At 42.1% G+C, this 60,948-nt stretch overlaps 5 protein-coding genes across 13 annotated transcripts in view; 3 read left to right on the plus strand and 2 right to left on the minus strand.

The window, feature by feature from the left end:
* magixa (MAGI family member, X-linked a) overlaps positions 1-20,141 on the plus strand; it is a 37,584-nt gene extending 17,443 nt beyond the window's left edge. For 3 of the 6 annotated variants that reach the window (XM_037772760.1, XM_037772762.1, XM_037772761.1), the window contains exons 10-21: positions 1,561-1,730; positions 1,807-1,897; positions 2,089-2,263; positions 2,423-3,068; positions 4,006-4,069; positions 4,161-4,379; positions 4,477-4,758; positions 13,544-13,738; positions 13,861-13,919; positions 14,112-14,258; positions 15,807-15,945; positions 17,039-20,141. In XM_037772760.1, coding sequence (XP_037628688.1) covers positions 1,561-1,730; positions 1,807-1,897; positions 2,089-2,263; positions 2,423-3,068; positions 4,006-4,069; positions 4,161-4,379; positions 4,477-4,758; positions 13,544-13,738; positions 13,861-13,919; positions 14,112-14,258; positions 15,807-15,945; positions 17,039-17,901 — 3,050 coding nt within the window. In that variant the 3' untranslated portion in view covers positions 17,902-20,141. Of the gene's footprint in view, positions 1-1,560; positions 1,731-1,806; positions 1,898-2,088; positions 2,264-2,422; positions 3,069-4,005; positions 4,070-4,160; positions 4,380-4,476; positions 4,759-13,543; positions 13,739-13,860; positions 13,920-14,111; positions 14,259-14,875; positions 15,085-15,806; positions 15,946-16,727; positions 16,816-17,038 lie in introns of those variants that run through there. The other 3 variants (XM_037772764.1, XM_037772763.1, XM_037772765.1) reach the window with 3 other exon arrangements.
* Positions 20,142-27,195: 7,054 nt separating this feature from the next.
* On the minus strand, positions 27,196-29,228 carry gata1b (GATA binding protein 1b). Its single transcript, XM_037774139.1, has 4 exons — positions 28,394-29,228; positions 28,165-28,304; positions 27,950-28,075; positions 27,196-27,585 (listed from the first exon to the last, which is right to left on the minus strand). The coding sequence occupies exons 1-4, from the start codon at positions 28,650-28,652 to the stop codon at positions 27,421-27,423; spliced, it is 690 nt and encodes a 229-aa protein (XP_037630067.1). The 5' UTR covers positions 28,653-29,228; the 3' UTR covers positions 27,196-27,420.
* A 1,352-nt stretch (positions 29,229-30,580) lies between these two features.
* Positions 30,581-34,989, minus strand: cdk20 (cyclin-dependent kinase 20). Its single transcript, XM_037774138.1, has 9 exons — positions 34,850-34,989; positions 33,846-34,391; positions 32,762-32,875; positions 32,501-32,689; positions 32,269-32,390; positions 31,753-31,815; positions 31,472-31,595; positions 31,144-31,299; positions 30,581-30,943 (listed from the first exon to the last, which is right to left on the minus strand). Exons 2-9 carry the CDS (start codon positions 33,918-33,920, stop codon positions 30,752-30,754), a joined length of 1,035 nt encoding a protein of 344 aa, XP_037630066.1. The 5' UTR covers positions 33,921-34,391; positions 34,850-34,989; the 3' UTR covers positions 30,581-30,751.
* A 956-nt stretch (positions 34,990-35,945) lies between these two features.
* On the plus strand, positions 35,946-40,358 carry uxt (ubiquitously-expressed, prefoldin-like chaperone). The gene is made up of 6 exons (XM_037773844.1): positions 35,946-36,259; positions 37,086-37,167; positions 37,553-37,620; positions 37,754-37,861; positions 38,154-38,217; positions 39,227-40,358. The coding sequence occupies exons 1-6, from the start codon at positions 36,156-36,158 to the stop codon at positions 39,287-39,289; spliced, it is 489 nt and encodes a 162-aa protein (XP_037629772.1). The 5' UTR covers positions 35,946-36,155; the 3' UTR covers positions 39,290-40,358.
* A 1,589-nt stretch (positions 40,359-41,947) lies between these two features.
* On the plus strand, positions 41,948-57,949 carry elk1 (ETS transcription factor ELK1). Of its 4 annotated transcripts, none has more exons than XR_005207139.1 (12): positions 41,948-43,060; positions 48,880-49,088; positions 49,511-49,696; positions 49,804-49,977; positions 51,279-51,425; positions 51,516-51,923; positions 51,998-52,136; positions 52,878-53,020; positions 53,140-53,223; positions 53,308-53,409; positions 56,448-56,664; positions 57,766-57,949. XR_005207139.1 is itself a non-coding variant. In XM_037771499.1 (11 exons), the coding sequence occupies exons 1-11, from the start codon at positions 43,036-43,038 to the stop codon at positions 56,544-56,546; spliced, it is 1,716 nt and encodes a 571-aa protein (XP_037627427.1). In that variant the 5' UTR covers positions 41,948-43,035; the 3' UTR covers positions 56,547-57,949. The 4 variants fall into 4 exon arrangements, 2 of the variants coding, with proteins under 2 accessions (XP_037627427.1, XP_037627428.1); XR_005207140.1 differs by having other exon boundaries at positions 56,448-56,655; XM_037771499.1 differs by having other exon boundaries at positions 56,448-57,949.
* Positions 57,950-60,948: the final 2,999 nt, after the last annotated feature.

A 60,948-nucleotide genomic window follows, 5' to 3' on the forward strand; every position in this document is an offset into this window, starting at 1 on the left:
TACTGATACCACTGCTGATACTACGGATACTACTGATACCACTGATACCACTGCTAATACTACTGATACTACTGATACTACTGATACCACTGATATCACTGCTAATACTACTGATACTACTGATACCACTGATATCACTGTTGATACTACTGATACTACTGATACTACTGATACCACTGCTAATACTACTGATACTACTGATACTACTGATACCACTGCTAATACTACTGATACTACTGATACTACTGCTAATACTGCTGATACCACTGCTAATACGGCTGATACTAATGATAATACTACAGTATCACAGTTATTAACAGTACTGTTACTGGAGGTTCTGTTGTGATATATTTAGTGTATTTAGTGGTTATGAAACAGAGACTCTCTGGAGGATTATGTTGCTGTTTCAGAAAAATAAAGAGCTGAGACACAATCTCATGATCTACAACTAATCCACACACATACACACACACACACACACACACACACACACACACACTCTCTTTAATCTGTCCGACACACAGCCTCCTTTCTCTCCCACAGTCAGACCTGCTCACGTGCACTGAGGATAAATAGTCAGGAATGTAACACACACACACACACACACACACACACACACACACACACACACACACTGCTGGGAACGAGAGCAGAGTTTCAGCAGAAAACTCCTGAACACTGAACGCTGTTCAACATCAGAGAGAAAAAGTAGAACACAGTGGACATACACTAGAAAGCTGTTCAGTAGAGACACAGCAGCTGGAGTAATACAAACAGTAATATCACCAACGTCTCCTCACACAACGGTTCATATGTCTGATAAAAAGGTTTTTTCGTTCGTGTTCCTTCGAATCCAGCATCAACAACAAGAGTCCCCATTAAAAAAACGGAAATCTCACAAAATCTCTCGCCATCAAACGTGACTTTAGTGTAAACAAACATGGCGGACGACGGGCAGGAAGAATTAGTTATGTTAGTTTTTACTTTGTACTGAAAATTGACAAAGGATGGATGGATGAAGTCATGGTGACACGTTAAATAAACAATCGTGTTTTTGCCACAAATCAACAAGTTGGTCCTCCATTTCTGAGCTCCATCTTACTTCACATTTTGCGTTAGCTCATGCATTAGCCGTGGTCGCCATGACGGCGGTGGTTGTCTTTCCTTCTTCAGTCAGCTTGGTTCCCAATTGGCAATCGTTCTTTCCCACGTGACTGCGTCATCGGCTGTCCTCGGGGTTCCCCACACACAACAGGAGATCCCATCGTACATATTGAACAAGTTTAATATTTATGATTTGAAATTGGTGCCAGGATGGACTTCTGAGCCGATTGGTGGATGTAAAAAACACTCTCGACATACCTCACAACACAGGAATACCTGCAAAGATAATCTTTAGAACCATCAAACAATCAGGGCTTTGCTGACAATAGTCTGGAGGAATCAGGCCCCAGAATCAGCTTGATTCTCGTGTAGTGTGAACCCGGCATTACTGAACATGTCAGATTATGATGTAAGAAGCTGTAGACTGACTGAGTCTCCTGGTTTGTGGTCCTCCAGCGGACATCCTGGTCTACATCAACGACAGCTGTGTGTTGGGTCGCTCTCATAAAGAGGTGGTGGAGATGCTGAAGTCGGTGCCGATGGGTCAGAGCGTGGACGTGGTGCTGAGGAGAGGATACCCGATGCTGTATAACCCCGACGGATGTCCCAAACAGAGTCTGGACACGGTGCGTTTCATATTCTATTTACCGTTGCACAGTGACCCCGACTCTTTGTATCTGACCTTTTTAACCCTTTCAACAGCCACAGACTCGCAGCGAGCCCCCCAACATCAACCGTGGCCTGACACACCTCACCTATAGTCGGACGCTGGACGCCAACGGCAGCACGCCAGGTCAGAAAGATGACCCAGAAAGGGTGGTCGTCACGCTTCAAATAATTATCCATGAAACTTTCCTTCATGTGTTTAATAAGATGGACAACTAATGTGTTTAATGTATACAGATAGTTTAATATTCTATAATCTATTGATTCACCATCATCTTTCTGTTTAATAATCACTAAGTCCTTCACTCTCAAATCCAGGACAGGGCCAAACCCCGCCCTCCTACGCTGCTCAGCCAATGACGAACGGGCTGACGGGCCCGCCGACGCCCATTTCCCCTGACCCCCCACTGGGTCCACCACCCCCTCCAGAGAGGACAGGCGCCATCAATCACAGCGACTCTGATGGCGGCCTGTCCAACGCTGGAACACGAAGGTGAGAGGAGCTTCAGTGTTAGCCTTAGTTAGCATCAGTGTTAGGTCTGGAACCAGGGTATTAATAGTAGTAGTTGTAGAATCAGTAGCATTATAATTATTATCTTGAAATAATAAATTAGCATTTAAACCATCTGTTTCCTGCTCCTCCTCCTCGCAGGTCTTCTCTGATTCGCTACAACAGCAGCACTCTCCCCGCCCTCTCCTCCTCCTCCCTCCACCATCAGAGCTCCAAGTCCTCTGAGAGCGACCTGTCTACGTCGACGCTCCCCATATCCTTCTCCACGCTCCCCATCACCTCCTCGTCCTCCAACGCTCTGTCCAAACTGCCCCTCTCTCAGCCAGAGACGGGCCTCCTCCTCCAGACCTCCACAAGCCCCACCGCCACTAACAACCCCACCTCCTCCTCCACAACTCCTCCTGGCGCTCCTGTGCAGCGCCCGCCGATGCCCCAGACTTCCCTCGCCCCCCTGACTCCACCCAGAGACGTTCCGCCATGCGGCTTTAATGGCTGTCCAGCCAATCACCAGGCGCCCTCCCCGGCCTCCAGAGGAAACCCGGGGCTGGTTCTCCCCGTTGGGGCGGCGGCGGCGCCCGGGTCAGCTCCTGGTGGGGAGCTTGTACCGGTGGCCCTCGGGCGCAGTGAGAGTGGGGGGCTGGGGTTCAGCGTGACGGCGGGGGGGCAAGGTGGTCAGGTGGCGGTGGTGAGGAGGGTCTGGGATCGAAGGCACTGCCCCTCGCTGCAAGCGGGGGACGCTATAGTGAAGATCAACGGAGCAGACGTACAGAGCCTCAGCTTCTCCCAGGTAACAGATTATTCTTTATCCAACGTCCAACCAAGGTAGTCTCAGAATGGTCCACTCTCATTGGCTGTTTTTAACGACGGGTTTCAACATCAACCATTTCAAAGAGGTGCTCATTGTTTCTGGACTGACTCACAGACGGTGGGGAAATCTCTATGATGTCACTCTGAAGGCCTCAGTATAAACAGTCCGACCACATCTGCAATCTGCAGTGTTTCTATCAAGCCGTTCTCACTCCCAACTTGTCAAATACCGGCGTTTGGTAAGCGCCCCTCAACATCGGAATCCAACGCACGGAGGCGCCCTTAAGCAACAGTATGTGACAAACCGGACTTTCATCTAACTCCAATGTCAAACCCACCCGTGGCGTTATTCGACGGTCGGAGCAGTGACGTAGTATTAACAGTCCGTTTGGGGGGGGGCGGGGGAGGGTATACAAGCCGTTATGATACGTTACATGAAACGAAGCGGCGTCTGACGACCATTTTCACACCACTCACTACTTAGCTTCTTTCCAGATGGCCATGTCGTTGTGAAAATATGCGTGTATTGGAATGATCAGATGAGATGAAGATGGAAAATAAGAAGAGCCTTCTGTGTGTTTCCTCTTGACTTTACTCGTTGGCTTGCTTTCCTCACTTCCGTTTCCCTTCTCGTGTTCTGATTCGTTCAAGCTGAACAGCCAATCAGAGGGATTTCTCTCACCGACGAACTCCGCCGCCGATTCAACACGCTGAATCAGCCGAAAAAACTATAACAGACTAGAGCCGACGGTGCGGGACACACCAAAAAAAACTAGGCCGACGGACGCTTACCGACAGGCCCAAACTATCCGACGGTCGATTGTCAGCTTTGTGTGTCAGGACCTTTACACCAGGATTTAGCATACAGGGCACTACTATGTTTCCATACATAACCACTGGTACATTTCTGTCCTCAGGTCCAGAGAGTCCTGCAAGAACACACCAAACAGGGAGAGGTGGTCCTACTGGTCTACAGAGGAGGTACTACTGAACATTAAATCTGATTCATTCCACCAGTAAAAACATGTTACAGGTGAACCAACAACAATGAATGACGTGTTCCCTCCACCAGGTCCCATGTGTTCCCCAGTCGTCACCCCCAACTTCTACAAGGCCCTCCCCTCCCCACACGGCCTGGCCACCCCCTCTTCATCCCACCCGCCGACTTCAGCCAACTTGCCTTCCCCGTCCACGGGTGCCTTGGTGGGGGGCGTCCCCCCACTCAGCCAGGCTGGCTTGGTCCTGGAGAGTCCCCAGGAGGGGCAGCTACCAGTCCCAGGGACCCACCAAGGTAACTGCCCTGATCTAGTCTTGATCGAGTCCTTCTTGTCTGTCTGCTCCCATCAGTGTGTCTCCTCCTCCTCATCTGACTCCTCTTTGTTTTCCAGGGCCCCCTCCAGCCCAGACGCCAAACGGGCCCCCAGCCTCGGCCCTCATCCAGAGCACCAGCTTCCTGGACTCGGTTCCTGTGGCGTTGACCTTAGAGCCACGTGACCTGCTGGGAGTAGAGGAGAGCGCCGGCGGGCCTCCTCCCGTCAGAGGGGGAGGAGCCCTGGGAGCAGTAGCCAAGGATGGAAGAGGAGGAGTAAAGACGGTGGAGGTGGAGCTGAGGAGGCGGGTGGGAGAAGGCTTCGGATTCGTCATCGCCTCTCAGGAAGTGACCAATGGGGGTGAGTCCCAGTGAAGCCCTTCTGCTGTTTTGTTGGGTTTTCACTTTATTTACATGCTGAAGGTCACTACATGCTGTATATTGTTATTTTCATAAGTTGAGCCACTGTCCAGAACACTGTCCTTCTGCATGTGAATGGTACTGTACATCACGTCATGGTGTTGACTGGAGGCTAACACTAGCAGTGGGCTAAAGTTACACATCTATAATCTCATTTAGCGACGGGCTAGTTAGCTAGCTACCTTGCTAATTCCACCATGCTACAAAAAGAATTAGCCCAACAGCAGACAGCGCTGGGTCACGGCCCCTCAGCCTCACTCCTCGCCGCTAGGAGACTACTTCACCAGGAGGAGAAGGGCTCAATTTTAAAGCTAGAGTGAGGACACTGGTATCATATGAAACTAGAAAAACCTAAGGAATTCATTGGTACCAACTATGTCATACTAGCTTGTTATGAAGGAGACTAAATAACGCTCTAAACTTGCACTAAATTTTGATGAGGAAAAACTGTCATGACCATTTTCAAAGGTGTCCCTTGACCTCTGACCTCAAGATATGTGAATGTAAATGGGTTCTCTGGGTACCCACGAGTCTCCCCTTTATAGACATGCCCACTTTATGATAATCACATGCAGTTTGGGGTGAGTCATAGTCAAGTCAGCACACTGACACACTGACAGCTGTTGTTGCCTGTTGGGCTGCAGTTTGCCATGTTATGATTTGAGCATATTTCTTATGTAGTTCAGAAGACGGTACTTCCTGCTGGGAGCTTCTCAGGGCCTGATTAGATTTCAATCATCACACTGAGATCTGACGCAGTGAGAAGTGTGTATCCAGAGTGAGTTAACTGACTCTAAGAAGAAGAGATAAATCATCAGGATGGTGTTTGTTCATCGTGTGGGTGTGATGACCTGTGCAGCCTGCAGGAGGCGCTGACGGCTCTCCGACTGTTATATCGAGTCTCTGCAGCAGCTGAGCTTCATTCAGCTGGAAGCAACGACCAGGTTTACAGCAGAGCACAGAGACCTCAAACGCATCGCCTCCTCTGAAACATGAACAATAATCTCCTCTGTTAAGGCATGTGTGTGTGTGTGTGTGTGTGTTATCTGCTCTGTTGGCCACGCCCCCTCCCTCCCAGCTGTCTCTCTTTCCAGCTCAGTCTCACTCGCCCACGTTCAGAGGTACAACCTGCCTCACAGACAGACAGACAGACAGATAGTTTCTTGTGTTTGCTTGTCTCTGGTCTATATTCATCATGTTGGAACGACTGCAGTCGGCTCTGAAAACTGTGAAGGACTCTAAACGTAAGTCACTCAGTGTGCATGTGTGTGTGTGTGTGTGTGTGTGTATGTCATCTAGTGTACTGAGGTCTAATAGAAACCAGTATAGACTCTGTACTGGTTTAAAGCTGCACTATTTAAGGCTTGTTGGTTTGTATTTCTTCCCAGCTGAGGGAAGAGTTGTTGGTGTGTGTAGTAGGGCTGAAACGATATACCTATTTCCTGATTCGATACTATCACAATATTTGGGTGCCGATTTGATAAGTATTGCAATTCGATATAACAATATATTGCAATTTTTGTTAACTTCTTTAACACTAGACCATGGGTAAAAAGTTGAATCATACACTTCTAGGGACTTTTACTATGGAAAATATCTAAATTACAGTAAAAATGTTTGATTTTCAGCAAGTATGTAGTCAGAGATGTCCTGAAGTCAAATATATCGGGATCATTGTCAAGTATTATTTATTAAATTGTTTCCAGCAACCCAGAAATCAAAGAATAAAGACATTTCCTTCACAAATTAGTGGTATTTTCTTTTTAATTTATAACGGACGTGTAATGTTTTATACTTCTGGTGAATATAATCCAATCAATCTTATTTCCATATATGTATTTTGTTAATACAGTTCCCCTTGTTAACACCTTATTTTGACAACCGGACGTAGTCACACGTGTGTATACTTCCTCTAACTTCTCCAAGTCCGTCTCTAGCTCTCCCGTCAGCTCCGTTCTCTTTATACATCCCTGATCAGCTCCATCGGGGCCGTTTGAATGCGTTTAACATAAATGTCAGTATATGGGTGCTCTACAGTTGTAGCGTCGGCGCATTTGACCACGGAGATGAGAGTGATGGCCGGCCGCAATACGGTAACGTTTCCTGTCCATGACAGAGTTAGCATGCAGCTTTAGCCGTGATGTCTAGCTCTGTTTTTCCTGCAATGTGTGAAACCCAAAGTGTTTCCATACTTTACTGGATGTGTAGTGTTTACTTCTTTGGATTTAAAATGTGAGTGTGCAGGTCGTATTCACACGGACCCTCCGCCGTTTTCTACTTTCTCATTTTGGCTCGCTGCGGTTTGTTTTGGTTGATGGATACAGAACAGATATGACGTCACGTTACTCAGACTACAACAATAAAAGCAGTAACTTCCTTCTACCTCCACATAAACTCAAATGAAGCAAATATATCGATTCTGGCATTAAAACATCTATTTCAAAATCGTAAAAAAAAAATCACGATACATAGGTGAATGTTTTTCCCCACTGCTAGTGTGAAATGTTTCCTCGATGAAGTGATCTCTACTTAATATTTGACTATGATGTGATGTTCCCTTATCCAGCATATAGCCTCCCTAAAGCCATTTCTTCCTCCCTCTTTTATTATCTATCTCGTCGTCACCCTCCTCCTCCTCCATCAACTCTCAGGAATGTCTAAACTAGTTTCACCTCATTGAAACTCTCAGCAGTCAGACTTGTTGTGTGTCTATCAGTGGATTTAAGTGTTGACAGTGTTCAGGGTTAGAGGACCAGTCCTGATCCTTCTATAGTTCAGTCAGAGTCTGGAGGAGTGTTACTGATAAAAACTAATCACTGAGTAAATATGTGATGTCATGTTTTAACTTTCCATCCTAAGAAACAGTTTCTATAAAGAGGTTCAGCCTGTCCGGACTCAGATCAGATAGAGAAACATGCTTCTGTGTTTTTACTGAATTAATCCTTTAAGAGCAGCTCACACAAGAATTATAGAAAGATTTGTGTGTGTGTGTGTTGTAAGAAACCAACTCCCACAAATGTTGTTTTTCTCTCCGTTTAGACACAAAACAGGAACGAGCTGAATCTGACTGGTTCTAAAGTGGTTCTAACTAGGGCTGTCAATAGATTAAAATATTTAATCGTGATTAATCGCAAATAAATCTGTTCAAAATGTACCTTAAAGGGAGATTTTTCAAGTATTTAATACTCTTATCAACATGGGAGTGGACAAATATGCTTGCTTTATGCAAATGTATGTATATATTTATTATTTGAAATCAATTAACAACACAAAACAATGACGAATATTGTCCAGAAACCCTCACAGGTACTGCATTTAGCATAAAGAATATGCTCAAATCATAACATGGCAAACTGCAGCCCAACAGGCAACAACAGCTGTCAGTGTGTCAGTGTGCTGACTTGACTATGACTTGCCCCAAACTGCATGTGATTATCATAAAGTGTGCATGTCTGTAAAGGAGAGACTCGTGGGTACCCATAGAACCCATTTACATTCACATATCTTGAGGTCAGAGGTCAAGGGACACCTTTGAAAATGGTCATGACAGTTTTCCCTTGCTAAAATATAGCAAAAGTTTGCAGCGTTATTTAGCCTCCTTCTAGACAAGCTAGTATGACATAGTTGGTACCAATGTATTCCTTAGGTTTTTTAGATTCATATGATGCCCGCTACAACCTAAAAGTCACAAGTTGTGTTAATGCGTTAAAGAAATTAGTGGCGTTAAAACTAATTTGCGTTTACTCGCTATTATTTTGTTAACTTTGACAACCCTAATATATATATATATATATAACTCTAACTTATTGGAGGTGTCACTGGACCAACGGGTACGGGGGTTCAATGTGAACTCTCTGAGAGTGTAATCAGTAACAGACACTCTAATGATCACCTGATGACTGATCTATAACTAACACACACACACACACACTCACACACCTGGGGGAAAGTCTCCAGAGAAACTCGCTGCTGAACTAAGTAGAGTCTGAGTAGAATTCACTATAAAAAACATTTAGCTTTCAATTTCTGATGATATAAAAACAATGTGTGTGTGTGTCTGTGTGTGTGTGTGTGTGTGTGTTATGTAACAATAAGCCTCAGCTGACTGTGTGTTCGTGTCCAGATGTGACTTCATGTTCAGACGTTCAGTTTATAGACATTAAACATGATGAAAGGACTTTTACAGTGAAACAGGAAGTTAAAGAGTTAGAATGACGTTTTCTACAAACAAAACATGAGAAGAATTAAATATATATTATTAGAATAATAAATGCTGATTAATTATTATAGATTAAACTACCAGCAGTATATAATAATAATATATGTCAATCTATGTCTCTAAATACAGTTACTGTAAACGCACATGTACATATTCTGTTTCTGTGTATACAGTATTGACTTTTCCGGGTAAACTTGGGAGTCTGAAGAGCTCAGTGCGATACACGACAGCCTTCAGCTTGACAAAACTGACATGACATTCTAGTGTGGTACAGTCAGTGTCAACAAAACAGAGATTTGCAAATCAGAAACATTTCCAGGGTTGACTGGTGAAAAAACACCTAAACATTTTAACCAGTACGGCTAAACAACTTTTCATTTTGGTGGCCAGTCTACTGACACAATAACGAGGTTTTGAAGCATGAATGAAGTGCTTTGGGTGAGTTACTACCTTTTGCAGAAATGCAATAGAGTTGTGATGTCCCGTCAAACAGCTGTGACAATTGCACTTAAAGTTTAGAGAAAGTTTAGACTTTAATGAACAAAAAGGCTCACACACTGAGAGTCCAGGATGCAGGCAGGTAACAGGCAAACTAAACTCTACAGAACGAAAGACAAACCGGCAATGAACAAAGGAGCTGAGGTGATAAATAGTGACTGACTAACTGGAGAAGTGAGAACAGGTGAGCAGGAGGTGAGGTGAGGTGAGGTGAGTGCAGGACTAATGAGGGACAGGTGAAACTGATCAGGGCAGATAACCAAAAACACTATCCTTGTTTTTTAAGTATTCATTAATCCACTTAATGTTAAATGAATTATTAAGAGTGCTGTCGTCCCAGAGGATTGTGGGTCAGAATAGCCAGCAGGACATCCTGGTATTTACTGCATTTGACCCACTTTGTATCGTGACACAGTAAATACTATAGTAGTACGAGCACTGCACTATTTCTGTCCATTCATGTGAACAGATTCAGCATCCTGAAGACCAACTGGTCTAATAATAGTCACGTTATCCATAATTCAACCATGTGGAGCTGTGTGTGTGCGTGCATTCGTGAGTGTGTGTGTGTGTGTGTGTGTGTGTGTGTGTGTGTGTCCAATTTCACAGTACAATAAGCTCAGACTCACCTGCGCTCCAGTTTGTCACACAGAGGTCTCCTGCTGGATGTCAATGATGAAGAGAAAGTTGTATTTCTGTGCTCATGTAGCTGATGATGATGATGATGATGATGATGATGATGATGATGTTAGAGGGGGGGAAGAGAGGAGGAAATGTTAGTATTTTATTGGTTCTCCATACATCAGACCGGCAATACGTCATCCAGAGTAGGCTTTCTGGGGGAAACCAGTCCCGTGTCCCTCGTAGACGGTGACAGAATAAACAGAAGAAGTCCAAACTTCTACTTTAAACAAACCGCTAACAGTAATAACGCTATGCTGGAGAGTTGCTGTGTAGCTGGTTGCACCAAATATAAGTTAAAAAATGCTGATCTCTGATTTGTTCCCCTGCAGTGTCCTAAAAAAAATCTAATAGAGGGTCTTTATGGCTCCAAGCTATAGACCAGACCAGCATGGCTTTATGGCTCGCTAACGTTAGTTTGAGTGAGCGGCTGCTGCAGTAATACCAAGGCCTATTGAAAGAGGCTGGGACACGAGTCTTAGGGTATGGAGTATAACACATGCACAGTGTAACTGGACCTGCGGTCGTGCATCGCGATTGGCTCAATTTTGGCAGATTTTACTGCACATGTTGTACTCCAAAGATATGACATGTTGATGATGCGGGACTCTTTCATCTCCTTTAGTAATACAGTCATACATCAACGGAAGACTGAAGGCACATGGCGGCGATCAACCTTCATTTATTAAGGTATCGCCAACGCTCAGGTTCAGGCAAGGTCGCAAAATATTTATAAGACGTGTATAAAACAAACGTTTGTATAACAAGAGATGAATGTATACTTGTCAATACAAGTATAACTTGTCAAAATTACAATCCAAACATAGGTCAGATTGCATTGAAGTCTATGAGATCTTTGGTTTTCTATCTCCCAAAAGGGGACGCGGCCTTGACTTAATGCGAAGTACTCGTATGTGGCGGTCTGATGTGTACAGACATTTTTATGCAGGATGCTGAAGTTACTTATACTTATACATATACATATTATAGTTGTACCTCAGAGCTGTTAAAGGTTACAAACTGTGTGGTTTCACGTTGTCATGTCGGTGTTATTGGAGATATTTTAGAGGCCCAGCGATGGTTGTTTCCTTCCAGCTGTCTGTCTGATAACATCAGACTCTCTTCATGTGTTTCTCTCTCAGCTTGTTGAACTCAGCTCTTTGCTTATCAGCTCTCATGCTAACATTCACCCCTCCACCTCTGTGTTCAGTTTAAACACACACACACTTTGACTCTTTGATATATTAAAGGTTCCTTTAAAGTCACTTTGAAGGACCTGCTGGTGTTTGTTCCTGTTTCAGTCTATTCTCTATAAATCCTGTTTATTTCTAGTTTATTTGTTCAGGCCAAAGTCTCTCACTGTGTCTCCGAGACTAACGAACAATGCTCCACATACCAATGGTTTCATTTCATTTCTATGAACCTCCAGAAACCTATATTATCCGTAACTGTATTATAACTCAACATTATATCTATTTAATTATTTTCTACATTTATATAACCAGAAGAGGAGCCAGTATTGAGCCCTGTGATGAGGTGGTGACAGTTTAATTTAAAACACTGCTGTCCTCATTTATAGTACGACCTTATGGAAGAAAAATAAATGAATAAATAAATAAATTACCTGATAAATAAATAAGTCATTAAATGTAGCAAAAATAATATAGAAAATAAATGTAGCCATTAATTAATTGATTAAATGTGACATAAATTGATATTTCTGTTTTAATTTGCTTCTTTATTTATTTATCTTTGTATTAATTCCCTTTTTTGTTTATGCCTCTGTTAAATTTTCCCTTTTATTTATTTATGTATTTTTTTATTACATTTTAAAGTAATTTATTTATTTTTATTACATTTTAAGGTAATTTATTTATTTTTGCATTTATTTTCTATTTTTATGTATTTATTTATATATTTATGCATGATTCTCCCTTTGCATTTCACCCCTTATTTATTTCCCCATACTTACTTATTTCTGTGTTCTTTTTTTATACATTTCTTTACACATATCTTTTTATTATGCAAATGAGGGGGCTGTCACTCAATGTGTTTACATTTATTTTAAATATTATTTTTGCTACATTTAATGACATATTTATTTATTTATTTATCGAGTCATTTATTTATTTAATATTTGATTTTGGCAGGTTCCGTCCTTTATACAACCTAAATCAGCTCACGACAACGGTTATTTTAAAAGTTTCCAGGGAGTTGCCAGAGGCGGCGAGTCACGCCGGACGCCACTGATTTGCATAAAGTAGCCTAGACCTCAACTTTATCCAAATCAGGAGCGGTGTTGTGAAAGTGTTGTTGTGGACACTGAGAAGACCAGGATCCTGTAGTTTAGATTGACTTCTTTGGTTTGATAAATGTTCTTCACCCTTCACTTCCATCCAGCTGTTTATCAGGAGTCAGCGTGTTTCTGTCCTTCAGGTTTTATCTTCTGCTGTTTGACTTCACAACATGAAACTGTGCAAACAGTCAGTGGTCGGATTGGTTCATGGTACAGGGTCACTTTAATACTGTCTGTCTGCTGGCCATGTGATCTCTCTGCTGGAGCAGAAACAGTTTAGTCTTGTGATTAATGTTTCTGAGCCAGAAAATCTTTCTGAGAATTTCTCTCCTCTCTGAGGTTTCAACACCAGGATCAGGTGTGTGTGTATGTGTGTGTGTGTTGTGTGTGTGTGTGTGTTGTAAGAACCAACTCCCACAAATGTTGTTTTTCTCTCCGTTTAGACACAAAACAGGAATGAGCTGAATCTGACTGCTTCTAAGACAGATTTAAAATGGTTCTAAAGTCGTTATAACTAGGGCTGTCAATGGATTCAAATATTTAATCATGATTAATCGCAAATTATTCGTACATTTGTCTGTTCAAAATGTACCTTAAAGCAAAATTTGTCAAGTATTTAATTCTCTTATTAACGTGGGAGTGGACAAATATGCTGCTTTATGCAAATGTATGTATATATTTATTATTGGATGTCATTTAACAACACAAAACAATGGCAATTATTGTCCAGAAACCCTCACAGGTACTGCATTTAGCATAAAGAAATAAGGTCAAATCATAACATGGCAAAATGCAGCCCAACAGCCAACAACAAAAAATGGCCATGTCAGTTTTTCCTCACCAAAATTTAGCCTAAGTTAACAGTGTTATTTAAGCTCCTTGACGACAAGCTAGTATGACGTGGTTTCATGTCATGGATTCATCAGGTTTTCTAGTTTCATATGATACCAGTATCTTCACTCTAGCTTTAAAACTGAACCTGCTACAACCTAAAAATCACAAGTTGCGTTATTATCATGTTAACTTTGATAGCCCCGTCCCTGATGTCTCACCGCTTCGTGACGGTGCGTCGCGGCAGCCCGGCGGCTCGCAGTGGCCAGATTCAGCCTGGAGACCAGCTGGAGGCGGTGGAGGGGCGAGCTGTCGGAGGTCTGCAGCATCGAGACCTCGCCCAGATCCTGAGGAGAGCCGGGAACACGCTGAGACTGAGCATCACGCCACGCCACCGTAATACAATACACACTAATACACACTAATACCCTCCACTAAAGCCTCATGTCCACTGCCTGTTACCAACACCACTCTACTACAATAATACTGTATTATAACACTGATCATGTCTCTGTCAGAGGGAGCAGACCTGGAGATTGATGGACGGCTGATGAAAGGATCCAGAGGGAGGTCAAAGGTCAGTCTTTGGGAGCTGCTCTGAGATCTGAAGTCTTCAGTACAACTATAGTAGCAGTAACAGTATACCTGTAGTACCAGTAGTACTTAGTAGGCATGTTTGAGTATCAGACATTCTCTAGTAAAATTCAAGCTGTATCTTAATTTTTTACACAAACTCAATAAATGATTTGTGTTTATATTTGTGTGTCAGGATGAGTCCAGGTTCTACAGCGTGGATCTGGAGCGAGGTCCTACAGGGTTTGGTTTCTCTCTGAGGGGGGGCAGCGAGTACAACATGGGACTGTATGTACTGGGACTGATGGAGGGGGGGCCGGCCCAGCGCAGCAACAAAATACAGGTACACACACACACACACACACACACACACACAGATCTGCAACCCACCACTTTCCTGCAGCTGTTTCACAGTAAAAGACAGAATCAGGAAGGCTTTTACTGTGAAGGAGCTGCAGGAAGTAGTCTTGTTCGGTCTCCGGCGAACTCGTCCCTTCAGTCCAGCACTTTGGTTCAGAGTGAGACCTCCAGTCAACAACAGAGGATGACTGGTGGTGATGTTTCCTACAGTGAGCTGGTTCAGGACCTCACACCACAACCAGGTCCTGGACTAGAGTTCGGTTACATAATAATAACTTTATTTATATACAGTAGTACCTTTCAAAAACAAAGGTACTTGGCAAAAAAAACACTGTAAACTGACTTAATTTTCTTAATTAAATAATTTGGTGAAAAGTGTTACAATTTATCAAAGCACAAGTTGACTTGTTTCATCTGTCCAGCAGTATTAAACCCAAATATTCAGTTTAAAAACGTAGCTTTAACTAGTGAATCAGGTTCAAGGTTCACACTATTAGAAGCATCAGATGAGATCATCAGTATCACCTCTCTGGTTCCGATATCTCTTCACATCAGCAGATATAAAACATCCCTCATTAAATCATTAATTTCTGTCTGCAGCTGTGACACTCTGAGCATCAAACATTCAACATCCAGCTGCTTCCTTCAAATATTCAACAACACGTGCTGCGTTTAGCGCCCCCTAAAGGCTGCAGGATGACACCCGTCATCATCATTCAGTCCACAGTTTGAACCAGAGATAGAAAGTGTGTGACCTCCTCCTGCTCTACATTCCTTCACCATCAACTCACATCTAATAAAGACCTGATTCAGAAAGAAGCTCTTTTACGCAGAAATGCTTATTTTCTGTTGCTCTCTGCAGTCCGTCTGTCTGTCTTATATCATTCAAACTGAATTCATTTTGTTTTTGGACTGTTGGTCAAACAAAACAAACTATTTTCTGACATTTTAAAGAGAGAAACTGAGCTGCAGTCAGTTCCAGACAGGCAGAGACAGTCCAGGTGTTCCCTGTTGGTCCTAACGATCTGCTGCCACCAGGTGTCTGGAGTCATCATGACTGATTTCTCATCTTATAGTTAACTAGGGCTTGAAGTGGGGAAAAATAAGTCCCAGTACTCTCTTATTCACATGTTGGTGTGTGTATCAGCTGGTACCTTATTATATATTCATTATTTCTTAAGGCATGTTATAATGTGCTAGTCATAAGTGTTTTTATAGCTATATTATCATACCTGGGCTGTGCATCTTCTATAGTAGGCCTATAATACTCTAATAATATTCACACTGGAACATTATAGGGTTAACGTGGTGCGTTTAGTGTTAATAGTTGAACTGTTTTCCTGTGTTATGTGTAGCCTATAGTATAGTAGAGTATCATTCAGGGTTTAGGATCGGTGTGCCAGTCAGGATGCTCTTACGTTATTATACAGCGACACATTCTTTGAATGTATACAGTGAATAAAACTTAACTGAAGGTGTCCCAGGTGTCTCAGGTGTGATGTTAACTGAAGGTGTCCCCTGGTGTCCTCAGGTGTCGGACCAGCTGGTGGAGATAAACGGAGACAGTACATCAGGGATGACTCACAGTCAGGCTGTGGAGCAGATCAGGAGAGGAGGACATCGGATCCACCTCATCCTCAAGAAGGGAAACGGATACGTGCCCGACTACGGTGAGACTACCTGAGCAGTCTCCGTACTGCTCCACCTGTCTGGAGGTGATGGTATCATGCAGTGGAGTAGAAGGATAAAGTAGCAGAAAATGGAAAGTAACGTACCTCAAAATTGTACTGAAGTACAGAAAGCTACTTTCCACCACTGATGAAGAACTTCCTGTGTCGACTAATACAATTTTTTAGCTGTTAAAAGTTAAAATAATTAAGAGATTGTCTATAGCCCCCTTTTCTGTTAGTTAACATGATGAGGTTTTTTTTGGGCGGAGCGTTAAGTGGAGGCAGAATGATTCTCTGAACACGTTAGTTATCGCTGGCTAGCAAGTATTGTTGGTTTTTTTTTTTTAACAATGGCTGAAAAAATACTCTCAATATGTCCCGTCACTCACTCTCCAGGATCACAAGTGTTAGTCGAGAAAGTTAACATTAACCAACGGGACCAGATTAGCCGACCCTTACGCCGCTGGCAGACTACTTCAGGAGGAGTAGACGGCTGCATGTCCTAGTGTCTTGCTCCACCATGGCGGTTTCTATAGAAACAGGTCATCCTGCTTTTAGATGTGTAACTTTAACCCACTGCTAGTGTTAGCCTCCAGTTGCCTCCAGCTGTCTTTCCTTTGTTATGCCTCCAGCTAACCAGGACACTAACAGGCTCTATAGTAAAACTCCTTCAGACTCTCTGAACCTGAATCGTCCAATCACAGCTCTGGGTTTCTCTTGACTTACTTTCTCTTCCTCCTTCCTCCTGTACTTCCTGTCCTGTTCTTCCTCCTCTTCCTCAGTGGAGTTGTCCAGCCTGTCTCTCTGTATGACCAACTCTAAACAGGGGGAACCCTGCTTCTACGTGATTGGACGCACTGAAAACTCGCGGTTGGTAACTTCCTGTTCTCCTCTGGCTCTTCTTTCCTCCTTTCACTTTCATCCCTCCATCTTTAGTTCTCCATCAACAACCTGCAGCCATCAGAGCTTTGTCTTTATCATGTGAGCGTCACAGTTAAATCAAATGTTGATTACATGTGTGTTTGATCACAGCAGCCTCTGGTGGACGTCGGAGGAACTGTAGCTCATGTTTGTTTCTCTGTTTGTCTGCCAGGCCCTGAGGAAGGAGCCCTCTCCCCCTCCTCTTCTTCACACACAGAGGAGCAAGATGTGGAAACAGTGACCATGACAACCGCCTCCCTCAGCCAGCAGCGGGGAGGAGGAGGCGCCACAGGAGGAGGAGAGGGGGGAGGAGAGAGGAGGAGGACGAGGAGAGAGGGAGAAACCAAACAAAGAACAGGAGGAAGAGGAGGAAGAGGAGGGGAAGGGCCTCCTGATCTGGACCTGGACGTGGTGGAGGAGGAGGCACGGGAGGAGGAGGAGGAGGAGGAGGAGAGGAGGAGAAGAAGTCAGACTGTCAGACAGAAGGAGAAGCGGCATGAGCAGAGGGAGCAGGGGAAGAGGAGCAGGAGCTTACCCAGGATCAGTGCTCGATCCTGGGACACGTTGATGCTGCCGGAGGGGGTGGAGGTGGAGGAGTCTGGAGGAGGCGTGAAGGAGAGGAGGAGGAGGAGCGAGACGAAGAGCAGGAGCAGGGCGACAGAAACCGACAGGGAGGAGCAGAAGAGGGGAGAGCGGAGAGACGACAGCACCACCACCCGCCACGCAAAGCATTCTGGGAGCTCAGGTGCAGCTCAGAAGGTAGCGTTTTCCTTCCTCATGCCGATGGACGATGACGAGCACCAGCGTCTGTCTGACAGCGAATCAGCAACCAGCCTCTCAGAGGTCAGCCTATCAGCAGCCAGCATCGCCACAGCGGGGTGGCGGGAGGATTCTCATTGGAGGAGAGCAGAGTCGCCGTGGCAACAGGGGAATGCCCCGGGCCCCTGGTTGAAGCCGAGCCCGCAGAAACTGACACAGGTTCTGGTTGGCAGTCGGCGCGGTGGGCGGGAACTAGCCGGCGGGCTCTCTCTCTGATTGGCTCACAGCGAGGGCATTCTCGTTTTTCATTCGCTGATTTTTTTTTTTAAGGCTACTTATAAGGGCTTTTTTGATTGGCCTGCTGAGAGAAGACCCACCTCTTCCTGCGTCTTATTGGATGACAGCAGACAATTAAAGCAGACAAGTACTTCATTTTGATTGGCTGGTGGGTGGGTTTTGAGGCCTCTGATTGGCCAATGACATAACAGGTGCGCACACAGCCGTCGAATTAACAATGTTATTTTTATTTTACCCATCATCCCTCAGTGCATCCTGAGACCTGTATCACGGCGCCAGATGAGTGCGTTATCTCAGACTCTCTGGTATCACGATGCTGGGTAGATCAGGGTGGTAACAGGGCTACATCACCATGGTAACAGATGCTAGCCTGGTTAACTCCAGAGGATCAGATCAAAAGCTGTCGACAGCGACAACAAACCAATCAGATCACTGACGGTTTATAATAAAGAGACAAATAACAAAGAGCAATATTTTTATAGGTCAGGAGAATCTGAGATCAAACGGCTAACAGAAAGATGGAGATTTATATTAATTATGTCATTTAAATAAGTTTATTTTATTCCGGACAAGAATCCTGAAAGTGTATAAATATCTTTTACACTCTTTTTCCAACGCTGCAGCAGTTATACATCTTTTCAGACTCAATAACATAATGATTGGAACTAATAATATATAATAATCAGGCTGATATCGTGGTGTCTGAACCTCTTCAATACCTTTTAAAGAACAAAATATCAGGGAGTAAACAGAACAGTAGAGACAAAAGAGAGACTCTGTAGCTAACCCTAACCTACGTCACGGTGTTAGCTGAAGGCTAACACTAGCAGTGGGCTAAAGTTACACATCTAAAATGTCATCTTGCTGTGTTGTTGGGCGCCAGAATCGAGATCGAGAACCAGCTTCATGATACCAGCGATCAGAATCAGAGTCAGATGAAGTCCGTGTGATACAGGCCCTGCTCATCACCTTCATCCTCCTCCTCATCATCACCTCTCCAACTTTAAACTCGTATGCAAACAACATGAGAACCTTTTCAGACGCTGTTCTGTGATTCTGTGTATCTGAGCATGTGAATATCACTGGAATGATTTTTTATTTTTATAAGCTGAACATGTAAAGGCTCAATGACATTATTATTATTATTATTATTATTAGAGATTAAATAGACCAGAGATGATCTGATTTGCCTGCTTGCTTGTAAAAAAGAAAAAAACTTTGCCCTGATGATGTAACAGAGCCATAACACACACACACACACACACGCACGCACACACACACACAGTTCAGGTCCAGCTGTGGTCCTGTTGGCTGTCAATAACCATAGCATCGCCACGGCAACTCGGCCAGCAGGATGACCTGTTTCTATAGCAACCGCCATGGTGGAGCAAGACACTAGGACATGCAGCTCTAAATCATAACAAGTGCCTCATTTTATTTCAGCCTTCGTCCTGCAGACCGACAGCCACGCACCACACCCCGCCACTTCCTGTTCACACCCCGCCATGTCCCGTCACGTCTCATCAGACAACGCAAAGACCCCTGGTCCCACACTGAGCTCCAGGCTCTCCTGTACTGACTGTTTTTATATTTGAGAGTTGAGGTGTAGACCCACTCCCAGAGACACAGCGACCTTCATGTCATGGTTGAAGTTAGGGCCGACACTAATTTGATTAACCTGCCAATTATTTAATTTTATCTATAAAATATCAGAAAATGTCTGTTAACAAGGTGAACCAACAGTCCAAAGAAATTAATTAATGATCAAATATAACACAGAAAAGCATCAAATCTTAAACATATTAAAGAAGCTGGCACCAGAGGATATTTGTCAGATTAATTTTCTGTTGATCGACTAATCGATGAGCTTTAGAACTGACATTTTTCATGTCTGTATTCAGCCAAAGATCATCTGTGTGGGAAGAAGCTCCACTCTTAGCGTTTCTGTAGTTCCAACAACTCCAACAGCGTGAGACCTCTTCTCTTTAGATGATCTCTCTTCTCCAGCTAAACTTTCATTCATATCGGATCAAGATGATCAGTTTTATATTTACATACATTTAGGTCAATATACGTATGTGATCGGACTCTGTATCAGCAGGTTATCAATATTAAAGGACTACAGGGCCACTGGGACGTCCCAATGCATTACTGTAGTTTACATTGTTTAATTTAATACTAAAATAAAAATGTAGCATGTAAAGATGTTGAACCTAAAAGACACATGTTGAACTCCCTCATCCATCCATGACATCATGCTTTCTTTTTTAACCTTCTGTCTGTCTGTCTGTCTGCACACTGCAGTTACACTACAACGCCCACACACCTGTGCGCTGCCCTTTAGCCCCGCCCCTCAGCCTGCTCTCTCTAAAGGGCATTTTTGATCTTTCTTCTTCTATGCATTTTCTAAAGACTGCCTGCTGGTGATCGGAAGGATCACACAGCCTGGACTATTAACGCTTCTAATGATGGGTCTGAATATTCAGGTTCTGGTCCAGAGACGACCAGTAAGGATTCAAAAGTTTCATCATCAGTCCTGCTCTCAAACAGCAGGAGGAACGTCACGGAGGAACGTCATGTAGGAATGTCAGGAAGGAACGTCACGGAGGAACGTCACGAAGGAACGCAACACCGAACTGTGTTATTCGATAAAGTGTAAAAATATATATGCAGTAGGCGATTTAAAGGGGGATGAGGTGAGCCAAATGCCCGTCGTTTAGTAGCCTAACTGTTCTGTGTATCGATAAATCCCTGGGCGCTGTCCGTGGTGCTGAAGTTCCCCCCTGCCTGTTCAAAATTAGCAAATCGCCTACTGTATATGTCTGTCTCTTTCGCTTCCTGTCTGACTTCAAACACTTCACAAGTCTGCTAACTGTTAGCTCGCTAACTAGCCAGCAGCCTCATTTAACAAAGAAGCTAACGTTAAAAGAACAAGTTAATTTGGGAAGCTGCTTTTTATTCACTTCCTTGGAGTGAAATGAGGAGATTGATTCTGTTTTCTGGAGTCAGGACATGGTTAGCCTAGCTGTTAGCTTAGCTTAGCTTAGCATAAAGACTGGGAATAGAGGGAAACAGCTAGCCTGCCCAGCCACCATTTGTATGTGGGGCCCATGTGGGTAGTAAATGGGCTGAAAAATGGGCCCTATATGGGATTGTCCGCGGGTTCCATAATGACCCAAAGTCAATTGCCCACATGGATTCCATGCAGGATTACAATGGGTGTTATGTGGGCCCCAACTGGGCAACATACCCAAGACACATCTTGGTCCCAGCTTTAAGTTCTATGTGGGTACTACATGGGGACTACATGGGGACTCTGAAATATGGGTTGTAAGTGGGTTTGTCTACAGTTTCTATGTTGGCCCCATGAACTAATTTCCCAGTAGTGACCCAACTAGGACCCACACAGGTAGCCCACATGGGGAGCCCATTTGGGACCAACTTAGTTGACCCAAGTGGGCGCCATTTGTGCTGCCCATTCTGAGCCCATGCACTAATTTCCCATTAGTGACCCTACTAGGACCCACATGGGTAGCCCACATGGGGAGCCCAACTTAGTTGATCCAAGTGGGCCCCAGATAAGATGCCCATTTTGGGCCCATACCCAGTCGGTACCCAGGTACCCCCAGCATAACCCATGTAGGGCCCACATAACCATGTTGGCTGGGTGGTTCTGTCCAAAAGCTCACTGAGCAACATGAACACAAACAGATGTGTAAATATGTGTGCTGGAGATATTTCTTGGGTTTTTCTCCCTGCTTCCTGTCTTTATGCTAAGCTAAGCTAACAGCTAGGCTGACCACGTTCTGACTCCAGCTCTTAACACACAGACATGATGCTGCCTTCAAATGAAACTCGTGAGCTCGTGGTTACGACGTGGGAAGTCGTGTACGCGATATGTTTGCCGTTCAAGTGGTTAAGTTGTGAGAACACCGCTGCTAAGCAACGGCAATATTAACGTTACTGTCGGCGTCTAGACGCCACACAAGCTAACAATTTAGCAAGTGGGTAACATAATGCAGTATATTCAAAGGCATAATGAGGAAAAAGATGAAGCCGTTGAGAATATAAACATTTTCTTCAGACAAAGGAAAGGGATATACGACTAAAATTACAATAAATCAACTTATTATGCATTTCCAAGGCCTCCGCCATTTCTGACAACATCAACAAACACGTCACAACTCGTGAAATCGGAGATTTCAGAAACTTTACGGGGTCGTGAATACGACAAGAGGGGGGCGTTCGTATGGACTCATCTCGTGAACACGGTAAACACGACCCCATTTGAAGGCATCATGTGACTCTGACAGAAACTGTTGAACTATTCCTTCAGTATGCTAATGCTAGGCTAAGCTAGCTGTGTTAGCTGTGAGTTTGACTTTGAGACTTCCTGTCACAGTTAATGACCTCCACTGAACTTATATTTACAATTAAAAACAATAATTAAACTGCAGTCACATTACTTAATTTATAAAAAAAAAACATAGCTAATTATCTCGTATCGGTTCGTACTCAACTTTTTATATTTTTAGTTCCTCAGAGTGGACTTGAGTTCAGTGAGGTGTTTGAACTGTGACAGATCATACTGACATTTTCAGGTAAACAGATGATGACTGCTTTTTATTTTGGAGCAAACTATTATGTTAATACTCACAGAGGTATCGCAGAACGATCATAGTACAAATATACTGTGTTTTGTCTTGTATCACAGCTAAATGTGTCCGGAGAGAGAGAAAAGGGTTTTAAAGCCACAGACATGTAATGAAGGCTGTCAGACAGACAGGCTGTCAGACAGACAGGTCATTACTCTGCAGCAGCGTCAGTGCCCAGTTTATACCTCGAGCCTTCAGCAATAAAAGCCATCACAAGTCAACACACAGAGAGACAGACAGGATTTATTCATCATGAATCCATTAGAACACATTTAAATGGAGCATCAGTCACAAACAGCACATTCTTCTACCTTAAGGTTAAATGAGAATCTGCTTTACATTGATGTCAGAGGCTCTGATGTGTCAGTTCACACCAGAGTTGTTGGTTTGAATCCCGTCGTCTCTGCTGCCTCAGAGAAAACAGGGGAGGTCTTTTATTTTGAAAAGCTCAGAGAACAGATGTGGGGTTTTTTTTTTTCTTCCCAGAAACTTTAATGATGTCACGTCTTGTTGGACGTTTACAAAAACGCAATCAGTTCTTAAACACCCACAGACCACATTATAGGACTACGTTTCCCATCAGCCCCGGTGCTCCCACTTCCTCTAATGGCCACTAGATGCTGCTAAAAAATAAAATAATATTGACATATTATCTCAAAAGTATCTCAGACTTGCAACCTGATAACAACCAGCTCAGCGTCACAAATCACAGGAGAACCTGGTCCACCTGGTCCACCTGAGGCTGTGTGGCTCTTCCTGCTGGTTGTGGTTCAGTGGAAGCTTTATTCAGCATCAGGACAGTGAAGCTGCTGAAACAGGAAGTGCAGACTGAACTGAAAAAGACAAAAATAAGTTCTATAAGTGTTTGCTGTTTCTCGCCAAAATAAAACAAACAAACAAACAAACAAGAAGTCAGCTTGGACGCAAAAACAAAAAGAAAGGTCTAAATATTTAAAATGTGTCAGTTTTCAGCCAATTAGGACGCAGCCAGTCAATCAACCTGTCAGCCAATCAGCTAGCAGCTAATTAGTCCAATCACATAGTGGCACAAACACACACACACACACACACACACACACACACACACGTCGGAAACGTCCTTTAAATCCTCCTCTGACCTGTTGACGTCTTTTGGTGGACTACCGGTTCAGGTCTGGTTCAGGTCCAGTTTGGTCTGGTTTAGGTCTGGTTTGTTCTGGTTCAGGTCTGGTTCAGGTCCAGCTTGGTCTGGTTTAGGTCTGGTTTGTTCTGGTAGGGTCTGGTTCAGGTCTGGTTCAGGTCCAGTTTGGTCTGGTTTAGGTCTGGTTTGTTCTGGTTTGGTCTGGTTCAGGTCTGGTTCAGGTCCAGTTTGGTCTGGTTAAGGTCTGGTTAAGGTCCAGTTTGGTCTGGTTTGGTCTGGTTCAGGTCTGGTTCAGGTCCTGGTTCAGGTGTTCAGCTGCAGAAACGTGTCTTTTCCTGTGGGGAGTTGACTGAAGTCAGTTTAGCTTTGGATCCTGTTTTACGGTGTAAATCATGATGTTGAACTGAAATCATGATGCTGGTTTGATGTTGAACTGAAATCATGATGCTGATTTGATGTTGAACTGAACTGACGTAGAAACTCGTAGTTTATTTCTCTACATCAGAAATGTGAATCTTGATAAAAAAAAAACTACATTTCTATTCTGAATATCAGAATTAATACGACCTGATCAGAAGGTTTTCTTTGTCAAGAATGTAATTTTGATTTTGAATGAAATGTATCAACATAATTTTGACATTTAACTAGTTTGACATCCAGATGTGAATTTGTTATATTGGTAGTTTTAATTAATAATTGACAAATGTAGAATAAATGATGGATGTGTAGTCCTGCTGCCCTCTGGTGGTCACACTGTGAATTGCAGCTAATTCTTACCCTTACAAAAAGGAAGTTCAAGTTTATTTACAGGTATACTTTATGTATTATACTTAGTATACTTGTAAGTGTACTACTTCAATACTTCTTGTGACTAAATTGGCCCACTTTAGTTTATAAAAGTATACTTTAAATGTACGAGTAGTAAACTTTGCAACTAGTTCACATCCAAGTTGTATTTTGTACTGGAACTATAATATGAACTATACTACAAGTGAACTTTTAGGTATACTGTTAGTTTACTAGTTACTACTGTAGCCCACATTTTAGTTCATGAAAGTACACTTTAAAGTATACTATCAGTAAACTAATAGTTTTTACTGCAAGTACACTTGTACGTTTTCTTAAGTGAACTTATAGTACTTAGCCAAATATACTTTTCTGTATACTTTTGAGTATAAGCCAAGTATACTTAGACTTTTCTGTATACTAAAGCATAAACTTATGCTATACTAATAGTATACTTTAATAAACTTCTTTTTTGTAAGGATATGAATAAAATCCATATTTGGATTTAAATCATTGCTCTGAGTTTTGACATGAAGTTCAGTTTGACTCGTCATGTTTGCATGAAATTAAAGTTTTGATGTCAACATTTGAATTTAAATGCTAAAAGGATTAAAAGCTAAACAGTGTGCGTGCATGCATGTGTGTGTGTGTGTGTGTGTGTGAGATGTTATCGAGGTTACCGTGACGACGCTCCTGGAGACCAGCAGATACAGCTATTGTGTAGCTAAGCAACAGACAGGAAGTAGCTCCTGTCGGTGACATCATGGATCAGCTGATGACGTGACAAACATGTACAGATTTATAATAAAGTGATGTTTGCTTTGTGATGCAGCTAACAGAGAATTTAATAAATGACTTGCAGTTATTATTCTGACATGAGTTCAGTTATTATCAGATACAAATAAAAAATGATTTTATTCAACTTGTGTGTCGTGTTTTCACTTTATTGATTGTGATGGTTAACTGGTCCCAGTTAAACCAGAACTCCCAGCTGTGTGTTGAACTGGTTCAGCTGAAACTGAAGATTCTTTAAAGCAGCAGTGAGTAGAAATGGAGCAAATATGATAAAAAAAATATTTTTCTGTCAGGATATAGTGACTGTTATAAAACAGTCGCTATATCCTGACAGTAATTTATGAGACAGGTAATCTGAAAAAAATCATGTGCCTCTGTGTCCTCCGGTGCTCCTAACGGCATCTGCAAGATCTCACAGACCGGAGGAAAACAACCAATCAGAGATGATCTGAGGTCTGCTGTCCAGCTGCCGTCTATAAGAGCCAGGAGTCAATCACTCGCGAACTCCGATTAATCGGTCAAACTAGGCAACGCTGATCAAATATGAATCATATGCTGTTACAGTAATGCCTATTTCTCTCCTCAAATGTTTTCAGAAACATCTTATAGTGTACTGCACTCATTGAGCTGAAAGGTGTGGCTCATCAAGCTGCTGATTGAACAGCATCGTTACTCCAGGTGTGCTCTGGACTGGTCCCAGTAAAAGGCCTTTCTAGAATGAGCACTTTGATGCCGCAGACGTCACACGTTTTGATGACTTGAGTGAGAAAAATGCTCCCCTTCGCTCGTCGTCTGGCACCCTGGAGAAGAGCTCTCTTCACGGGTGAATCGTGTGGGACCAAAAACTGCACATCAGGTGAGAGAGTGTGAGGACGTCCGGTGGACGGAGAGAGGACTGGAGACCGGGATCCAGAACGTCTTCCTGACACATGAACTGGTTCTTGTTGCAGGTATGAAACACGTCCAGTGAGCTCTCAGAACAGGCGAAAATAACACATTTATACTGCATAAAAAACTTTATATCTTTTGCCCCAAAACTGCATGTGATTATCATAAAGTGGGCATGTCTGTAAAGGGGAGACTCGTGGGTACCCATAGAACCCATTTACATTCACATATCTAGAGGTCAGAGATCAAGAGACGCCTTTGAAAATGGCCATGCCAGTTTTTCCTTGCCAAAATTTAGCCTAAGTTTGCAGTGTTATTTAAGCTCCTTGACGACAAGCTAGTGTGACGTGGTTTCATGTCATGGATTCTTTAAGTTTTTTAGTTTCATATGATACCAGTATCTTCACTCTAACTTTCAGTGTCTCAGGGACCCGTTGCTTCATAATGTGTCCAACAGGTTGTGGGGGTCTGGACTCAGACTGGAAACCAGAGAGTGTTTAACGTCTTCAGAAGACAGACCGAGATGTCAACATGTACAACGGTTTGTGTGTTCATGTATCCGACCACCAACCGCCCTCTGCTCGCTCTCTTCAGCTCCCTTTTCCTCTCTTGGCCTTTTTTTTAAGGGTCCGGAAAACCAGAAGCCTCCTGAGTTGCACAACAGCGAAGGAAGGGGTGGGGGGCGGGGGTGGGGGTGGTTGGTTAATGTCAGACCAGTGATACCAGCAGGCTGTTTTTACATCTACACATGATGCTCTCTGTACAGGCGGAGGCCTCTGCTACAGCTATCAGTGTACAGCACTGTTGAGCCTCTGAGCACCATGTTGGATCAGAACAGAAGAACCCAGCAGTCATTGGTAAAAGAAAACTGGATTTAAACAGGAACAGGTTTCTGTTTCAGGGTCAAGGTCACAATAATGCAGCCTAGAACAAGCTGGAATCAACAGCTGCAACGTGTTGCTTTCTGTATGTATACAGTATATATATATATATATATATATCGAGTACACTTAAATTGATATAGAAAAGAGGAGTTCAGCAGACTGAATACATGATTAATACAAACTGTCTGATAAACTGACAGCAGCTGCTGACAAACAGTGAAAACATTTATTTTAACTAAACAATCAGTTCATTAACAAATAACATCATCAACATCTGCAGAAATAAAACATGAAAGAACTACAAATTAGTTTTAAATGTCCACATTCAGCCAAGAGGAGAAGGAGGAGGAGGAGGAAGAAGAGGAGGAGGTCACAGGGCAGCTGTGTGAACCATGATGGCCTCCTCGGTGGGCGGGACCAGCATAGACAGCTTAGTCTCTGATTGGTCAGATTTCCTGCTTCTCTTGTTCTTATTGGTCACTTTACGGTTTCTGGTTTGGATTCCGTCTTTCTTCATCGCCAGCGGCCTGTTGACCTGAAACACAAAGTACACATCTAAAGTACCTGGTGTAGTTTGTAGTAGAGTTGTAGTACCTGGTCTAGTTGTAGTACCTGGTGTAGTTTGTAGTATGTAGTTTGTAGTACCTGGTGTAGTTTGTAGTACCTGGTGTAGTTTGTAGTACCTGGTGTAGTTTGTAGTAGAGTTGTAGTACCTGGTGTAGTTTGTAGTAGAATTGTAGTACCTGGTGTAGTTTGTAGTACGTAGTTTGTAGTACCTGGTGTAGTTTGTAGTAGAATTGTAGTACCTGGTGTAGTTTGTAGTACGTAGTTTGTAGTACCTGGTGTAGTTTGTAGTAGAGTTGTAGTACCTGGTGTAGTTTGTAGTAGAGTTGTAGTACCTGGTGTAGTTTGTAGTAGAGGCCACAGGCGTTGCAGACTGGTTCTCCTGCACAGTTTCTCCTCCACAGCGTCGTAGTTCCAGTCAAACAGTTCACACACTGAGTTCCTTTTCTCTGAGTCACAACCTGAAAACATGCAGACCGGTATATAAATATGAATATAATACACACACACCTGTATGTTTATTGAACAGGTGTGTGTATATGTGTCTCACAGGTCTTCTCTTTGGCCTCAGCAGTGGTCTGTTGGTGGTTTCCTGCTGGAGGCAGCAGGTGTTACATAGGTGATGACCTGCAGTGTCTCTCCTCCACAGGGCAGCGCTGCTTGTCCCACAGCTCGCACACTCACGCTGCTCTGAACAAACACACCAATAAAAACATGAAACGTCCTGCGACACAGAAAGACAGACAGGTGTAGCTCACATAGACAGGTTGATATCTCACCTGATTCACTGGCCCGTCCCCATGACAGACCGTCAGGTAACGGGGAGGGGTAAAAGTTGCCATAGTAACTGTTCCATCCAGGTGTTGATGGGAGGAAGCTGGTGGGGGGCAGTGATTGACAGCTGGAGTCGTCCAACCAATGGGAGGAATTGATGAAGTGGTGACTGGCAGCAGCCAGCCGCTCGGCATCATGGGACATGTTTGGTGATTGGAGGAAGGTGTGTGAAGGGGCGGGACTAACCTGTGAAAAACAAAACATTTATTTATATTCATTAAGAACAGAAGAAGAAGTATGAGTGCAGAATTAATATGGCAGTTCTCATACCTGTCTACCTGTACCCATACCTGTCTCCCTGTGCCCACACCTGCATACCTGTGCCCACACTTCTCTACCTCTACCAACACCTGTCTACCTGTGCCCATACCTGCATACCTGCCTACCTGTGCCCATACCTGTCTGACTGTCTGCCTTTGGGTCCTTCCCTCATTGTCTCTCCCTCACCATTGAGACAAATCGACAGCTCGTAACAGAACAGAAGTTATATTTGTAGAACTACATCGTATGAAGTAGAACGAATATGAAATGTGATCCTGACCGTTTCGTACAGAGATGTGATGACAGCAGAAGACCAATCAGCTAGCTGCAAATAATCTGACATCATCACTGTGTGTCTGAGTGGAACAGGGAAAGAAAAAGAAGGGAAATAAATTGGAGACAGAGTGAGAGCTCTCTATAATCACATCACAGGATCTCTGATCCATTACCAGAGAAATACTTAAATGAAATTATTAGTTAAAGAAAGACACTCAAAGATCAAGAGATAAAGGATAAAACAAAGAGATAAAAGATACAATTAAAACATTAAACAAAGAGATAAAAGATACAATTAAAACATTAAACAAAGAGATAAAAGATACAATTAAAACATTAAACAAAGAGATAAAAGATCAAACTAAAAGATAAAACAAATAGATAAAAGATAAAACAAGATCAAATATAAAACAAAGACATAAAAGATAAAAGAAAGACATAAAGGAGGAAAGAAAGAGATAAAAGAAAACATAAAAGACAAAACACAGATATAAAACATAAAACAAAAACATAAAACAAAGATGTAAAAGATAAAAGAAAAATATAAAGGAGGAAAGAAAGAGATAAAAGATTAAAAGAACACATAAAAGACAAAACACAGAAATAAAACATAAAACAAAAAGATAAAAGAAAGAGATAAAACAAAGATAGATAGATAGATAAAAACAGAGAATAGAGCAACATAATAAAGAGATGCTGATACTCACAGAGCTGATGACAGTCTACTACTCTCTAGTAAAGACTGATGGAGCTGATGGAGGAGAAACAGGAAGTGTGGGAGGTCCCACAGTTTGTGTCGACTTCCTTTATTAGTTATTTATTTATTTTGATGAGTGAAACTGAATTAACTGAATTTATTTTCTTTGATTAGTTATTTGGTAAAAAAAGAAGTTTGATTTCATATGTGTGTTTACACAAACTTGGGGATGGTGTATCCAGTGGTGGAAAATAACTAAATATGAGGTACTTGTTCTGTACTTTATAAAGTATTTCCATTTTCTGCTACTTTATACTTCTACTCCACTACTAAGTAGCCAGCCGTCCGACCAGCGGGCTGAAAGATATATTAAAGATAAATTAAGGACGTATAAATCTTTGGATGCCTATAGTTAACTATCCTTCAGTAAAGTCAGTCAAAAAGAGAGTTGTACAATATCGGCAAAGCGTTTCAGAGATGGAGTGAAAGGTTTCAGAAGGTCTGCGGTGAGCAGAAGGCTAAACAATTAGCAACATTTACTCTCCATCTCTGAAACGTTTCTCCGATATTGTAGCTCACTAGAGCCTCGGTGATGTGATATCTGGATTCTGGCACCCAACAACACATCAAGATGACATTTCAGATGTGTAACTTTAGCCCACTGCTAGTTTTAGCCTCCAGTCTTTCCTTTGTTTTGCCTCCAGCCAACACTGTGACGTCGTCATGACGTTGACACAAAAAGGGTCTATAAATATATGATATGCAAACTGGAGCACTAAAAAAGAAACCAGGATCTTGTGGCTTTAATCACCTGGTCCAGATGTGTCAGTGTTGTCAACTTCACCTGATGAGGTAACTCAGTTCAGACTCCCATAATAAAATGAATAGAAGTCTCAAATACATGTTATATTAAATCATCATCTCGTTTTATTATCAGTCATAACAATTGAGTGAAGCGCAACAGGAAACGAGAGGATGGAGGATCACTTCCTGTCAAGAAATAAATTAAAATATTAAAATAAACATCAGCAGAGAGTCACTGTAGGAGGAAGGTGATTGGCCGCTCGGCTCAGAGGCATGATGCATGTCCCTGCAGAAGCTCGGGGTCTACCACGCTGTTCTGCAGGGGCAGGTCCACGGAGAAGTCAGCGGGCGGAGCCTGCAGGCGCTGGCGGGGGGGTCGGCCCCCCCGCTGAGGGATGGGCAGCTCTGAGTGGTGAGCAGGAAGAGGAGAGGAGAAGAAGAATGGATGGAGGAGAGCCTGCAGAGCGGAGGGGAGGACCGCCAATCAATCAATCAATCAATCAATCAATCAATCAATCAATCAATCAATCGTGCTAGACCGATAGGATTCTTGTGTTTCTGGACTCTATTATTATTTTATTATTCGTCAACAGAAAAGAAAAGGGGCCCTCAGGTTTCACCCTGAGGAACTCCACGAGTCCACTTCCTGTTTCCTACCTGTCTGGCGGAGCAGCGCTGTTTGGACGGATAAACCAGGAACTTGTAGAGCAGATCGACGGCCTGAGGCGACGTGTCAGGGACGATCTCCTCCAATGGGATCGCTGGGTTCTCCTTAAAGGTGATTTTATTGTAATCTGGCAACTCCACGATCTCCTGCAGACAGAGATCGGATAACTGATTAAAAAAAACATCTGATAAATATGGACTTGGTCTGTAAAGACCTTAACACTTGTTTAAAAGTTAGAAAATGTCTGATTTTTCTCCTTGTGTTTATGTTGAAATGTGTATACGAGTCAGTGAAGACCAGAAAGTGACGGTGTCTTACAGGCCAGCTGTCCTGTGTTGGAGTTCCCAGCACTCTGAGGACGCAGCAGAGCTGTTCAATGTCATTCTCTCCAGGAAACAGAGGAGACAAGTTCAGCAGCTCCCCGAAGATACAGCCCACCGCCCTGAAACACACAGCAGGGCTTTTATTCTGAAGGGCTACAAGAACAGGAACTCAAGTCAGAATGTAAATAAAGTAAAAGTTGTGTCTGAATTCGCTCTATGAAGTAGTAGCAGTAGTAGTTTTAGCAGTAGTAGTACTCAGCAGTAAGATGATCTCACCATAGATCGACTCCCTCGTCGTACTTTCTGGCTCCGTACAGCAGCTCAGGTGCTCTGTACCACCTGAAAACAACGTTAAATGACGACATCATTAGTAGACCAGAGAGTGACATTAAATGCTTCAAAATAACAGTATTATATGTTCACCAGCTAGGCGTTTAAAAACTAGAAACAACCTCCTTGAGTTGATTCTGTGTTTTAACAAACTAATAAATATGAAAGCATGTAAATAATATGAAATATTCAGCTCCAGTTACTCATGAGGATCAACACAAGTCTGTTAACTGATAAATTAATAAAGCATTTTCACATTTGTTGAAAACAAAGTTGTGTTGTCTACTTTATTTGAAGTTTGAATCAGCACTTTGTTTTACATCTTTACACCTTTAGTGTGACTTTAGCCAGAATAAAATAAAAACTAAAAATTATAGTTGCACACAAAAGATGTCCCAAAATAAAGTCTTGACTCAATATAAAAATAAAATAAAAAAATAATAATCAAAGTGTGTGTGTTACCTGGTGGCCACCTGGTGGCTGTACAGCCTCTCTCCCTGCTCACTGAACAATCTGGCCAAGCCAAAGTCTGCGATCTTCAGATGACCTGAAGAGCTGATGAGGAGGTTCGCTGGCTTCAGGTCCTAAACACACACACACAGGTCAGGGCTTTTATTCTGAAGGGCTACAGGAACAGAAGCTTAAGTCAGAATAGAAATAAAGCTAAGATAAAGTCACTGAATGTTCGTCTGACCCGGTGCATGATGTTGTTGTGATGCAGGAAAGCCACGCCCTTCAGCAGCATCATCATGTAACCTTTGACCTGAGCCGGGGTCAAAGGTCGCTGAGAGTTCCTGATGACCTCAGAGAGGTCGGACAGCATGAAGTCAAACACCAGGACGAAGCCTGTGCCATGAGGGAAGACGTCCTTCAGCTTCACCACCTGAGGAAGAGGAGGAGGGGGATGAGTGTGAAGCTGACCTCTGACCCCAACATGACGTCCTCTAGTACTCACATGCTGGTTGTCCTCGATCTCCTGCAGGGCCTTGATCTCCCTCAGAGCCTGGTTGGGGATGCCGTCCTCCAGACGCCTCAGGGACACTTTCTTCAGAGCCACCGTCTCTCCAGTCTGACAGACAACACATCATGATCAATACGCTCATTATTGATAAGCCAAGGTCGTGACCCCTGCAGATTGATTAACTGTGGAGTTACAATGTGTTCACGGCAGTAATAAGACTTCGGATATGGTCCTCTGGCCTTCAGAATAAAAGATGTTTCTTTTAAAAACATTTTTTCTGACACCAGTTGTCAGGGTTTTCATTTAATTGGTCGGACAGCTACATAAAGTTGTGTTTGATTTCCAGATTAGAATATAAAATAAATCTGTATTGTCCACCAGGGCTGAACTTTGTCTTCAGCTCACCAAACATGAAACAACAACATAAAGAGCTGACAGCAGTTAGTAAATCACACACAGATATTAAAAGGTCCCATATTATTAAAAAAAATAGATTTTCCTGTTTTTTTATTATAAAGCAGGCTTAAGTCCTATATAAATACTGTGACAGTATCGAAACACTCAATCCACAGGGAAATACACACAGCCCGTATTCAGAAACTGCATTTGAAACAAGCTGTCAGGATCTCTGCCCATTCGTGATGTCACGAATATACAATATTTAGACCCTTGACACAATTTTAAACGTAAACATTCTAAATGTGTCTCAGTTTATTTCTGGTTGCAGAGTGAATAACATCAGCTGACAGGAAGTACACATGGACCCAAGCTGTTGGCTAGCAACGCAATTCCGTTGCAATTCCGTTGCAATTCCGTCAAAATGCGCTAAAACGGAGCGTTTCAGACAGACGGTAAATACAGGCATATTCAGGCTGACAGTGTGAGAAAAATAAAGTTTTTTTTAACATTACAGCATGTAAACATGTTTTAGTAGAAACACAAAATACAAGTATGAACCTGAAAATGAGCATGATATGGGACCTTTAAATCAGTTCCTGTCTGTGGATTGAATCCTCTCAGTCACTGTGGTGAGTTCAGAATATTGATGTTAGTTTGTGTTGTTGACCAGCTGAGTTACCTCGATGTGTTTGGCCTTGAAGACGATGCCGTGGGCTCCTTCTCCGATCCGACCCAGAATACTGTACTGCTCCATGTCTCCACTGTCACTGCATCAACCAGGACTACAGGTCTGAGTGGGGATCCAGGACTACAGGTCTGAATGGGGGTCCGGGACTACAGGTCTGAATGGGGATCCAGGACTACAGGTCTGAGTGGGGATCCAGGACTACAGGTCTGAGTGGGGATACAGGACTACAGGTCTGAGTGGGGGTCCAGGACTACAGGTCTGAGTTGGGATCCAGGACTACAGGTCTGAGTGGGGATCCAGGACTACAGGTCTGAGTGGGGGTCCAGGACTACAGGTCTGAGTGGGGATCCAGGACTACAGGTCTGAGTGGGGATCCAGGACTACAGGTCTGAGTGGGGAACCAGGACTACAGGTCTGAGTGGGGATCCAGGACTACAGGTCTGAGTGGGGATCCAGGACTACAGGTCTGAGTGGAGATCCAGGACTACAGGTCTGAGTGGGGAACCAGGACTACAGGTCTGAGTGAACCTGAATATCCTGGAAATGATGCACAGGTTGTTTCTGAGCTAGAAAACATTAGTTTGGGTCTCTGCTGTAGCTGTAGTAGCAGAAGCAGAAAAGCAGGACTGAAGCAGAAAAACGAACTCCGTTAATAAATCTAGTATTTCACTGATGTTTCTCTTATCTGCTCAATAATATAAAAAGTTACTAAACAGAACTTAAAATACTTTAAACAGTATATCAGTGTACTTTGATTCGGCGTGTAAGACAACAGCAAATAAACAACCCTAGGTGAAGAAAAAACAACTTTTAGAGAGTAAAACAGCGACCGCCCTCTCTGTTGGCTAACGTTGCCTTGGCAACCTAAACCTGCTACCTATGCTAGCTCAGCTAAAACGTCACATTAATCAACTATTGTCCGCTCTAAACAGCTGATGGTGACGCACCACACGTGTCCGACAGAAACTAAAGAGTATAAAGTATAAAATACACACTTGTTCACGTGCAGGACGGCTTTTTAAATACATATGTTAAAGGAGTTAGCTACAGAGCTGTCAACGGCCCGCCATGTTTGTTTACAGTGACGTCACGGAACTCGTCCCACCATAGAACCAGAGCAGCTAGAAAAGACTCACTTTACTCATGATGGAGCTATTCTAAAAAGTATTCTTGAATGCAGGATTTTTACTCGTTAAGGGGACTGTTTGTAACTTCTTACAAGAATAAATCATTGCTGGTTGGTGTCCCATGCGTGCTCGCGTGTGGCTACGCTGTTCAGACTCAGACTCCAACACAAACTACACGGAAGCACCAAAACCGCAAAGTTATATCTAATGAAGCCCGTCTGTTAAACAGTGTTGGCCGCGGTCGGAGGAGCTTTGGTCTCCAGGGCTGGAGTCTCTGCTCCTCTGCTCCACTGCCTGCCTGCTTGCCTTCACTAAGCTCGCTCCACCTCACGTGCATGCGCGCTCACTACACACTGCAGAAGAGTTAGTTTAGCTCTGAGAATATCTAGTGAATGTACAGTGGACGTTTGTGCAGAAATAACTGCTGCAGCTCCTCCAGACCAACAGAGGTTTTCCGTGTCTTGTGAAGTGACGGGGCTCCGCAGCGAGAAACGTTATCGTCTCCAACCGGATGCCGGTGTCTCCACTGTTCCCTCCGGCCGCGGTCGGGAGGCTGAAGCAGGAAAAGCCAACACTAGGATCAGCATTAATTCATGGAGAGACCTTCGTCTGGTCAGCTAACATTACTGCCAAGCAGCTGAAATATAGAGTGATATTGTGGTTTTAGCTGACGTGTGTCACCTCACTGTTTTGAGTGATGCTCGTTCATGTCTATGTAGAGCGAGCACAAGCACGAGCCCAACGCTGACTTTCGTTGACTTAACGGCCACAGGTGTCGCTGTTAACAAGCATTTCTGATTCTTAAAAACAGTCCCTTTAAATATTTTTAGAGAGTAGTATTGCTTCTTTTATTTACTTAAACAATATGCGTTCCTCTTCCACCACCGGTTTCTTTGGAATAGTTTTTTTTTCTATTTACTCTAATTCTGTAGCTTTAGCGCTCGCTGCTTTTATTTTGAAATCAGGAAGTACTTGCTGATCCCCATCCGGTGCAGACCTGTGTTTACATGAGGCTCCAGCATGCTAACCGGCTAACCGGCTAACCGGACCGTTTGTGGATCGATAATGTCTCAGACAAGTTCACGTTAACTTCAGTCAGACATCCAGCCGGTTACCGGAGGAGTTTCTCTTCCTCACAGAGTCTGAAGTTAGGATCTAAAGATAAAAACAGACGATGTCTCTGCCTGTTGATGCTAACGCTAATGCTAATGCTAACGTGGATCAGAAGGTTCTGCAGTATGAAAACTTCATCAACGAAGTTCTGAAGAGAGACTTGCAGTAAGAGACACGACTCATTATTACATATTATATATATATATTATTATTATTATTTTTAAACTTTATTTTTTCCCTTTTTTCAAGGCTGTTTTCATATATGCAATCCACTGTTCATAATTACAGTCTATAAACCAACTTTTAAGTAGATGAGCTTAAAGACAAACCCATCAAGTACACTAGAGAAAACAACCTCAACATTCAAAACCGAAACAAAACCAAGAAAAGACATAACGATAATAATAATGACAAAGAGAAAGAATAGAGTTAAAAACACACACATACCAAAAAAAAACAACAATAATAATACAAAAATACGAGTAATAATAAATTAAATCAACAAATAAGTTAATAGAAAATAAAAAGGGGGGGAGGGGAGCGCAAATATATAGTAATATCATTAAAAATCAAATATATATATTATTAAAGGCTGATTCAGTCACATAGAAGAGCTGTACATGTTTTATTATGTGCTGGAAGTATATTTACTCAACTGCTATACTAGTAGCCTTCAGTTTTAAGGTATTTTATTGAGTATTTTCCATTTTACGCCACTTTATACATCTCTGATAATCCACAAAACCGCTGCAGACAGTTTGGAGGTAACACACTGTCTATATGCAGACTATGGTCCAGAGTAACAGATTTATAAATGTATTAAATCTCAGAGACAGATATCTTTAAACATGAACACATAAAACTATCTGACAGACAGACACCACCAGAGGGGAGAGAGTAATACAACAATATACAACTTTATAGTATAAATAAAGTTTATTATTATTATTATTATTATAACTACTATTTTTGTTTGTGTGTTGTTTGACAGGAAGGTGTTGGAGCAGAGAGACTCAGTTTATGAGAAGATCTCTCAGTATCTTCAGCTGAAGAACACCATACAGAGTCTGCTGGTACGCACACACAAACACACACACACACACACACACGCATACACACGCATACACAGACACACACACACACGTGTTGTCATATGAATACGTTTTATCTGTTACAGATTCTGACAGCTTTAAAAGTGTTTGTGTTCAAAGAAGAAGAAGTTATTGACAGTTTTTGACATCATCAGAAAAAGGAGGATTACTTCTGTTAAATATACATGTCGATTTAGGAATGTAGTTTTTGATGAGAAGAAGAAACAGTCAAAGTTCTCTTGCTGAAAATCTGAAACCATCAACAGTTAAATCAGAGCACTGAGACGAGGAACATGTTCAGTGTGAAGGTTATATGTGATGTGCTGAGTGATGGCACTTCTCTTATTGTGTGCATGTGTTCCTGCAGGAGGCGGGTTCTCAGCAGCTGAAGACGGATGTTGATCTCGGCTGTAACTTCTTCGTCCAGGCTGAAGTGTAAGCTGCCGATACGCCGATCAATAACTCTGATAGTCGCTTATTGATACTGATCAATCACAAACTGTATTACTGAGTGTGACAGAGGGAGCCTCTTTTAAGCCCGTCTCACCTCTTCTTCTTCTTCTGTCAGGGAGGATTCGTCCAGGATCTTCGTGGCGGTCGGCTACGGCTTCTTTGTGGAGATGAACCACGACGAAGCTCTGCGATTCATCGACAAGAAGACGAGTCAGCTCACAGCGTCAGTTCATCATCACGAGACAGAAAACACAAACCATTCTTTCTTCTTCTGTGGTTTTATACCTGCAGCAAGTTAAAAACAACAACAACAGCACTGACTTCACACGTTTGAGGTCTCAGCTAGAATTTAAAATAAAGTTTTGTGACTTTGAACAAAGTTTATTTCTGCAGATAAAGTTTCAGTGAAAAGAAAAAGAGACTTCAGGGAAACGTCCTAGTATGTTAGCTCGACGCTAGCTGTGTCCATTGTTGTGAAGGAGAGATGCTAACTGTGCTAACATTGTGTGTTTCAGCTTCACGGAGCAGCTCACCAAAGACTCTGCTAAGATTAAAGCCAACATCCGCATGGTGCTGGAGGTCAGTTTGTTCTGCTCATCTTCATCTTCCAATGTCTTCTTTACATTATTGATTAATACACTGTTCTTTTTTCACTTAGCTAATCTCTTCTCTTGAATGAAAATAAATATTGATCAGATAATAATAAATATATTAATGTAAATAAATATTTTACTGATATTTTCTAAAAAATTTCAGAATTTTTTACAAATATTTTTTGGAAAATGTACTGATTTTGGATATTTTACCATTTTTACTAATATTTTTCGGATATTTTTTTAATACTTTTCGGATATTTTACAAATAGTTTTAATATTTTCGGATATTTTACTAATATATTTTTGATATATCACTACTGTATTACTTTTCTGATACTTTCTGATTTTCACAAATATTTATTTGATATTTCACTAATATTTTTCTGATATTTTCAGAATATTTTGCTGATATTTTTATGATATTTTACAATTTGTTTTCTGACATTTTCATAGTTTTTTTGAATATTTTACTCATTTTTTTCTGAAATTTTATTTCAGATCTGACGCTTTGCTTTGTTTATTTAAAAATAAATTTGTTTATTTAAAAATAAAATTGCAGCTTCCTGCAGGTATTTTATTGTGAAAAGTGACCAGATTTCTGCAGGAAATGCTGGGTCTGAGCTCCTGATATTCTACCTGAACCAGCAGTTCCCAAAGTGATGATAAATTACACTTTATAACTAATGTGCTCTGACGCTGGTGCCTTGCTCAGTGGCAGTATGGCAGATTTATTCTCATACCCATCATGTAAATAAATAAAGTGTAATATATATAAATAAACATGTAAACAGACAGGAAGTGGAGCCTGATGGGGCTCAGACTTCCTGAACTTTTCACTGCTTATTTGATCAACTTTACATCAAACTAATCCATCATTTTACTTAATATTGATAATATTAATGATCAGTTAATGAACCGATCCTTTGAAGCAATAATCACTGAATGAGGTGTCAGACTCTGATTGGCTGCTGTCTTCTTTTCCTTTTCCTCAGGGTCTGAGGGAGCTGCAGGGAATGACCGACCTGCCAGAGAGCAGAAGAAAAGACGTTTTCTAGACGAGCGGAGGACGTTCAGATTCTTGACCTGTTGATGACACGTCTATTAAAACTGCTGCTGAAAAAGACTGAAGCTTCATTCAGACAGGAGGAGGTGTTAACTCTTCGTTCAGGACATTGTAACCATGGTGACATGTTATTATGGTCTGTAGTAGACAAGGACACTCAGCAGGACAAAGACAAAAGCCTCCACAGGGGGGCGCCGGAGAGTTGAGAGCAAGGCAAAGATCCGGCAGGAGGTGAATCAGAGTAAAAACTCTCCTCCTCCTCCTTCTCCTCCTCTTCTTCACATGAAACACATGTTGATATGATTCAGAGTGACTTCCTCTTCCCCAGGATATCATCATCTCTGATGTCCAGCACAATAAACGTCCAGAAATCCATTAGAAATCACAGAGAAAATAAGTTTTCTTCAGTATCACAGTGATCGTTGTCTGTTCATCCACGGGGACACTGAGACAGGAGCTGATCACAGATCACTCTGTTGATGGAGACACTGTGACTACATGGAAACTAATATCGACTAATAATCACTACAGACCATCTGATGAGCTTTACTGGGTCTATCTCTCCTCCTCTACAGATGTCCAGCTAGTCTGAGTGGCGCTACAGGCTGAATTCTACTCCTGTAACGGACCCGTCTCAGACTGTTGGGCTGTAAAGGAAGTAGCTGTAGATCTTCAAAATAATGTCACAGGAAGTGACTGATGTTTGTCATGAATATATTAATGTTGTGAATCTGTTGAAGACCTTTTTAATGTGGATGTTTTGTCAAACTTCTAAAATGACACCAGAAAAACTAAAATATTCTGAACCTTTTTGACTTGTGACCCTTTAAAATTAATCATATCTACAGTTTATTCAGGACTTTAAATACTGTGGTTTAAATCTGAATGAACTGAGTTTTAATTGGATGTTGGTGATGGTCATACCTACTGTTTGTCTCTTTGTTCTTACGAAGCTGTTCCACTTCTGCAGATGTTCACTCCTCTAACAAAGAGCCATTTTGTGTTGTTTTGTTAGATTAAATTTCAAATAATATAAAATTATTTTAATAATACAATCAAAACTTTCGAAATCTCTTTTTTTTTAAAGTATCTTTATTGGTTTTAACTTTAAGAGCAACTCATTTTACACAAATAAAACCAAATAAATACATAAATAATTAAATAGAAAAATACATGAATATATTTTAATAAACAAGAAAATAATTAAGTTATAAAATAGTTATAAATTAACAAAAATTAAGAAAGGAAATCTCTTTAAATTGTTGTTGATCATGTTTGAACACCGAAACAAAGAGCTGAGGAGGAGTCGGTCAGTCAGCGCTGTGTTTCTAAACAGGCTTTTTGTCCACGTTGACGTGTGTCTTATGAGATGTAATTATCAGTTTGAGTGTTCAACAGATGTGATGAATTATTGGAGATCATACTCCAAGCAGAGCATGAAAATGGATCATTCATTCTTAGATTATAGAAACGTATTAGGCCTACTGTCAGTGAAAGCAATAGGTCATAAAGTTATAAAACATAATTATCGAGGTGTTATAATAATAATAATAATAATAACTAATAAGAAGACAGGTGGAAAGATGATTATTATTCCAATTAGAGGGAGCTTTAATTAATATAAATATATATATAAATACGATGCTGTTGAGTTCAGTAGTAATAAAGACATTCAGCTCAGCTGCTCTGAGAGCTGCTTCTTCAACAACAGGGAGCCTGTTGCCATGGAAACTGGATGCTAAATAGAGGCAGTGGCGTAAAGAAGCTGAGAGATGACTCTTGAAATAGACTCCCACACACACACACACACACACACAGAAAGCCCTCCTGTGTTCGGATGTCAGATAAAGGAAAACGTGACGCTGACTGAACGACTGCAGCTGATTCACTGCTGACACAGTTTTTATGGAGTCCTGGTAGGATGAGAGGACAACACGAGCTTCATGAGCACATTGAGTTTCTGATTTTTTAAGCTGTTTCTTTAAAAGGTTGACAAAGCAGAACAATAGTTATTAAAACATTGAAGGTTGAAAAAAGATTTCTTCTACATTAAATATATATTTTTTTAAATATTAAATCGATCTGTTTTATATTAAATATATTTATTTTAAATTAAATATATCAGTTCTATATTAAATATATTAGCTATATATTAAATATATCTTTTTATATTAAATATATCAGTTCTATATTAAATATCTTTTTTATATCAAACATACTTGTTTTTATATTAAATGTATCACTTTTATATTAAATATATTTATTTTGTATTAAATATATCAGTTTTATAATAAATCTCTTTTTATATTAAATCTATTTGTTTTATATTAAATATATCAGTTCTATATAAAATATATTTTTTTAATTAAATCTATTTGTTTTGTATTAAATATATCAGTTCTATATTAAATATATATTTTTTTATATTAAATAGTTTTGTTTTATATTAAATATATCAGTTCTATATAAAATCTATTTTTTAAATTAAATCTATTTTTTTTTTATTAAATATACTTGTGTTTAATCAAATTGATCTTTTATATATATTACTTTTACATCGAGGTGGAAACTAAATGTTGATAAATGTGCACTGTCCCTCGTAAATAGATAGTTTTATTTTGAAATCCATCACCAGAAGTGTGATTGTTTGAATGGCGGGTAACCTGACCGAGGTGTAAAGTAGTGTGGAGGCGTTCAGCCAAACAGGAAGAAACTGGGAAAACACACCGAAGAGACCGAAGAGACGGAGCACTACAGTAGGCTGAACTACCAGCAAACTACCGGGCGGATTTTACCAACCACTTTTCTCTCAGCCTCGGAGGACTGTGGACGGTCTACTGGTAACTCCAGTCCGCAGTGAGACGCGCTGTCTGGGGGCTGAGACACCAGCAGGAGGAAGAGGAGGAGGAGGAGGAGGAGGGGGCTGTCAGCAGGCTAGGCTAGGCTAGGCTAGGCTAGGCTAGGCTAACAGCTTCAGCCCCCAGAACACCCTGAACTTGGAGAAACTTTATGAATAAATCATAGGCGTTTAATCATCGACGGTTCCGGAGACTTCTGACGAGATAAAAAAGAAAAGAAAGATACAAAACAATTTTACCGCCAAAAAACAAGTGTTAGCCTGCTAGCATTGCTAGTTAGCCAGCTAGCATTGCTAGTTAGCAGCTAGGTGGCTAACTAGCTCCCATCAGTGATTGTCAACACATCCACGCTCTGACAGCAGACATGTAACGTTAACACATCTCTTCATCCTCTTTACATACTGAACTCATATTGTTTTTATGTTAACACAAAGTTATATTAGACATTAATTAACATTATCATATTAATTATCACTAAGTTATGTGCGGCTAAACGGTCTGAATCAGTGTGTGTTTGTTTTTGACGGCGTTTCTCCGGCTAGAGCTGAACTTTTAATTTCTCCGGTGCTGTTGCTGTTGGGTGAGTGTGTTGTTGTTATCATGGAGGCTCTGGAGCCTGGCAGCGGCAGCAGCAGCAGCTCGGAGCGGTTACATAACGCCGGCAGGTCGCGGAAGAAGCTGCTGAACGTCGCCTCCTCCTCCTCAGCCTCCTCAGCCCGGCTCTGACAGCTGAGACAAACCCCCCCAACACACAGACAGACAGACAGACAGGCAGAAAGACAGACAAACAGACAGACAACACAACAAACAAGCAGCCGGCAGCATGGAGGAGGATGAGTGAGCCTGACACCGACACACAGCACGGGACATTTCACTGAAGATGGATTCAAACCCGCTGATAAACGGTGAGAGATGCTGCTGATGGAGCTGCTGCATGCTGTGTTTACATGCTGCAGCTGTGTGTGTGTGCGCGCTGTGTGTGCGCGCTGTGTCTCTGTGTGTGTGTTGCAGCAACACTGCGTGTGTTTCTGCAGTTTGGAGGGAATCAGCAGCAGCAGCAGCAACAGCGTTGCAACAGGTGTGTGGAAGCTGCTGAGGCCTGCAGCAGCCTGCAGCTCAGTGTTTGTGTGTGTGTGTGTGTGTGTGTGTGTGTGTGTGTGTGTGTGTGTGTGTGTGTGTGTGTGTGTGTGTGTGTGTGGAAGCAGGTATTATCATGACTGAATGGCATGCTGGTTTGTTGTCATGCAGCCTGTAGAAACTTGCAGCCTGAGAACTAGTCACTCACTGAAACACCTTAACCAGGTGTAGCCAGGATCCTAAAGATAAGTTAGGTCATAACCAAAGTCACCAAAAGTAGATTCTCCAAAATGTATGATTTCTATCTTGTGTTTAGTTAACCGTTCATTTTACAGTATATTGTCTCTATATTCAATGTTTATATATTATTCAATATATTCAATTTCCCCAAATTAGATTAGGGATGCACCGATCGGATATTGGGTTGATACTGACTCAAATACCTAGATCAGAAATCGGTGACAATGGGGCCGATCTATTCAATTTAGCTTTATGTTTATATACTATGTACATTATACACTTGAATTGTAATTCCTGTTAATTTTGAAGATTCTTTTACCAAGTTCTTGGTGTACGATTTTATTATTTTAATGATGAATAACACTTCAGTAAGTTAAGAGCTTCAGCTAACATTTGTTTTCATTATCGATAAATCTAACAATTATTTTTTTCAATTAGTATTAGGTCTGTCAATGGATTAAAATATTTAATTACGATTAATTGCGAATTAATCAAATTTTTGTATCTGTTCAAAATGTACCTTAAAGTAAGATTTGTCAAGTATTTAATACTCTTATCAGCATGGGAGTGGACAAATATGCTGCTTTATGAAAATGTATGTATATATTATGTATTATTGGAAATCTATTAATAACACAAAACAAAAACAAATATTGTCCAGAAACCCTCACAGGTACTGCATTTAGCATAAAATATATGCTCAAATCATAACATGGCAAACTCAAGGCCAACAGGCAACAACAGCTGTCAGTGTGTCATACAAGGTCGTCTCTAGCTCTCCCGTCAGCTTCGTTCTCTTTATACATCCATGGTCAGCTCCATCGGGGCCGTTTGAATGCATTTAACATAGATGTCAGTATATGGGTGCTCTACAGTTGTAGCGTCGGCCCATTTGACCACGGAGATGAGAGTGACGGCCAGCTTGACCGCACGTTACCGTAATACGATAACGTTTCCTGTCCATGACAGAGTTAGCATGCAGCTTTAGCCGTGATGTCTAGCTCTGCTTTTCCTGCAATGTGAAAAAAACAAAGTGTTTCCATACTTTACTGGATGTGTAGTGTTTACCACTTTGGTTTTAAAATGTGAGGGTGCAGGTCGTATTCACACGGACCCTCCGCCGTTTTCTACTTTCTCGTCTCGGCTCACTGCGGTTTGTTTTGGTTGAAGGATACGGAACGGATATGACATCACGTTACTCAGACTACAACAATAAAAGCGGTAGCTTCCTTCTCCCTCCACATAGACTCAAATGAAGCAAATAAAAAATCGCGATACATAGGCAAATCGATATTTTTTCACCAACCTTAGAAGGTGGGTCTAGTTTTTTCCGCTTCTAAAGCAAAAGATCAATTATTGTAAATCACAGAAATTTGGCACAGTTTTCCTCAAAGTTTTTCGATACCGTGTTGGACCATCATCATTCGGTCAGTGTCTGATGGCACCATTTTCCCATGAAGAGCTGCACGATATGAAGAAAATATGCTATAACGTTATTGAATATTGCTGATACACAATAACAATATTACTTCAAATTAGTGTTGGAAATTATTTTTTTTGTCCACCTGCCACTGTGGCTGGTGGACTCCAAAATCTACTAGCCACTCAAAAGATACTTTTTTTTTTGGCTGGTGAGGGGAGGAAATCTAGCAGCTACTTTTACTATATTTTACCAGCATTTGGCTGGTGGCTGGTGCTAATTTCCGACCCTGCTTCCAATATTAAAGTGCACTCAGTTCTGTCTTTGTGCTGCTTTCAGTACTGCTCGTGGAATTTGAAAAAATAAAAGGCAATTATTTCAACATTTTTGTTGAAGAAGAACTTAACTCAAAAGGCACCAATAAAAGGAATGATAATTACATTTTAAAGACTGATACTCTCTTTCAACTAGTGCAATATCACAGTCTTTCGTGATGTGTTTATCGCACAAGTTGACATCGCGATGACGATAGGGCTGGGCACAATATATTGCTTTTTTTAATAGCAGCCCTAATAACGTGTTAATATTTCACACAGTAATCAATAAAAGGATTAGTATTGAAACTGTTTTTTTTTTTTTTTTTATTATTGAACCTCGGGTACCAAAATGTCAGCCTCATTACAGACGTGATGCCGACTGTTATCATGGAGACAGGTTGAAGTCAGTGATGTAATATTCACACGTTGTCATGGCAACACTGACGCACTCTGATGTGAGTGTTGAATAGTGTTGTGAGATGTGACATGTTTGTGATGTGAATCAGGAAGGACTGATGGGGGTCACAGTAGTGTCAGTACTTTGAGTAGTATTACAGTAGTATTACAGACTGTAGTGTCTTCTGGCTGTTGCTGAGTTTTGATTGACTGATTGACAGACGGATGTCAGGACGCAGAGAAACCACAGTGGAACAGGACGTGATCAGGAAACCACACTCTTCTTCTCTGGTGGAGAAAGTGGTTTGGTTCTTCCTCTCTGACTGTCTCCGTTCTGTGTTAACCATTTAAAAAACTACACCTGTTCAGGATATTGTTTGAGACTTGATTTGACTGTAACGGTAGAGTTAAGGGTAATTCAGTTTATTTTAACTTAGTGGATTTCCCATAAATGTGTCTGTTGTGGCTCTATGGGTCGTGGTATCTCCACCTCTGACCAACACATTATCAATATCATGATTATATACCAGAATATAAAACTACACGACAGTTTAATCAGAAGAAACAGGCCTGAATATAACTGATGGAGGATAAATCAGACTGAAACTACCAGCTCAAGGTCTGTTGGAAGAACGTAATCCAATGATTTGTGAGTTAAAAGTTAAGATTTATAACAGTGAACAAAAAGCAAGCCCAATCTTTATATATTTTGTGGGAATGTCCTTTAATTTCATTATAATGGCACAGTATCTGTTGTGACATTGGAAATAGAAGTTGATGAAATAATCTTTAAAATGCGTTTTGTTGGATTGTAATAGTCAGTGAAATAAACTGTAACCTTTACCTTAAAGGAATTTAACTTTTTCATGTTAATTCCTGAGAGTTAGAAGAACAGATTGACACAGCTCTCGTCATTGTTAAAAACAGATATAACATGTTAATCAGCTTTAGAGGTGCTGGTAGGTGGATTTTGTTCCCTTTGGACAGAACCAGGCTCGCAGTTTCCCCCTGTTTCCAGTCTTTGTGCTAAGCTAAGCTAACCAGTTACTGGCTGTAGCTTCATATTTATCGTACAGAATAATAGGATGTGAGCATTTTATAAAATATTTGAATAAAATAAACCATGTATATTAGGGCTATAATATGTCAGATGCATATTAAATCAGTTTTTGAGTCAGAAGAGTTTCTAATATAATTGCTGTTGCTTGTAGCTGTGGTTGTTGTGGTCAGCTCCCAGTGTGAAGTGAATCATACTGGGAGCTCAGAGCAAATAAACAATACACAGACTGTAGCTTTTGTTGTACAGAGGCCTGGAGGACTGCTGCATCCAGTCATGGTTTTCTGTCTCCTGTGTGTGTGTGTGATAAACCTGCAGAGACCAGGTTCAGGTGTGCTCTGATCTGGTTCTGTCCTCTGGGTCAGACAGGAAGTAAAGGAGGCCTCTACTGAAGCATCTACTGTGTCATTACTGAGCACACAGAAAAAGACAGTCAAATCCAATAGAACAAAGCCAGCTGTCAGTCCTGCAGATTGATTAAACAGTCATCAGTCTGTTACTGTGGGGTCAGTTAGTGTTGACAGTGTGAGGCGTTCAACTGTTCTTCTCATCGTTTGTCTTCTGATTCAGTTGCTGCCTCTCGTTCTCATTAACATTATTTGACATTGTGTAACAGGTTTGATTTTTATAATTGGATTTAAGACCGTTGACGTCACACGTGTGAGAGGGAGAAATAGGAATTATCTCTGAAAACAACAAACTAGTGTGATGTGCACTTTAGGGCTTCACAATTAATTGAATATTAATCGCGAACACAATTTTGGCTTCCCAAAATTATCATGTCCCTTAGAAATTAAATAATACTACTAATTTGTGAGGGAAATGTTTTTATTCTTTGATTTTATGGTTGCTGGAAAAAATGTAATAAATAATTCCTGACACTGATCCTGATATATTTGACTTCAGGACATCTCTGACTACATACATGCTGAAAATTAAAAACATTTTCTGTAATAATTTAGAGATTTTCCAAAGTAAAACTCCCTAGAAGTGTATGATTCAACTTTTTCCCATGGTCTAGAAGTAAATAAGTAACAAATCGTAATATTGAATCGCAATACTTAAAAATCCTAATACATATCAAATCAGCACCCAAGTATCGTGATTAGGAGCTAGGGGAATCATCCCAGCCCTAACGAATACACAAACCATTACAGCCCTGTTAAAAGATATAAAAAAAGACTCAAACTGAATCAAAATCAGGTGCTGAAGTGAACACTGGCGGGCCAAATATGATTTTTATTCTAAAATAACGTCTAAATGAAAGAGTTTGGCTGCATGTGGTGTGCAGGCCGTAGTTTTGACACCTCTCAGATACTGTTTTATATCTTCAGCTCATATTCAGTTTGAAGCTACAGGCTGTCACATTAATGAGTCTCCCTGAGTGAACAGAGAGCATCGATAGTTGTGTTGAAGTGCCTTTGAGCAGGGCAGCAGCACTCTTCACATCTCCGTCTATGTTTACACCCCTCTTGCCCGCCGTCCTTCTCCCTTGGTTACCATTGATGAAAGGTCTCTCACCATGGCGATGGTTTCCAAGGTGTTTGATGGGTTAGTTGTGTAACAGGTCAGCCAATGGTAATGAGGCTCATTAACATGGCTGACTGGCGTCGCTCCCACTGTAATCTGTTTAATGTCGACCTTCTCAGGACAGTCGCTGCTTCACTGTCTCATTTAATCCTCTACCTGTCTACCTGTCTCTCCCTCCATGATTCTTCTATACCACACACTTCACTTACTGTGTTATTGTGTCTGTTGAACACTTATATCATGATACATAAACAAACTTTATTCAGTTTTTTATTTCATTCTTCGCAAAATGTTCGCTTCACTCTTGGCGTCAATGCGCAATTAGTATTATTTCATTCATTCCATCCAACGTGCAGCAGTAAATATCATCACAGTGAGACAAAATGTTTATTTATTTCCAGCGTGTTTTTAGAGTAAACAAGTGGACACAGTGAACTGCAGGCTGCAGAGTGTGTTTATTCCTGTGACCACCACCAGCCCTCTTTTTAGCCTAATCTTCGCAGGTCTTTAGACCGCGGTTGAAACGCTGACGACGGTGGACTGAAGGAACCTTTTAGCTTCTTGAAAAGTAGCTCCAGGGACTAAGATACTGTACAGATTGTAAATCCCCCCCCCGAGGCTGATTTGTGACCTGTGATATTGGCCGATACAAATCCAATTATCTGTCTGTCTGTGTGTCCCCCTCAGCCATGGACCCGTCCATCACGCTGTGGCAGTTCCTGCTCCACCTGCTGGAGGACCAGCGGCAGCGTCACCTGATCTCCTGGACAGGTGAGGACGGAGAGTTCAAGCTGCTGGACGCCGAGGAGGTCGCACGACTGTGGGGGCTCCGCAAGAACAAACACAACATGAACTATGACAAGCTGAGCCGAGCACTGAGATACTACTACGACAAGGTACTACTGATACTGCTACCACTGATACTACTACTGATACTGCTATAACAAGGTACTACTGATACTACTACCACAAGGTACTGCTGATACTACTACTGATAATACTACTGTTACTGCACAAGAACAAACACAACATGAACTACGACAAGCTGAGCCGAGCACTGAGATACTACTATGGCAAGGTACGACTGATACTACGACCACAAGGTACTACTTTAATACTACTGATAATACTACTGGTGCTTGTTCTGCTATTACAAAGAATTAAGTATGATAAAGACAAAAAAATACTACGACATGGTAGTATTCGGTGCATTGTCTTTATTTATTTATTTATTAACATATTTATTTACTTACTTACTTACTTACTTACTTACTTACTTGCTTATTTATTTCTTTATTTGTTTGTTTGTTTGTTTCAGAACATCATAAAGAAGGTGAGCGGTCAGAAGTTTGTGTATAAGTTTGTGAGTCAGCCCGACCCCTCGCTGCCTGAGGGCCTACGTAACGGAGAGGAGGGCCAGAGGAGGGACACCGCCGACCCAAACGGCCAATCAAAAGGCCTCGGGGGCGTAGCCTCAACCTGTCCGTCAAAGGGCTTACCCCAGGTACACTTTTTACTTTCTCTTTTCTGTGTAGATTTCTGCAGTATACGGACACACAGTTGTATTAATGTGATATTAACATACTGATTGATTTCTGTATTGATCGCCAGCGCTCGTCTCCCAGCATCTCCCAGAAAAGCTCCCGTAACGACTACATGAAGTCCGGCCTCTACTCCACCTTTACTATCCAATCACTGCAGGCCTCACCCAACCCACGACCAATCAAAACAGAGCTGCTGATACAACAAGACGCAGTCTCCAAGGCTGATCGCACGCCCAGAGAGGTGAGAGAGAGAGAGAGAGAGAGAGAGAGAGAGAGATGCACTTTTCCTGAAAGTGTTTAGACCAGAAAGATGTACATTAAATGGGTCATCACGTCATGCCCTTTAATGGCTCGTGCTTAAGGACGTCCCGTCGTCTTAGGGCCGAAAAAAATATGATCGGGGAGGATGGAAATTAATTTTGGGACGAATTTGGGACGGGAGTTGAAAAATACCCGTTGCATTAGAATGAACGGCAATGAAAATGACTGCACGTTTTGTGTAGCACATTGTTATTATTAAACCTCCTTGACAACATAAACACACACACATACTGTTAGCGCCCGATCCGTTTCGCACACACACAGCACATACCGCCGGCCTCGGACCTCACTACAGCCGCAGCAGTAACGGAAAATTATTCCCAAATCAATGAGGTGAAGTTTCTGGTATTAACGTAACCAGTTAGCTAACGTTAGACTGTTTGACGTTAACTGTAACGTTACAGTTAACGCTCGCTAACGAGTCAGCAGCCGACATTTGCTTTTACAGTGAGTGAGTGATGATAATGTTTCGTTAACGGAGAGTCAAAACTCTGCAACAGCTCAAATCATGTTACTAATGTTAACCACTTATATACCTCCTCCTCACCCCCTCTGGGTAATAAGGCTGCAATGAGATTTCGCCATCACATTTTGTCCGTACCAACATGCTGCGTCTTTTCCCATGACGAGTGCATCTTGTCCAGCAGCTCCTCCAACTTTAAGACGCGCAGGTAGCGGTGCCGGTTTTAACTTTTTGGTGGCCATATGCAAAATCTTGTTTTTTGACACATAGAAATTATTTCAATTAACTTTTAAAAAAATATATATTTTTGGGATAAATTATAAATTTATGAACAAAAATAAACCACTTTTGATGTTCGATTTATGTTAAAAGGTCACTTTGAATGATTAACTAAAGATAATGTAGAAAAACAAAGATTTTAAATTTGTGACGGTTCCAGGTGGATGGTGAAAAAAGTTAGTTTAGAGGCCTGCAGTTACACTGACTACATGATTCAAATGTTACAGGTGTAAACGGGCTGTTGGTGTGCGAACGTCTCCACTAGTTCAGTTACAGCCTCATTTTATCTTCCACAGAGAACAAACATCGGTTTCACACTGAGAGGTTCACAGTCAGAGATATAAAACTGTGTCTGTTTTATATCTATTTTCACAGTTTCTGCAGGTCAGAGGTCACATATCTAGTATCACCTCCATTTTGATGGCTTTCTCCCTTTTTCTCCTCTCCTCTCCCTCCTCTTCTCTCCTCCTCCTCCTCAGATCTGTGTATTATCAGAGTCTAATTCCTCCCCGTCAGTAGGAGGAGGTGTTGACTCCTGTCTCCAGGTGATCGTCACTCAGCCGTCTCCCTGTCCCACTCCGGCTCTCAGCCCTCAGATACCGGCCAGCAGCACCAGTCAATCACAGGTCAGTGTCGGATCCAGTCCCAGTTACAAACTGGTCCTAAACTGGTCTAGGAGTCTCTGAGTTGAGTCCCCATCTCTCTTTCTTTCCCAGAATCCTCCTGCCCCTCCTCTGAGCGACCCTCCCCAGATTTATCTGACCAGCGTCGGGGACCCGTCCTCCCTCACCCCCCTCATCCCCCTGGGTCCCGTCGGGAGGTCGGTGAGTCCTGTACCTCTCCCCCACGTACCGATGGGCCACCAGGTGCCGCCGCAGGATGACTGCGGGGTAGTCACCAGCCCGGCCAGCTTCCCCCACACCGCTCCTCACCCGACTCATCCCCCGCCCGTCTTTGTCATCATCAATCCCCCTTCCACCCAGCAGCAGCAGGCGGCCATGGCGGCCGCTCCTCCTCCCACCGCCCGTCCTCCTCCGCCCCCCATCGTCATCAAGGAGGAGAACCTGCCGTCAGAGGAGGAGCTGCTGGAGATGGTGTCTCTCGAGGAGAGACGGGTGGAGGAGGTGAGAGGAGGAGAAGGTCTAGATTTCTGCTGAGTTGTGGTTCAGAGTGATGACTCATGACGTTTCTGTTCCAGGTCCCTCAGCTGATCTGTGGCTCAGAAGAACCAGAGCCCCCCCTCACTATCATGGAGAGCCCGCCCCCTCCCTGCATGGAGCCCGGGGTCGGAGGTCAGCAGCCTGCAGGGGAGGGAGAGGTCAAGGACACGCCAACAGGTGACAGGAAAAGGTTTATACAGGATGTTGCAACCATGTTTAGACTGGATGTTAGAGGCATTTCTAAACGTTTATGCAGTATAACATTAATATTAACATTACATATACATCTATAATAATATAATATGATAAAATAATAATATGCATTATCACAGGGTTGGTTCCTCTGGGACCTCCAGCTGGTTGTTGGCGTGTCACAGTGCGTTCACACTCTTCACAGGCTTGAAGCACGATGGGTTTTATTCTCAACCACCCACCATAATTCCAGTTCCAAAGAGGATAAAAATGGGTTTCTTATATCGTAACGGCTTCAGTTTCCCGTCAGAAAGGGCTGTCTGACGGCGAGGTAAAGCGGCTGTGGGCGGGAGCAGCAGAAAAACAGATTTTTAAGTTTAAGTGTAGGCTATATTTAGAATATTTTCACTGCTTTACCTCGCCGTCAGACAGCCCTTTCTGACGGGGAACCGAAGCCGTTATATCGTGGTCTTCATAGCCACCAGACTCCTTTCACACAACCAGTAATTTTCCCTCTCAGAACACAGGAGTTGCTGGTCTACCGCTGCATCGATCGCTTAGTTTGTTTGTGTTATTGTGTGACTTTCTGATCTGAACTAACGTGGTACATTGCTTAGCGTAGCTACACAGTGATAAAAAAACTAAAAAATAAACAAAGTAATGGACCCGCCCTTTAAGAAAGTCAATCCCTGAGTTCAGATTATCAGTTTCATGTTTCTGTGTCAGGTCCCTCCGCCCCTCCAGTGACGACCTCCTCAGCGGCGGCCCCTCCTGTGACCTCGGACGCCGTTCCTCCCAAACCAAAGAAGCCGCGGGGCCTGGAGCTGCCCTCCTCCCCCTCCCCCCCCCCCGGCCTTTCCCTGGATAAGGTCTGCACTTAACCAGCTTTCTGAACCGATGGATGAATGATTATCAGCCAATTAAAAACTGAATGAGCTTCCAGGACGGAGTTGAGCTGTAATGGGTGTTTCCTGTGTTTCCTCTGCAGGTAAACGCAGCTGTCAACAGTTTACTGGCTCCTGGATCAGCGACCAACACGCTAACCCCGACGGTCATCACCTCCCACGCTCTGGTAAACACTCACCTGTGTGTGTTTGTGTGTGTGACACTGTGTTTTTTCTTTTGTCCTAACGTTGTTGTGTGTTTGTCTGTCCAGACTCCGGTCCTGTTGACTCCCAGTCCTCTTCCCTCTACCATCCACTTCTGGAGCACACTGAGTCCCATCGCTCCTCGCTCCCCGGCCAAACTCTCCTTCCAGGTAATACACCGAGCCCACAGCACATAATAACCCTGATAACACAACAGCTGCACTACAACATCTCACATGGTAAATTCAGTGTAATGCACAGTTCACAACAACACTTTGTTTCTTCAAACTGTACTTGCATTGATTTTATAAATCGAACATAAAAAAACACTTTTTTTCACAATAAAAGCCTCAGAGGGAAGGCAGTTATTGTGCTCTTCAAGCCGCTGGAAGAATGTTAATGGGACACATCTGCAGATATATTGTCTACCTGAGCAGCAGAGATCAATAAGATCAATACAATTTTAACGGTACTACTGCTCTTACCGATACTGCTTATCGATCCGAAACTTTAATGGTTCTTTTTGAAAATGTTTTTGATCTTTTAATGCCAGAATCGATATATTTGCTTCATTTGAGTCTGTGCGGATGTAGAAGGAAGTTACCGCTTTTATTGTTGTAGTCTGAGTAACTTGACGTCATATCCGTTACGTATCCTTCAACCAAAACAAACCGCAGCGAGCTGAAACGAGAAAGTAGAAAACGGCAGAGGGTCTGCGTGGATACGACCTGCACCCTCACATGTTAAATCCAGCGTGGTAAACACTACACATCCAGTAAAGTATGCAAACACTTTGGGTTTCACACATTGCAGGAAAAGCAGAGCTAGACATCACGGCTAAAGCTGCATGCTAACTCAGTCACGGACAGGAACTGTTATCGTATCGCGGTAAAGTGCAGTCAAGCCGGCCGTCACTCTCATCTCCGTGGTCAAATGGGCCGAAGCTACAACTGTAGAGCACCCATATACTGACATTTATGTTAAATGCATTCAGACGGCCCCGATGGAGCTGATCATGGATGTATAAAGAGAACGGAGCTGATGGGAGAGCTCAGGTGTTAACAAAGGAAACTGTATATACAAAATACATATATGGAAATAAGATTGATTGGATTATATCCACCAGTAGTTTAAAACATTACATGTCCCTTATAAATTAAAAAGAAAATACCACTAATTTGTGAGGGAAATGTCTTTATTCTTTGATTTTTGGGTTGCTGGAAAATATTTAATAAATAATTCCTGACAATGATCCTGATATATTTTACTTCAGGAAATCTCTGTCGTATCAACATATGTTATAATCTGACTCTGTATCCATCTTATTCTAATTAAACTCCTCACATCTCCTTTAACACACACACACACACACACACACACACACACATACACACACACACATACACACACTGTGCACTGCATGTGTCTGTACCTGATCCAGGACACACACACAGAGAGCTGGTGTCTCTGCAGGTTTCTGACTCAGTTTTCACTCCATCTGTTACCTGATAACACTCAGTTATTAAAGGTCTGGTGTCGGTCCTGTCAGGTGGTTCTGTGGTTCTACTGGTCTACCGTATGGTGTACGGTCTAAGACCTGCTCTATATATAAAGCGTCTTGAGATAACTTCTGTTGTGATTTGACGCTATATAAAAATAAATTGAATTGAATTGAATTGGTTCTACTGGTTCTGTGGCTCTCAGTACTGAAACATGAAATTTAAAACCTCCATCAGCAGAGTCCCTCTTAGTCTGAATAATCCACACAACACCGGTTTTATAGGAGCTACAATGAACCGTTGTTTTGTTCCAGCAGTGTTAAAGAGGACATTCAGGAGCTGGTGTCAGTGTGGGACATCACAACTTCTTTATTATTTATTATAAACATCATAATAATCAGTGACAGTTATCAAACTGTTAGATTTGTTTCTGCATTGATTAATAATTTTCTTCCTCTGATGAGAAAACGAACAGCTTCCTCTCGTTGTATAAAGTGATGTACTGTATGTGTTTGGTTGTTGTGGCGCTTTGTCGCCTCCTTCTGGTGCAGCTGAGAAATACAGATATTTATATTATTATCTATATTTACTGAGAGTTTCATGATGGTTATGTTGTAAAGCAGAAATACATAAACCTTCAAACTCAGCAGGTTGTCACGAGGGCTGGGAACGATACACCTATCTCCCGATTAGATACTATCACGATACGTGGGTGCCGATTTGATATGTGTTGCGACTATACAAGTATTATGATTCGATATTAAGATTTATTGCGTTTTTTGTTAACTTTTTTAACACTAGACCAGTTTGAAGTCGAATCATACACTTCTAGGGACTTTTACTTTGGAAAATATCTAAATTAATACCGTAAGAATGTTTTGATTTTCCAGCATGTACGTAGTCAGAGATGTCCTGAAGTCAAATATATCAGGATCATTGTCAGGAATCATTTATTATATTTTTTCCAGCAACCCAAAAATCAAAGAATAAAGACATTTCCCTCACAAATTAGTGGTATCTTCTTTTCTTTATTTATAAGGGATGTGTAATGTTTTATACTTCTGGTGATTATAATCTATTCAATCTGATTTCCATAGATGTATTTTGTATATACAGTTCCCTTTGTTAACACCTTATTTTGAAAACCAGACGTAGTCACACGTGTATACTTCCTCTAACTTCTCCAAGTCCGTCTCTAGCTCTCCCGTCAGCTCCGTTCTCTTTATCCATCCATGGTCAGCTCCATCGGGGCCGTTTGAATGTATTTAACATAAATATCAGTATATGGGTGCTCTACAGTTGTAGCGTCGGTCCATTTGACCACGGAGATGAGAGTGACGGCCGACTCGACCGCCACGTTACCGCGATACGATAACGTTTCCTGTCTGTGACAGAGTTAGCATGCAGCTTTAGTCGTGATGTCTAGCTTTGCTTTTCCTGCAATGTGTGAAACCCAAAGTGTTTCCATACTTTACTGGATGTGTAGTGTTTACCACTTTAGATTTAACATGTGAGGCTGCAGGTCGTATCCATGCCGACCCTCCGACGTTTACTCCTTTTTTGTTTCGACTCGCGGTGGTTTGTTTTGGTTGAAGGATACGGAACGGATATGAAGTCACATATATATGAAATATAATAGAAATGCCAAAATACACTGGAGGGGGGCTTTAAATGAAAGTCTTCCTATCTGTCTCTGTGCTCCTCTTCAGTTCCCGACTAACGGCAGTAACCAGATCCACATCCCGGCTCTGAGCGTCGACGGTCTCTCCACCCCGGTGGTCCTTTCCCCCGGCCCACAGAAACCCTGAGATCCTCACTGGCCACAGAGCTCGACTCCCGGAGGGTCGGAGGACACCTGGATCTGGACCAATTCTCAAACTCCACTCACACCAGGAACCACGCAGTTTTGGGGCGCTGGTAAGACTGGTAAGACTGGGAGATTTGCTGGTTTATGGGGACCTTTTCACTGGTGGAATTATTCACAGCTGGAGAATCATCGTCCAAACCAGACAGATGTCCCAGTTTGGTGAACGTTGGAGATATCGTATTTTAAAGGTGCAACGAGCGGCTGGACGTCAGCCTCCTTCAACCCTCATTTCTTTCAGAGGTTTTGCGGTGGCGGCGGTGCTCCAACGCCGCGACGGCGGCTCATCTGGAGAAGTCGACAGCAGAACAGAAAGCACATCTGAAGACAGACGAGGTGGAGGGATTTCTTTTCTTCTTCTAGTGGCGTAACTTCAGGATAAAAACTTTATAAGTTTACAGTGAGATAACTGGAACCGGAGGATTTATTATTGATCGACTGACAGATTGAAGACTGGAGACGGCGTTTCCTGTCGGCTCGACACACATTTTTAGACAATCTGATGAGGAATGTTCGACTTGAACCTCGTTAATATTCATGAGGAAACTTCTGGAGACACACATTTATCTCAAACCTTCTTTTGGGGGCTTTTTGCTCGTTATCGTCTGTTTTTTGAAAAAGTGGTTATTTATTTCTGTCTTCACATATCTCTGCAGATTTTTTAACATGAATCGTCATCCTGACCCCTGACCGCACTGGGCGCGCTCCGTTTGATGACTTTTCTTCCTGCTGGAATGCTTCATTTTATCAGCTCCCCTCCGCTGGATTCCTTCAGACTTTAAGGGCCATTTAAGGGATTTTGCTTCGCTCTTATTGGCCGTTTTTTCAAGGCCACGCCTTTCTTCACTTATGCATGGCCTGTTATTGGACTAAACTCCTCGGCATCATTTTTGAACTGACCAATCACAGAGGAGTGGTGATGATGGACCCTGAGCTGCAGGCGCTCAGTTTTTACACAGCCAAGTTATTTCTCTAAAAGTGTCTCTATGTGACAGATTGTATATTTTCTCAAAGAGTCTTTGAAGAAGTTTAATGTCCGAAACTGAACTGAAGTGACTCTGCGGGAGAACAGAGGTTTTATTAGTCACATTCCTTCTGCTTTTACAGCGTTGATAGAGGGGTTTGTTTTATTGATTAATAACTGCTAATCATTTTCATTCCAGACTTGCAGTAGATCTTTGTTGAGCAGCTCTGATGAATGTTTTGTTCCTGATGGTGTTGGACCTCTGCAGTGATGTTGCCACAAGTTTTCAATCGGCTTCAGATTCGTTCTTGGACTCAGACGGAGAGACTGCAGCGATCGTAACACGCCATAATTAAAGGTCCAGCGTGTAACAGTTCGGGGGATCAATAGAGAGGGGAAGTCCCACCCCTTCCGGTGAACCACCATGGGACCTTATTTCAGAAAAAATATGACTGTGAATCACACATATGTTTGTCAATTTAAAAGATTATTTTGTAAGTCAAGAAAGTCTCAGTTTGTTGTAAAACTGTTGAAGTGTCAGACTGAAAATACGTAACTAGAAAGACGACACGCCCAAAAGTGTCGCAGTGACGTTTCTCTCTCTGAAGCTACGTCGCCTTTGTGTTTCCTACTGGGATGAACTCACACCAGCAACAGGTTTGATTGTTCTTTCTCTTCCCGGCTGATAAAAAGACCAGGAATCGCTGGATAAAACACATCAGGTCAGATAACGTTTCATTTGTGCGTGGAACGTAGCTACATTAGCTAGCTAGCTGGTGTTGGTGACGTATATTGTGCGAGACGAGAGATGTAGTTCACTGAGCGGTTTCACACAAAACTAAATGATACTATTAACTTCTAAATGTACAAACATCACTTGTGTGATTTGTGGCGCAATTCAAACGGGATCAAGTGAGTGTGAGTGATCACAGACAGAGACGAGATTTATTTCCTCCATTTTTCATTCAACAATGTTCGTGACGACAGGAGGACAATCTCAACACTGATCGATCTTTCAACACAGAGCGTCACGCGACTTTGTCGCTTCAGTTGAAATATTTCAACTACCGCAAATGACGCAAATTTAGCGTGTTTGCGTCGTGCCATTCGCGTTGGTCTTCGCTAACTTGCATCTATTCGCCTCTTTGCACTGATTTTGTATGTAATTGCGCCACGTGAAAAGTTTGCTTTGCTGTTGGTGTGAACACGTCATTAAAGTTGTGAGAAGTTTGAGAACCCAAATTTTGACAAATGGAGGATCATAGTTATTATTTAGCACAAGAAAAAGAAAGAGCACAAGACCACGTCGTCAAAGAAGCGAAAACATGAAGAAGCTAAGGCAGAAAACAAAGATAAACATGGGTGTTACTGCTAGATGCCACTAAATCCTGCACACGTTCCTTTAAGTTAAATAGCTTTTTAACTTTGAAAAATACGTTTCAACTTCAGCTTCTGTATTGCAGCTGCAGCATGTGACTCTACAGGACTTCATCCGTCTGTTGAAGTCATTCAAACATGACGTTGCCTGCTCTGGTTATCACATAACCACTAAACAAATCCCCTGACAGCTGAAGAAGACCACAAGATGAGGTCGAAAGCTTCGGAAACAACAAGTTCAGTGGACCTCGTGTTTGTACCGCTGACCAACAACAAGCCGTCCTGACAGCTCACCTGAGCGTAGCGTATCCTGAAGCTCCTGTGATGTTTTAAACTTGTGGCAACATCAAAATGTGCAGAAACGCCCCCCAAAAAAACAGCTGCAATTTTTGTTCAAAGATAACACTGACACTGATGCTATGGTTCTTCTAAAAAGACTGTTGTTGTTGTTATTGTTGTTGTTGTTGTTGTTGTTGTTTCTGATGCTAGCTAAGCTCTGTGGTTGCCATGGTAACCTGACCCGACTGTTGTTGCTGACCTGCAGGTTGTTGATGTTGTTGTTGTTGTTGTTGCTGCGGAGCATCTGAAGCTCCTCCTCCTCGTGATGACGCTGTTAACGTGTTGCTACGCTTCTGTGTGTAACGACGAGGCTGCTGACACACACACACACACACGAACAGACACACACACGCACACACAGCTGGACCACCAGGAACTGAGTTGATGGTGTAGTTCATTCATTTTAATGAGTAAAAAACAACGGTAACATTTAATATCATTAGCACGCTGCAAAAAGTCAAAACAAGCCAAATGCAAAGATCACTAGCTTCAGGAGGACACCACGCGGTGCATGGCGTTGAATCAACAGCGTTTAGCGATTCCAGGACGTCGTATTGTCAAGAAAAACTCTCTAAAAAACACACAAGATGTGACGTACACTAGAAACTTAAAAAGTTATGTTGTTAGTTATCTACAGCTGATATAATCTTTGACATTTCAACAGTGGACTCTGGTGTTCAGGTATCTAATCAGCCTGGAACCAGAACCCAACCTGAATCCCCCCCAATCATGAAAGAAGAGACATTTCTATTTAAAAGTCTGCAGACATTTTGAATCATTTTAAGCCTCAGATCAGTTCCTGGCGGTGTGATTTCCCAGCCTCGGCGGTGATGTGAACGCAGCACAAGCCATCGTGTTTTCGACTGTTCTCTCCTTTTACAGCATGACTCTATTTTTCTATCGGAGACGACGTGTTTTTATTGTGTCTCGAGTTTAAAGAGCGACGAAGCCTTAAAGAGTTCAGAACTACATCTTCGTTGTTTTTTAAAGAGATATCCTCCATGTGGTGATGATGATGATAATGATGATGATGATGATGAAAAATAAGCCATTTCTAGAGAAAAGCTGAACTTTGGACGAAGGTTTTGAGTCCGACATCTTTTAACGTCAAGCTAACGTTTCTCTACGACGGCGCTTTAGGGCCACTGTAGGTAAAAAAAATAAATAAATGACAGAGCTGGGGGAGAGGGGTAATATTTAGAGAAAAAACGTGGGATTTTCAAGATTAAAGTTGTAAATTTACGAGATATAAATAAATTTGTGATAAGAAAACCTCAGAAATTCTCTGAGATTAAAGTCGCAAGTTTACAAGAAAAAATCTCACTATTAACTGTTCACAGTATTTTTTTTTGTCGTAAATTTACGACTTTAATCTTAGAGCATATCCAAGTTTTTTTTTCAGATTTCCGACTTTAATCTCAGAAAATATCCAAGTTTTTTCTCGTAAATTTACAACGTTTTTTCTCAGAATAGTACCCCCCTCCAAAGGACCTACGATGGTCCTGATACGCTGTCGTCTTTCTCTCACCAGCAGAACATGAAGAATGTTTTTATATTGATTAGTAACAGCGTTGCATTGTGGGTATTGATGTAAGCTCGGCGCCGCCCGAGTCGACTTTACGTTTGCTGGAAGTACACTGTAAAAAATGATGTGCCACTTTAAACA

The sequence above is a fragment of the Sebastes umbrosus genome, chromosome 6 (assembly GCF_015220745.1).
Source record: "Sebastes umbrosus isolate fSebUmb1 chromosome 6, fSebUmb1.pri, whole genome shotgun sequence".
Lineage (NCBI taxonomy): Eukaryota > Metazoa > Chordata > Actinopteri > Perciformes > Sebastidae > Sebastes > Sebastes umbrosus.

What these genes read in the sequence shown, in the direction of transcription:
- gata1b (XM_037774139.1), bottom strand. Translation starts at nt 28,652, where the DNA reads ATGTTTTGTTTTTCACAGGTTAGTCCCGCCCCTTCACACACCTTCCTC. An exon ending in GGGACGGGCCAGTGAATCAG is followed by an intron (nt 28,305 to 28,393) that starts GTGAGATATCAA and finishes GTGTTTGTTCAG; the next exon opens with AGCAGCGTGAGTGTGCGAGC. An exon ending in TCTACTACAAACTACACCAG is followed by an intron (nt 27,586 to 27,949) that starts GTACTACAACTC and finishes TTTGTGTTTCAG; the next exon opens with GTCAACAGGCCGCTGGCGAT.
- cdk20 (XM_037774138.1), bottom strand. Translation starts at nt 33,920, where the DNA reads ATGGAGCAGTACAGTATTCTGGGTCGGATCGGAGAAGGAGCCCACGGC. An exon ending in ACAACAACATCATGCACCGG is followed by an intron (nt 32,391 to 32,500) that starts GTCAGACGAACA and finishes GTGTGTGTTTAG; the next exon opens with GACCTGAAGCCAGCGAACCT. An exon ending in AGCGCTGCTCCGCCAGACAG is followed by an intron (nt 30,944 to 31,143) that starts GTAGGAAACAGG and finishes TCCGCTCTGCAG; the next exon opens with GCTCTCCTCCATCCATTCTT.
- uxt (XM_037773844.1), top strand. Translation starts at nt 36,156, where the DNA reads ATGTCTCTGCCTGTTGATGCTAACGCTAATGCTAATGCTAACGTGGAT. An exon ending in TTCTTCGTCCAGGCTGAAGT is followed by an intron (nt 37,621 to 37,753) that starts GTAAGCTGCCGA and finishes TTCTTCTGTCAG; the next exon opens with GGAGGATTCGTCCAGGATCT. An exon ending in AAGACGAGTCAGCTCACAGC is followed by an intron (nt 37,862 to 38,153) that starts GTCAGTTCATCA and finishes TGTGTGTTTCAG; the next exon opens with CTTCACGGAGCAGCTCACCA.
- elk1 (XM_037771499.1), top strand. Translation starts at nt 43,036, where the DNA reads ATGGATTCAAACCCGCTGATAAACG. An exon ending in CGTCAAAGGGCTTACCCCAG is followed by an intron (nt 49,697 to 49,803) that starts GTACACTTTTTA and finishes ATTGATCGCCAG; the next exon opens with CGCTCGTCTCCCAGCATCTC. An exon ending in GGTCAAGGACACGCCAACAG is followed by an intron (nt 52,137 to 52,877) that starts GTGACAGGAAAA and finishes TTTCTGTGTCAG; the next exon opens with GTCCCTCCGCCCCTCCAGTG.